The 72,089-nt window shown below is 32.2% G+C and overlaps 1 protein-coding gene across 1 annotated transcript; it reads right to left on the reverse strand.

Moving 5' to 3' along the window:
- Window positions 1-20,363: 20,363 nt before the first annotated feature.
- LOC123529237 (uncharacterized) lies at window positions 20,364-59,303 on the reverse strand. Its single transcript, XM_045309472.2, has 4 exons — window positions 59,218-59,303; window positions 31,371-31,772; window positions 24,524-24,718; window positions 20,364-20,879 (listed from the first exon to the last, which is right to left on the reverse strand). The coding sequence occupies exons 1-4, from the start codon at window positions 59,218-59,220 to the stop codon at window positions 20,529-20,531; spliced, it is 951 nt and encodes a 316-aa protein (XP_045165407.2). The 5' UTR covers window positions 59,221-59,303; the 3' UTR covers window positions 20,364-20,528.
- Window positions 59,304-72,089: the final 12,786 nt, after the last annotated feature.

The raw sequence follows: 72,089 nt of genomic DNA on the forward strand, positions 1-72,089 counted from the left end.
AATACATTTTTTCTATCACCAATAATTTGGTAGAAATTCTTATTAATTTTCAGGTGTAACATTAAAGACTAACAGAGAAATACAGTTTCTATCACCAATAACTTGGTAGAAATTCTTAGATGAATTAAGTAATCAAAAGTCTCTAAGAGCATAATCATGTGGTACATCACCAAACAGTCGAGTTCGTAACTCATTGTATTTGAAACAGTGTAATTAAAGTGCATCTCATTTTCAACACTATTGCTTGAACAAAATTTGCAAAGCCTGTCATTGATGGATTCACCTATATTTACAGAATACCTTAAATTCAGGAAATATTGAAAAACTATGGTCTTAATCGAAATGTTGGGAAGACAGGTTTCGACAGAACTGACATAAAAATAAATGACTAAAAGGAAATAACTTTTTTATTAAATTTAATAATGAATGTTTGTTTTCCAGGTTTCCCAAAAACAAGTGCCAATAACAAGTACAGGTGTACAGGGCTTATGTATATATTAAGTTTTGAACACATGTTTATTATTATTAGAAATTATTATTATTATTATTAGAAAAAAAATACATTTATTACCAAGTTAAAAGTAAATGTTTACGGATATACAATAACAATAATGATAAATAATAACAATAATAGGAATGAAAATAATTATACTACTTATATTGCTTTTAATAAAAATAACATTTTTGTTATAAAAATAATCATGGTATTTCAGTTTAGCTAAGAATATCCTTTAATTACGGGTCACATCTAAAAGATTTCGTCAACGAACTTCTTAACATGAAAGACTCATCTTCGACTATTATTTTGAAATTTCTTTGTATTCAGCAAAGTTTTAGAGTCGGCAGCTGTATGAGGATATCAAATATTATAGGTGGAGACGTTTCTTGCACAGTTTACTCAGATGCCTTTAACACTATTACTTCAAATTAGGTTTAACATATTGACAATCTAGAGATAAATTCATTGAGGTAACTTTTAAACGCTCTTTGCAAGAAATTGAAAAGACAGGTCGTGAGTCAATTGATATACAGTACTGTAGTATAAGATATAAGGGGCAGCTTTATATAGGCCAAGAATAATGGATGATAACTAAAATGTATATATGAATCAGTGGAAGAGTACACTGTGACTGGTGTGGTGTCTGATGTATGAAAATCATATAAATATAATGCATACGTTACGCATAGACGAAATTTCAAAGCCTTACTAAAAAAAAACAGTAAATGGTTATAAGTTCTAATTCATTATTTGACATCCAAGTTGAACTTATGGACGTGATTCAAAGCAAAGGTCGTTGCTATAAAGCTAGCAACTGCGTAGGTTTTTATAATCCAGGATTGCAACACAAGTTAAACTATTTCATATTTATTAAAAAATCATGGTAGTATAAATATGAAACTTTAAACTGAGACCTCATCTCAGAAATGACACTTTCTTTGACGCAATTCATTCTTATAGTTATAATGATAATGGTGAAGTAGGGTCCAAAAACGACAAAGAAAGCGTATCCTTCACACTGTTACTAAACATTACAGGATTTCAAGTTCGACCCTGTTATCATACGAAAGTCTGTTAAGGTAGTTCTGCACGTTCGGATCAGAAATGTGTCTACAATTTTAGAATTTGATTAAACTTTGATTTTTCAAAACTTCACAATATAATAAAAAAGAAAGGTCGTGTGCTTTATTTATTGATTGACTGATTTGAAAAATTAGGACATCACGCAAGTTTTTATAATGGGAGTCTATGGCAAAATCACAATTTTTTTAGCATTTTCGCAAATAGATTTTTTCTACAATGTAGACTTTAATGAAACTTCCCACAGTCGTAAATAAACATATGGCCTATTATATGGTGAAATAAAATGTATAGGTCCGTGCGCTTGTTTTTTGAGATATTTGCTCATGATTAAAGAGATCCACATATTTCAAGCTGATTTCAAGCCATTATTTTGAATTATTTAACGTGTCAGATGTTTTAATATCATATTCTAGCTTTAGAAAGATAGTTACGTTGCCACTGTAATGAATGTATTCAAGGGTGGCCATTAATTCATAAAGTGATTTTCATTTCAGTACACCGAATCGGTTCAATAACAGTGCCACAGATGAAGTAATCAAAACCAACCTTCTGTTCAATAACAGTACCACAGATGAAATAATCAAAACAAAGAAATTTCTTGAAGTTGTGGAAAATGTATTTATGCATAGAACTTGAAAGAAATTTGTAGAAATATCTTTTTATTTTTATATGTGATGAAACGCTTTTCTGTCTGGTTAATTCGATAGTATTTTATTGGAAGTATCTTTGTGGAACTATATCGAAACTGCAAAACCAGGGTCTAAAGAATTTTATTTTGAGATTGCTTTCTATATATTTGTAGACTTCATTTCGGGTATTTATTCTACATTAATATTGCATTCAATAAAGTTCTTTCAATACCATAATTATTGTTAAACGTTTGTTGCTGGTATGACTGACTCATAACACATTGTATTATTATTTCCTTAGAAAGTAGATAAATATTACATATGTATGTGTTAACCCTTAGCCTGCTAGCGGCAAGTTATTCTGCCTTTGCGACCAGTGCAGACCAAGATCAGCCTGCACATCCGTGCAGTCTGATCATGGTCTGCACTGTTCGCTATTCAGTCAGTAAATTTTCAGTGAACATCCTAGTAATAATAAATGGTATTGCCCAAATTGAATGATGGACAAGTCCATTTTAAAAATTTAGCAGGCTAAAGGTTAATTCCTTCTACGTTGCAGAAAGTTCAGTTCATGTTTTCTGCATTTTATCCTTTATGATATAATTATGGTGCTACAATTATGCCTCCTTTTTAGTCACGCTTACATCTAGTACATTTTAAGAAGTAAAAATTAATGGTACAGTTTGAGCCTTTTTATCGAAGCTATTTCAGGAAGAGGTCCGAAGCTGATTTGTTATTAATTTGATAATTGTAGCATTTTTCATCAATAGCAGCATTAAAGCGAATCACTTAGCTGTTAAGAGCATACACAGTATATCATAATTTTGATTTGTTTTTATGTTTCTAACTTTTTAGTTGTAACCACTATTTACGAGTAGTACAAGGTTTTATGCATATCTGCGCTCCTAGTGGTAGAATTTGCTGTTATTAACGATCGATATCAATTGAAGCATTTAATTTGTTCAAAAACATTTGATTTAATCGATACCAAAATGAATTTAAATAATGATGCTCTCAGTAAGTTGCGTATTATAACACAAACGTTATTTCTATATCATAACTGCACTATTCACTCTGCAACAACTTAATGTCGTTGTCGTCGTCTGTACATGATTTCGTAAATAAAACTGAAACAATTTGTTCAAGTTATATAAACATCAAAGTACGTTCCACTGGCATTTAGATAGGTTCCATGTGTAGTATCATTTAATCTATGAATTAATTGTGTTTTTTTTCATTTGCCATTTTTTCTGAAATTCAGGTGTCATTCGAAAGCAAAACAATAAAAGTAAGGACAACAGGAAAAGGAATATTCAGAGAACGTCATATAGCTCTCCAGTTAGATTAGATTTATGAGTAAATGGATCCACAAACTCAGCGACTAAACACGTGTCAGCATCATCTTCGATAAAGGTAATGGTCATATGTTATTTATGTAACAGATAGCTCATTAGCAGAATACCATAAAAAGCCAACTTGTTTTAGAACTGCATATGACGCTTCGACGATTATTTGACCTATTTCGAATAAAACAATTCTCAACAAATTGGGGAAATATGCATGTTTTCCCTTTGATACTAAATTGTTTGGTGGGGGTGGGGGGAGGGGGTTTGTTTATTTGTTTGTTTGTTGTTGTGTTATTGTTTTTTTTTTTGGTCTTTTTTTGGGTGGTTTTTTTTTTTTTTTTGTTTTTTTTTTTCATTTTTTCGTTTCTGTTTCGATTTCATTTCAGTATTTCGGCATATATTTTCTTTGTTTCCGTTTCGGTTTATTTGAGAAACAGTATTTAATCTTTCACTCAAATTTATCACAATAAAGTTCGGACACAAACATACCGAAAACTCCAACTTCTTTGGTTTCATGTTTTTCATTGAATTGTAAAGTGATATTCAGACATCTAATTTCATCATGCAGTCGGGAAGTTTGTTTCGAATAATGTACACTTTCCTTTAAGTTTAGATGTATACATTTTTTTCAATGATGTACATTTCACAGCGAAATCATAAAATTTCTTAATTATTTGTGCTATTGTTCCAGCACTAAAATATTTATGTCACTGAACTTGGACATGTGTTTTTTTATCGGTTTTCTTGTTTGTACTTGCGGAACAAGTTTTGGAAGCTTACGGATTTAATATTCATCTATCATAATCCTAAATTTTATTTCTGACAAAGAGAAAGTTTCATCTTAATAGTCACATTCCAGTATTCCAACATAGTGTTTTACGAAACTCTTTCGTATTCTTTGCTGAATTTTCCTTTCCGAACATAACATTGATATTAAATTACCATAAAGCTTTAATTTCTATGTTAAAAAAGATAAAGCAAACATATTTAACGTCATTACATGGTTAGAAAAGCACTTATTTTAACATTGTACATGAGCATATAACAGTTCAAGCCATAAAGGGAGCTAATCATGAAAAGTGGATTCAGTAACATTTTCTAAAATGTTAATTTTTATTCAAACCTTTGACAAAAACATGAAAAACACTTATTACAGAAATAGGAATAAAGAAGAGAGATAATATGTTTTGTTCGTAACAAAAACTGTGGCAGTCAACAATTGTTCAGGAAAGAAGATCCGAATGAACTGTCGAGATTTTGTCCTTCAGCTATGTTTCGGGAAATTTATACATGTATCTGTATTAGACTAAAAGCATCTTATTTAGATTTATATATGAAAATAAATGAAAGACAATCTGGATTCAGAAATACTTGATAATGCATTTATTGGTCAATCACTTATTACTATAGATATTTATAAAAAAGAAAGGCAAACTAGAAGCAGTTTCTGGCTTAATCTGTTTTCTTTAGAATGACTGAAGACAAAGGTTGAGGGCTGGTAATTTTCCCGAACCTCTTCATTATGTCTCTTTTAGTAAGATGTTTAAATGCATTGGGGGCAAATAAGTGACGGTAATGATTTGACAGAAAATTATATTTAAAATTATTTCAAAATATTACGGTTGTTTTATCGTATACGTTTCTAAAGATAGTAGTTTTTCCTGAAAACGTTTTATCATCTTGACTGTTATTTTAATGGAGATTTTAATTTGCTTTGTCAACTGTATAAAACATGTTGAAAATAAAGTATTCTTTTGCATTTATTTATCTTTTTAAAGCCCCTACGGTTAAAAATTGGCTAACATGTGCCAGTGAATGCCGTCTGTAGTACAATTAAGCAAATCCGAACACAATTTTATTTTATCAAAAATGAAAGCTCATCTGAGAATACCGAACAACTATGAAAACTGAATAGAACTTTCAGTTCATACATTGTTCAATTTCCTCAGATTATACTGTATTAACATTTTTGTCCGACTTGTTTAGAATATACATAAAATCAAGATATTTCTCTAGCTAAATACATAATTATATCAAAATTAAAACAACTGTAGCTAGCTTACCTGCAATCAGACAACAAACTATTGCAGAAATGTGAAACAATGGCAATTTGTTTTTCTTCCTGATGCGTGCCATCTTGAAGACTTAGAAATTCTCGGACTGTGTCTCATATTTAAGGAAAACTTCAGCCCATATGTTGTAGCACATAAACTATTTTTCAATAATAAATCCAACTGCTTAGCCTAAAATACACATTAAGCCAAGCCATTTACACCTCAATGAAACACGTTTCTTCTATAATGGACATTTACATACCGATGTGTGGTTGTTTGTTTGTTTGTTTGTTTTGGGTTTAACGCCATTTTTCAACAGTATTTCAGTCATGTAACGGCGGGCAGTTAACCTAACCAGTATTCCTGGATTCTGTACCAGTACAAACCTGTTCTCCGCAAGTAACTGCCAACTTCCCCACATGAATCAGAGGTGAAGGACTAATGATTTCAGACACAATGTCGTTTATCAAATAGTCACGGAGAACATACGCCCCGCCCGAGGATCGAACTCGCGACCCCGAGATCCGTAGACCAACGCTCTTACCTACTGAGCTAAGCGGGCGGGCGCGTGTGGTTGTAGAAAACCATCTACTGAAATAAAGTTATTTTTGAAAACTTAAAAAATTAAACTGAAATTGTAAATAAGCTTAAAACAAGTAGAGGTAATACATGATACTTATTTTGGAATTTTGTCATGTTACCTGCTTTGTCATGTATTTAGATGCAGACATTTCAGATTGTCCTTATTTGTATGTTTTACTTAAACAGGTATTGTGTCACTAAATTTAGAGGTTATCTCAACAAGGATTTATTTTTATTTACAGTGTCTAACTAGTTGATAATGGGGTATTTGTGAGTCTGGCATACAGTACTGTGTCATAAAATAATGTATGCATTTGAAAATGCTGTTAGAAAATATGTTTCTGTATAATAATAAAGTTAATCTTATGCCGATGCCAGAAGATGGTCACTTCTCATAAACAGACTCAATCTAACCGAGTCTGTAGTTAATTTGATAGGTTGCTTTTTATGCTTCAAAATCATATGATGGCTGAACTGACATTGATAACTTGTTGACATGATACTTTAGTAATTTTACTATTTTCAATGTATATGTTACGGCTCTTCAGTGAACTGTTTAAATGGTAGTACAACAGGGAACGAACAATTTGCTTGATGGTAATCACTGTTGTGCACTTGCAGCGAGTATGGAATATCTTTTGTCACTACAATTTAAAATTAATCTGTGAAATGAAGATGAAATATCCATACCATACCGACGAACAAGCAGCTTAGAGACGACCAACTCGAAAGTGACGAAAGTGTGTAAAACCTGCAGCTAATATAAACGTTAACCGTTATACAGACTGCATGTCGAACAATGCTGCTGACCATGATCAGACTACACGGATGTGCAGGCTAATCTTGGTCTGCACTGGTCGCAAAGGCAAAATCACTTGACGCCAGCAGGCAAAAGGTTAAGCGGTATACACCTAAATATGTCCGACCGACATCGATGCTGTGGTCGCTTGATTAAAATTCAGACACATATATTTTAACCAAACAGCCATTAGAACTACGGTTTCTTTGTATCTCCAGCTGGACCGATAAGACAGTTTGGATGGATATTCGCAACATGAACATATATTCAATTTCTGCAAAGACAGTATGGCGGAATTAAAACATTCTTTATTTGTCCACATAAGAAGGACAAAAGTCAAGTAGGCGTCACCGCTTTCAAATAACGCAGTCAGATCAACACATCCTTCAACAGTTTATGTATGATGAATATGCACACGACAGGCCTTTACACGATATAGCATAAACAAAGAAATAAAAGGACAAAACAATGAGAGAAAGGATTGCAAGTAGCACATTAACCAATATAACTATGGAGTGTTAAATCTGTTAATGCTGAACAAGACAGTACCATGTTCAAGAACAGTGTAAATATAAAAGTTTTACCATAGAATAAAATTTTGCTAAGGAATGCAGTAAGGACCAACTGTTGTACAAGGATTATTAATATGCTTCAGAATGTCTAGTAAACACATATGTCACCAATATGAAGTTTTTTTACATTCATATAAGAAGAGGAGGAAGGGCTGAACTGGTAGTATATAGACGTATAAAGGTATGTATATGTCCATTATGAAGGCAACATATTGTTTTCAGGAGTGGAATGGCTTTATTTACGTCAACCTATAAAGTGATTTTCAAGGTCATTTTCCTTCTTTGTTTAAACGAGACAATTTCTTCGTATGGAACGAATTACTGAAATTAGTTGTAAATATGTTGATATCTGATTTTAAACTGACATACTAGTGGTAGAAAATGTCTACTAACATGTTGCATTGTTAAAGTTGAAAGTATGACCTGAATATGTCCACCTTCCACAATTAAGAGAGTAACTTAGAAAAGAAAGTAAAAAAAAGTCATCTTCCATGAATGCAAGCTCCAAACATCAAATCCCAATTATTACCGTGTATGTAAAGATAAAAGCATGATATATATGCTTTAAGATATAGACAAAGTGAACATACAGGTTAAGTAGAATAAGTGATGCAGAGCCTTGAAAGGGTCGGTGGCAACAACCTTTGGGGAGTTTGAAGTGATAAACGACAAATAGCAAACTACAACAGTTGAGTAAAATGTTGACATGCAGTACAGAAGCCCTTTTATGTAGGTGACTAGTAATAAAAAACAACAGCTTAACTTATTGATTTGTCAATGCTGGTGATACTATGTTATGCTATATATCCAGTATGTTCAGATTTAAATGTAATGATTTGAATCTTCACGTGTAAAGATAACTTTGTGTTAATTGCTTTTGAATATTAAATTTGCTAAACATTTTTATTCATTTGAAAATAAATCTTAAAGTGGTGGGTAAATGTGTAAAAATGGAAATCAATTCCGTTGGATAAATACTACAATAAAAAACAGCAGAAATAAAAATACTTCTGCGTCTTGTATATGATACATTTGTGCCTAGAAAAATATTTAATATGACCTTGAATTCTAATTGACGGTCATGATGTTGCCGCAAATTGTCTTAATTTGTAAAGATTTGTTTCAAGTTATTTGAAATTCATCTTTGCGTAAGGAAGTTAGAGAACGGAATGAAAAATTTGGAAAGACTGAAAAAGGAGAGAAGAAGGTAATCCAGCGATCGATACTAATAAAAGTGAAACAGGACAGAAATTAGATATCAAGGTAGTTCAATCGCAAATGCTAATAACTGGAACCTCAATGTGGAAAAAGTGCGACATAGGGTTAACAGTTCAGAAAAATAAGTTTTTTGTACTCATGCAAGAAATTCACGAAAGAATTGTGCCATTCCTATGAAAAGTGTGAAAGTTGGGATAATTGTAGGTTGATGTATTTTGTTTCATTTAAGCCTTGAAATCGGGTTGTGAAGATTCAAAATGGCCGGCAAAATTCTAGATGGCCGCAAAAATAAACATGTTAATATGAAAATGCTCTAGCATTATATATATGGCGAGAAAATAATGAAAGTTAGCATATAAAAAAAATATTAGGACAGAAAAAGCTCGAATACCAATATGATGGCCTAAGTCCAAGATGGGTGCTATTAATCATTTTTATTTTTTAATAAAATCTTCAATTGGGCATATTGTGCGAAAGTTACAAAACGTTCCGTGATAGAACATATATTTGTAAAGTACGCTCCTCAAACATTTTTACACTTACATTTGTTAAGGAGGTAGGTTACCTTGTTACAAGGGTAAATTCAAATTAGTTGAACCGCAGCACATTTTTGTATTTCGTGTAATATGAAGTTTTAACTGCTACAATCTCAATTTCGTTTGTCTCTGTCCCTTCAAGTTCAATTTTTATCCCGGTTTGAAGAACATGACCCTCCAAAGGTTTTTCATATTGAAAGAAGAAGGAAAATACGGATATTTAACACTTTTCAGTGTATTTTAGTTTCATTGATATCCGTAGAAGTCTGCATAATTGATAATTTTACTAGTATGTACGTTATCTTTCTAATAAAAGCTTAAAATGTATATGTCGCGGGGCTCGTGTTTCCATGGTAACGCATTTTCTCTCATTTTTAAACAACTATGTATAAAAATAGGGGTTTTCGACGGCTTCAGTGCCATTCTGTTAATGACAAACATGGAATATTTGGGTAATATTATTAGCAAAATACCAAGCACTTTACATGGTACCCTATTTTTCTTAAAGTTTAAAGTAACCATGGCGACAGAGATGTTTAAAATAGCTTATATCTTGCTTTTAGTCGTAGTTTCTTTTAAAAAATATTGAATAAGATTATCTTTCTAGTTAATGTAGCTATAAAACATATTATTTGTAACGTAAGTTATATTTTCGTGTTATTTGCATTTATTCAAACAAATTTCACAGCTTAGAATACTTACAGCAGTACCCCTCGTCTGGCATTTTTCATGGAAAAATCGTTCAGCATGCTGCTATTATTCTCATGGATATTGTTGAAATGAAAATAAAAAGCCGAAGCTGTGTTTCTTAAATAGACCAGTGTAAACGCTTTTGAATTTTACATTTAGATACATAGGTCACGGGCTTCGTTTCCATGGTAACATCAATTCTATTCAAGAAACCTCATTTTTCTACCGAAATTTGAACAATTTTAGATCTTAGTTTTAGTATATACGTAACAAATTATCAACGGAACCTGAAAAATAGGTATTACAAATCAAACTGCTAGATTTTTTATTTGAAAATGGTCGTAACAAGTAACCTTTCACTCAACTATATTCCAAATAACATTGGTTACCATCTTTCATTTCCTTACATTCCGCATAACATTTCAACATAACTACATAAAAGAAGCAAAATATTGATTTTTATTCAGAGCAAAAGACTCATAAAAATATTTCAGCAAATAATGGTTATTTGAAAATAGTTAAAATAAAAAAAAATGCACAGAATTACGTACTTTCAAGATAAAAACTATTAATTTTGCGCGGTAACTGACACGTAACGTCATGACGTCAGTGACGTCATTTTAAGGCAACATTGTTTTGAAGCGTTTCTGCGGCAATTTATTCATTATTTCTGAATTATTAAACCATAAAGCATCAGATCGAAGACAGGTTCTTGATTTGTTTTCAGAAGAATGAATATACAAACACATTTACTTTGTCGTAAACGTCGTCGTAAATCGTCACGTTAGCTTCCGGTTGGACATGCGCACATACAAATATGAAGGTAACCTACCTCCTTAAACAAATCCAATATGGCTAACAGAATTCAAGACGGCCGTCATAAAATCATTTTCCATAAAATCGAACTTCAACTGGGAAGATATGAGAAAATTGTAAAATGTTGCTTGATAGTACATATATTTGTTAAATAAATATTCCTCAAAAAGTTATTACAATGACATTTGATAAATAAATTCAATATGGCCAACAAAATTCAAGATGGCGGCCAAAAATAATTTCTCCATGACAATCGTGCGTCAACTGGGCATTTTGTGTAAAAATTGTGAAACGCTGCATGGTAGTTTATATATCTGTAAACTATACACCTAAAATAATTTTAACGCTTACATTTGGTGAATATACAAAATTTAGGATGACTGCAATAAAATCTTAAGGTATGGCTTCAATATGTTAATGCACACCTGATTTTGTATAATTTCTACATCAGGTCATAGTAAATTCCAATCAATTAATTATCCGTGTACAGTCCTAGTTGCTTATGTTGGTATGTCTTCTTCTTTCATTGAATGACTTTAGGTTTTTAACCTGCCATCTTCGTTTAAACATAACCTAACACTAACCCTAACACCGGGCTAGAGGGCATGGACGGTAGCATTTGGCGACCTATGAAGTTTCCATTTTTTACTTTTTTATTCCAGCAATAGTATTGATAATTCATTTTGAAAATAATGGTTGAGGTAATGGCAGGCTTATTATTGCCCTCTTGGTATCTCGCAGTAGCGCTGCGAATATAGGAAGAATGTGTCCAACCTGCCGTCCTTTTTGTGTAAATATCTCTGTTCTGGCAATATTGACACAATGAGGCTATCGCACGTCTTATACAAAATACATCAAACCTCTAAATTACATAGTCAATGGCAATTAGACCTTCTTTATCCTGGGAAATCGCAGATGTCATATGCTGTAGGCCCTAATGTTGTTTATTAAGGAAAGTACTGGTTTCGTCTCTACCCTTTTTCGCAATAGAAAAATGGAGTCTGGTCACACTTAGCTTTGAAAATATCCTACAAGTAGATGTTCCATGCGATGTCTTACCTGTCGAGGGTTAAGGGAATAGTCTTTTCATTATGGTTGAAGTACCTATGTTGACTTTTATATGAAAGGTTTAGAGGCACCCGATTTCAGTCTGTTCAAAATTGCAAACCCATCCAAAAAGCACTGCATCAATTATAGATGCTTCAGTTGAGGACACTTGTAGAGATTCTCAAGTGTTGAAAATAGATCCGACATTGTTTTTGACTGCAGCTTACTAAATGTGGGGAACTTAAAATAAGTTTAGATATTTTAATTAATTTGGCAGAATCATAAGATTTAGGAAATATGTCAAGATTCTTTTCTGAAAAGGTGACAACATCTCAAAAGCTGACGGTAACCTTCTTGACTAGTTGAGAGTTGTCTTATGTAAAAAAGAAAAGATAAATTCTTTTGGTCCAGCGCCTCAACGTATAATGTGAAATTTTCCTCTCTAACTGATCTAACAAGAATCAGTATGGTCCAATATCAATTCAAACTTCCGAGATACGTTCCCAATATTGTATTTGCGGACATTTTTAGTTAGTTGCTTGATTATATTACGCAATCTCCTTGTATGAAGATGCAATGAGAGACACTTATTCGCTGTATGCTCTCCAACGAAGACAATAAAAACGACACATACTGTTCTCATGGACATGCCTTGTAAAAGATATATAACTAGATGATTTCTTGAGGACATTACCTTTCCTGTCGTAGCAATATTTGAGAAGGCAATTGCATCTCTCTATCCACTATTGTCTAGCAAATAGGCTTCCATGCGGTCATCTTTATATGCAATCCACTCAGTGTTATTAAAACCTCATTTTCGTCACATGTCTCTGGCCTGTTCTATTGCATCATCTGTTTGACAATAGCATACAGAGGCTAGCCACAGTCCGTACCTTGACTCGAGTCAATATTAAATCTGCATTCTCAAGGTTTAGATTTGCAGGACATTGCAGTGGATGTACGGTAGTTTATATCAAAGCTTAATTTTAATGCCCTGAGCTTGCGCCAGACTTCTGATTTGTTCGTAGAAGAAAAACTTTATGTATATATTAATTTTTTTATAGTAAATGTCAATTGCGAGCACATATAAATGTATACCGTAGCAAAGCACCACCAAAAGCTTGCCGTATTATTATCATTATTTTATTTATACAGGTCTAGGATATAGTGTTGTAATTTCAGTATTGTGATAATGCATAACAACAAATTGGTATGGCGGTTACTAATAAATAGGTATGTAAGTAGCACAGCTTAATAATTTATCATACAGAAAACACAAATCAAACACTTAGCTGTTTATTTACAAACTGTATGCTATGTTTGCATATTCTGAGGTTTAGAAATTTGACGGTGTAGTTCACAAGTTGATATATCTTTGATACACGTATTTAGGTGGACCTTTGGTCTAGTGGTAACACGCTTGACTATCAATCCAGAGGTCCGGGGTTCGAATCGCGGTCCAGACACTGGAAGTTTCAGAGATGCTCTTGAGTGTCGCCCACCTAACTTAGAAGCCTGTACTAGTTCATCCCAGGAAAGACGACATCGCGTGTATCGGTGCTTTACACCGGGCACGTTAAAGAACCAGACTTCTATTCGCAAAGAGCTAGGCTAAGTCAGCCGGACAAGTCTGTATCTAAAAAGGATTTTCTTACCTTTTTTTTTGTGGGGGCGCTTTTTCTCATTCTGTCCTTCTGGTCAGATCGCGTGTTTATCATGCAAAGGGCGCTATATAGATCTGGTATAATAATTATGATAATAATTACTGGAATGGGAAATGCATTTGTATACTATTTGTCAGTAAATCATCTAAAATATACATCTGCGTCTGTGTTGCAGTTGTTTTACACTTTTTGCATTAGGTTTAAAAACCTAAAACCTAAACTAAAATCAATTGTAAAAACAGTTTTGCTTTCCTTTGTGCAATATATTTTCACATAAAATAAGCCTGAAAGGTTTACAGATATATTTCTGAGCTTTATGCCCTTTTTTACCTTTAACATTTTAGATACTGTCTTTAATTAAACAAAGGGGGATAACTTTCGTTCATGAGTTTGCATGTAAACAAAAGGAAGCAACTTTTATGCTGAACTGTTAAGCATGAAAAATACAAGTAATATTAGATAAATTGATGTGTATTTTCAGCGGAGACAATATATACTTGTATACAATATGGCTAAATAAGTGCCAGAAGTGAGTCCATACATTGGTTCATACTGCTGACCATCTTGGAATGAACAGTTCCAGTTTTTGTTGATAAATTTCATCTCACTCCTCCCTCTGTTGGTATCATATTCATACCAAGGTCAAGTGCTTACAAGTACGGTATCACAACAAAAACATATGGCCAATTGTGTAAGCTAGGTCAATCGTTTTTGATAGTCCCGACTGGACAGTCTTTTTTATGTATACATTCATGGTTGACAGTTTTGGATCCGTCTGTAGGGTGGTCATATTAGATTTCGTCTCAATATTAAACATTTTTATGTTTGGGTATATACATATATTACATATATTATTGCTCCAGTTCGCATCCCTTTTACGTTAATTATTGCATCACTTCACAAAAAATACTAATTTTGGCGGTCATTTTGGATTTTGGCCATATTGGATTTACAATGTAAATCGAAACATTATTCTAGGCGTGGTACAGTGTTTCACTACTATTAAAAAATATTTCAAGCTTTTTTGCCTCATTATATTTTAGTCATTTTTATGCACGGATTTCTTGCACCATACAGATGCTTGTGCTTTATGTTTTTGTAGTTTTGGAAAAAAATGCAAACAGAATATATTTATTATGATTTATGAAAGTTTACACTAGATTCTCAATCCAGTGATAGAACGTTCGAACCCCAACTCCTCACTGACAGTATTTTCATTGAACTTTAAAACGATGTCTCTTGTATTTTACTAAGATAAATAATTATGGAATGATTATAATGCTGGGATATCTTCCGTACCTCCTTCAAAATTCTCCAAAACTGAGACGATTGACAGCCTTCTGGAGGAGCCTCTAATATTGAAAACCAATAGCAAAGATAACTTAATGTAAGTGATCTCTCACTCATTATGTGTTTGCACGTTATTAGCAGATTTGTGAAAATGGAACACTAAAAAATATGATGGCATTTTGTAAAATATTATAAAGAGGAATGACTCCAGAATACTGATGCAAGTTATTTTTTCTTTTGTCCATTAATCCTCCGCATTGTCATTTACCTTTGTTTTATGTTCATACTGTGATATTTGCTTTACAAAAATAATATAATTGAGCCGTGCCATGAGAAAATCAACGTAGTGGCTTTGCGACCAGCATGGATCCAGACCAGCCTGCGCATCCGCGCAGTCTGTTCAGGATCCATGCTGTTCGCTATTAAAGCCTATAGGAATTAGAGAAACCTTTGGCGAACAGCATGGATCCTGACCAGACTGTGCGGATGCGCAGGCTGGTCTGGATCCATGCTGGTCGCAAAGCCACTATGTTGGTTTTCTCATGACGTGGCTCATATGGTTATTGGTATTCTGAGAAATTAAAGGATGCGGGCTCATCAGAAGTGATAACACACGTTACATATTCTAAATTATCAATTAAATGTGCAACTTATAATGAGCAAAGCCTTCTATTTAATGCTGGCAAATACATTTCAGTTAAAAATGATACAGAAAACAAAGATGGAGAAACAATTTTTTATCAGACAAAATATTAATATGATATATACCTAACTGTCTTTTATCAGACGAAAGCTGTTTTTGTCTCATCCAGGCATATATCTATTGTATTGGCAGTGCTGTTTGGGTGGCATAATTTACAATAACGTAATTACATGTCTTTGGCTATATAACTTTTGGTAATGATGAGAACGAAATAGTTTACATGACGCAATATTGTTCAGTCCATGTATATGTACCATATCACTTTGATATATTATATTAAATAGTCAAAATGGCATTGATTACATACAGAAGAGTTGCTGAATCTAATATAGGGAGGGAAATAACAAGATACATTTGGAGTTTGTATCTTATTCATCGATATTTTGGTATTGTATTTCCGTCCTTCCATCTGTTAATATGTTCGTACGTCACACTTTCAAATGTTTGTTAGTAAATCAAAGATTTCAAAAAAAAAGCTGGATTATATTTGGTATGTTTATTAGTCTGTTGGTCCGCCTACCACACTTTTTCTGACTATGTGGATGGACTTTGAAATATTGATTCCACATAATTGTTTTAGATCGCAATACAGATTTATAAATGGAACTAGATGCCTACGGGCAGCATGTTGAGCCCGCGTACTGTTAATGAATAAAGCAATACACCATCCCATCATGATAAACATGTCGCACGCATTAGAAAGTTACAGTCAGAATAAGATAAAAATGCCCATTGTTAACCTGTAAGCTGTGTGATCTTATCCTTTGTGCTAATGACCTGGGGCTTTCATGCAAAACGGATTTAATTGAAGATTTATGCTACCGTTTCATAATCTTTTGAAGCGAGAAGTTACATTCCAGCAAAAAGTGCAATATACCCACTTTTTTTTAATTTTAAGTGTGAAATTGACGTTTGAGATGTTTCGTGTCACATAGCATGTCATTGTGAAGAACATTTTGCCAAAATCTAATGCAAAATTCTTCAAAACATGATAGTCTAGTCCTAAGAAGAATTTACGTTTTTTGTCCAGAGCATTTCTTTGTATAATTATGTAATTGGGTAGCTATTTGAAGTTTAATTTTATTAAGGTTGGGCAGTTAAAAACAAAAAGGCTCTGACTTTTAGAATGTAATAACGTAGTCCATGGTCCGTATATTGTTGATTAGTGAGCATCAATACTGAAAAGTCATTTGAAAATAATAGTTATTAACTTAAAATTTAGTTTTAAACATGCTGTTTAGATATAAATGACAAATAAAGTTTCAGTATCAAACTCAGCTTAGACTGAAAATGTTTTGTGAACACGAGGCTAGAACTCTATGAAGAAATATTGGCAGAATGCATTTGTAACTTCTTGTACATAAAATAAAACTACTTTTTGTCCTTTTCTGTGTGTATATAAAAGGTAAGGGTAGATTTCACGGAAGCAGAGCATCCCAAACACAACCATAGAGCCATGCATCGCGAAGTAGGCCCACAACAAGAAGAAACTGCAAAGGAACAATATAGTATAGACGGCTTTTTAAAAATGCCTTTCAATTTAAAATGCAGTTTTGTTCTAAAAATATTCACTTGCTTAATTTGACACCACATTATTCAATAGCATTTTCATCCTTTTTTGTCTCTGGTACAGATGCTATATTAGTTAATATGACTTTGTCTCCAGCCAGAAGTGTCTGTTGTAATTAATGTCCGTTTTGACAGAGGTCTTGCAAAATTTCAGAAATGAAAGGTTTTACTGATAGTTCTACTTGTTACATTTTATTCATAACTGCAGTTTTTATATTTTGAAAAGATCATGCAAAGTGATTTTATATGGTTCAGATTTAACGAACAGTACTGCTTGCATGACATCATTGCTATCTATGGAAATTGAGTCTAAACATGGGGTACATAAAAATAAATAATATCATGTACCTGTCAAATGCATAAGTCTAATTTGCCTATAACGATAATGTGATGAGCCATGACTAGACTATAATTGTATAATTTCTATACTGTATAGGACGGAAGTATGTAAAAACCAGCGAAATGGAGGACGTCTTTAATCCGAAGAATAAAATAAGAGTGGAACCGGACTCTCTGAAGTGCACTATTTGTCAGCAAGTTACAGGCGCATCATCACGTAGCAAAATGAAGGGAGAAGTGAACGAAGCAGCGAAAGCACGAAACTTAGCTAGACTTAAACCTGATCACTTTATCATATGAGCCGTGCCATGGGAAAACCAACATAGTGGCTTTGCGGCCAGCATGGATCCAGACCAGCCTGCGCATCCGCGCAGTCTGTTCAGGCTCCATGTTGTTCGCTTTTAAAGCCTATTGGAATTGGAGAAACTGTTAGCGAACAGCATGGATCCTGACCAGACTGCGCGGATGCGCAGGCTGGTCTGGATCCATGCTGGTCGCAAAGCCACTATGTTGGTTTTCCCATGGCGCGGCTCATATGTCTAATTTGTGTTATTAAGCAACAAACAAAGACCAATTAAAATTTTGTAGAAAGAATAGTAAGTCAGTCAAGTAACTCTAGTAAGTGTAATACTGACAAGAACAACAATACTAATGTAAATCCAAAACAATGTAGATACGTATCAAAGCCAAGAAAAGCAAGCAGTAAACCTAATGTAAGTCCTATAAAAACAGGCGTTATATGTGATAAGTAGAATGCAAGAGTGATTATGAATTTCAGAATTTCTGAATGTGACAGGGCAAGAACAGTTGTAGAATCACCTGTGATATCTCAAGATGAACTATATACTAGGATCTGTGATCTGAAAGATCAACATCATGATGTTGTTTTTGTTTAGGACTAGAATTTTTTATCGTTATAATCGCATGCTTAAATATTTGCGTTTGTTTGAATATGAAAAATGTAAGACAGAACAAGGCAGTCTGATGACAGCTAAATCAGGGTCACTGTAACCTTGACCTTTGACCTACTGATCTCAAAGTCAAACTTGACCTACATTTTATGATGATAGATCTGCGTACAAAAATAATGGTCCTAGACCCAAGCGTTCTCAAGTTATCATCCGGAAACCATTTAACTGTTCCGAATCACTGGGACCTTGACCTTTGACCTTCTGACCTCAAAGTCGAACTTATCCCGCATTTTATGATGATACACCTGTGTACCAAAATATATGATCCTAGGTCCAAGCGTTCTCAAGGTACCATCCGGAAACCGTTTTACTGTTCAGAGTCACCATGACCTTATCATTTGACCTACTGATCCCAAAGTCGAAAATGACCTATATTTTTTATGTTACACCTGTGTACCAACCATTATTTAAATCGGTTAAGCCTTTCAAGAGTTATCATCCGGAACCATAAAACCAACGGACCAACAGACCGACCGACAGAAACCATTTCTGACTGTTCATGACTGTTCCGAGTCACTGTGACCTTTACCTTTGACCTACTGACCTTAAAGTCGAACTTGACATGCATCTTATGAGGATACACCTGTGTACCAAAATATATAATCCTAGGTCCAAGCGTTCTCAAGTTATCATCCGGAACCCGTTTAACTGTTCAGGGTCTCTTTGACCTTGACCTTTGACCTACTAACCCCAAAGTCGAACTTTTCCTGTATTTTTTTATGTTACATATGTGTACCAAAAATTATTTAAATCAAAAAAAAAAAACTTCGTTTTGTCGGGGTATAATCATATACATTCCATTCAAATCCAAATACCAAAACAAACTTGATTTTCAATATGTTATAGTACAAACTTTATGCAAACATTCACCCGTGGTGGAGCCGGTTGTAGATGATTGTCGTATAACTCGTGGCACAATTACTACATTATATTCACATAGTAATCGTATACCTTGTAACATTAACATCAAGATATTATAAAATGAGTATGGGCGTATTTTAAACATAATTCAGTGAATCATGGACTTTAAAGATTTACTTTTTCTCATACACTCGGAAGTGTTCGCACTTTCAGAAATGTAATTTGTTGCGAAGTTTACATTTAAAGATGCGTGCATTCTAAAAATACAATACATTGCAATAAGTATCTGCTAAAACATGGTCGAATAATGTCATAATATTAAAGCTTGGTACATTCAATTACACATGCAGATATACATGCGCATTTTGAACGTGTTCGACTTACTCATTTATTATTTCTTGTATATCGCAATTGATAACGGAATGTTAAACTGCTGTGAAAACAGTTCGGTCATTGGCATTGACTGCACTTTTCACATTTCCACATATGGATAAAACTATTTTATTAATTTATTTTGTTGGTTTCAACGTCGCGCCGACACAATTATAGGTCATAAAGGCGACTTTCCAGCTTTGATTGTGGAGGAAGTCACCAGGTGCCCCTCCGTGCATTATTTCATCATGTATGGCTAAAACAAATGCAATGGTAACTGTGCTACTTTTACTTTCACTATAGTGAACGCTGTTTCCAGTGGCTTCCATGGACAAGTGGTTAAGGTCGCTGACTTGAAATGACCTCTGTGGGTTTGAAACATCGCTAAGGAAGTAGAATCTGTTCGTTTGAGAAAGTCGTCAAGGGGATAAGAAATTTCGGTGGTTCTGCCCACACACCACCCATTACCTACAACAATGCCTGGAATGGCAACTGGGGTCTTCTCCATCATCAAAAGATGGAAAGCCATTGTTTTTCCTAATATAGTGGCGATGAGACGTTAAACAAATTTGTTTTTCTTCTAAATTCATGCATTTCTATTTTAGCGAAATTATTACGAGGGACTTGTGTCAATTTATTCAAAATGAACGCTTTTTGACGGGTGATATTGCTGTACTTTACAATGTCATACATTTTGTAACCTAGAAAATAGAATACGATACCTGATGATATAATGTTTATTTGTTAATAACAAAATGCAACAGGTACTACTACCTTGTAGGTAAAACATATGTCTGCAGCGCCTAGATCAATTCGAAAATGTATAATTCAGACAATTAAAAACTCACATAATATTCATGTCTTAGTTTAAAGATATATCATTTTCATTTACAGCTTTTGAACTATGATGTCTGCAACATGCTGTTTAGTTATTGTTTTCAAATACTTGAAACGTTTTTTCTGCATGTATGTTTTCAATGATTGTTCTCCGCCATTCCATTTGTTGTATTCTATAGACATCATTTTTATATCTACTTTGTCCCAAGGAATTGTATCCAAAATCGCCTCCTCAGCACCTTCCACATCCAAGCTAAAGTAATCAACTTTTAGCTGATTTAAAGCAAGCAGAATTGAATACAGGGGAAAGCACTGGACATCAGTGTATGGACCTTCGTCATGTTCGAGCAAATTAGGCTTCACTACATCATCGTCAATTATCCTTCTTCTTCCGTACTTCACCTGCAAATAGAAAATGTTTTAAACACCCAACACGGAATAACTGTATGATTTTGCGTTTCCATGATGGTAATTATAAATGACTTGCATGAATAAATTGAGAAATACATGTACCTATTTACAAATTGACACTGGCTAATATTAGACCAAGAAATATATGTTTAATATGTCTAAACATTTTATTGAATTAGTGTTGCAGAAAACGTATGTCTCTAGGTTGTGGTAAGTAATACGCATCTGATGATTAACGTTTTCAATTATCGGTTACAACACTTCTTGTGCTAGTTGTTAACTTAATATAAAGTTCAAATTCTGTTAAAGTGTTTACGAAAACAATTACACTGAAAACTTTATTTAACTCCATCCTGTCCACAAAATTTACCATTAAAGGAGAATTGTACACCAAGATAAGACAAATTAATGATCTACAATTTCTAAAACGTTATGTTCAAAGTGAAAAACTGGGGCATTTCAAAGCCCTCTACTGTTCTTCCAGAAGATTACAATTTTCGTCTTACTGGCATTTACACTTAAACGCCATAAAGTACTATATTCTGACATTACATTCAAAGCCAACTGAAGCTGCTCGGCTGACTCAGCTAAAACTACTGTGTCATCAGCATAAAGTAGTAAATACACTTTAAAAATAAACCTCTACCTTATCATTACTTAGCATTTGCTTAACGTTATCAGTCAAATGCTCTACCCCATTGTATTTGTTACACATAGAACTACTTAAATCGTTCAAATATAGAAAAAGATTGGAGATAAATTCTCACCTTGTCTTACACCTGTACGACTTGGGTTTTACATAAGATTTTGCTTTACTTTAAATATCAAAAATAATTTTAAAACATTTACGTTAATATTTTGACTAAGTAGTTTACGCCACAGAGAGTAACTCTAGCAACAGAATCGAAAGCCTTACGATTATCAGTGAAGGCACTATACAACCTTTTACCTTGATTTAAATACATGTCAACTATGAGTTTCAAGGAAAATATATGATCGCAAGTAGAATATTTAGATAAAACTTCATATACATGTTCACCACTATAGGGAAATGCGGCGTGTCAAGTTTCAGTCAGATTTCCAGAGTAACACCTGGGTTATGGCCCTTAGAAGTTTCTAGTGTTAACGATAAAGGGTACAATAAATGTGGCAATTTCTGCTTCATAACTTGTGACATATTCGACCTAGAACTATGAAACTTAAACTGGATTTAGGTAATATTAATGTGATAGTGTACACACAATTTTGTCAGGATCTCTTAAGTAACTTTAAAGTTATTACCCTTTAATTTCTAAAAATCCACATATTTGTACATAACAAACTAACAAATTGGTAGATTTTCATGAAAATTCTTTCATTTTATTTTCCGTGAACATTTATTATCAACATGTAAAGTTGTGTACCCACACCCGGTCTCAACCACCACCCAGGTCACACCCTTCCCCTCCCAATCCCCCATCCCACCTTTTTCCTTTTTTTTTTCTTCTTTTTATTTAGTCTTAAATCGACCATGAATATTTATCAACATGCAAAGTTGTACCCTCACTCCCAACCTCGCTCCTCCATCCAATCATCCCAACGCTGATCATGCACAGCCCCCCCCCCCCCCTCCCACCACACCCCCGCCCCAACAGTTTCCTTTTTAACTTCTTTATTTTCCAGCCATATTCATTATCAACCTGTTAAGTTTTGTACCCGCACCCGGTCACCCCCCCCCCCCCCCCCCCACACACACACACCACCACCACCCCCACTCCCGCCAAAAAAAATCATTCTTTTTTTATTTTCAAACCTTCCATGAATATTTATCAACATATGAAAAGTCGTACATCCCCCACTCCCCTCCACACACTCACGCACACATTCACACACGCGCCGTCCAGATTTCATACTTGATTGTCCTCTTTAAGGACACCTGCTCTTTTAAGTTCAAATATAATGAAATTTGCTTCTTAGTAACATCCTTAAGTTTTTGCTGGATATATTTCTTTGCCATTCCTCACTACAAACCCATTCGGCGGGGTAAACCAATTCATCAAATTTGCTTGAGGAAATATGGCATTCATTGGATGGCCGATATTAAACAGGTGACACAAAGTCGTCACTAAAACTAAACTTTTCAAAATAAAAAAAAATTAACCGGATTACATTTCGTCGTAAAAAGCACACCTAATCACATATCTATCAACGTTAGCACCAGTGTCCATACATTATGTTGAAGTTCACAATGTTCTTGCCTACCTAGCGGGGAAAGTAAACATTTGTCTGAGCACGCAACAATGACAGGTATTCCTGTTTCTCTAAAATAGCGTGCGGTTAGGTCACGTCACATAATACTGACACTATTAAGACGTCATAAACTATAAATAGAATGTGTCTGTAGGATACTTTTTGAGCTATGAGCATCGCAAACAAAAAATCCACTATTTTGGCTATTTCAAGGGCTGTTACTCTGTGACAAGCACTAGGAATCTCAAGAAGAATGCCAAGTGCGCAAGGTTACATCATTATAAAGACTCAAGCAAGGTTTCATGAATTTACATCAAATACTTTTTGAGCTATGCACATAGTTAAGTGAAAATGTTCATTTTTTTTACTATTTCAGTGGCCATAACTCTGAAAATAGGGGGCGGAGGCAGACAGAAAATAGGACGTTCGCAAGTTCATATCATGATAAAGACTCAAGCAAGGTTTAATCAATTTATATTTAATACGTTTTGAGCTAGGTGCGCCACAAGGTGAAAATGTGCATTTTTGACTATTTCAGGGGCCATAACTCTGAAAACAGGGCGCGGAGGCAGACTAAAAATTCAATATGCGCAAGTTCATATCATGATAAATTCTCATGCAAGGTTAAATCAATTTGTATGTAACACTTTTTGAGTTAGGCACGTCAAAAGGTGAAAATGTGCATTTTTTACTATTTCAGAGGCCATAACTCTAAAAATAGGGGGTGGATCCAGATGAAAAATAGGACGTTCGCAAGTTCATATCATGATAAAGACTCTTGCAAGGTTTAATAAATTTATATTAAATACTTTTTGAGCTAGGCGCGTCACAAGGTGAAAATGTGCATTTTTTACTATTTCAGGGACCATAACTCTGAAAATAGGGAGAGGACCTAGATGAAAAATAGGAGGTGCGCAAGTTCATATCATGATTAAGATTCATGCAAGGTTTCATTAATCTATATCAAATTCTTTTTGAGCTACGAGTGTCACAAGGTAAAAATGTGCATTTTTGACTATTTCAGGGACCATAACTCTGGAAATAGAGGGCAGAGCCAGACAAAAAATAGGAGGTGCGCAGGTTCATATCATGATAAAGACTCATGCAAGGTTTCATCAATTTATATCAAACACTATTTGAGCTAGGTGCACCACAAACTTCGGACGGATGAACGCACGCACGGACGGACGGACGCACGGACAAGAACAAGTCTATATGCCCCCACCACTCATGGGAGGCACAAAAAGTAATGCAAGAAAATACCCAGATCTATTTGTCACCACGATCTATTTTGAATGTGACAGGCAAGAAAAATAGTTTACATGACATGTCTGCTTGTGTAAAACAGCTGTTTTCCTAATATACAATGAAAATGTTTATTTATTTTGCTAATGATTTCTACATACCATTGATGGATATGGTTTTGTGCTGAGACATGCATTTATGATGAATGCTTTCCTGTGTTTGGTCTTAAGCACCTTGTACCACATGGGATTAGCTTCTATCAAAATGCCACTCCAGTTCCGAAATCTTTCGAAAAACAAAGAATTTGAAAGAAACTCTCCGCTCTGAGCTCCACATTCTATGTAAAACCCGTTCTCCTGAAATTGAGATAGTTGATAATTCCTTTGAACCTGTTTGCAAAATTTATATGTTAGAATCAAAAACATAATTAATATAAAAGACAAACGTTCAAATGATCATTAACACACATGACTAACGCACAAGAACACTTTCTTTCACAGATATCGAGCTTGAAAATATTTTTCATCAGTAAATAACACATATTACAAACCGGATCATTTTGTAATTTGCATTTATAACAAGGCCGTTTTAAGTCTTAAAACACTTAATGACAATCTACCCCGTGACCCTACTGTTTCCATATCTCTTTTAATGTTTATATGTATATGATGGAAACATCAGCGCTTCCTCTATAAATAATGCTTTGTACAAGGGAATCGGTGTGACTAAGACAGGAATCATTCACCGAATTTCAATGAGGGCAAAACTGGATAATAAACTGCATTCATTTGTGACCCTAAGTGATTAAATTAAAATAATTACCATAGTAAATTATGTTACAGTATGTTTACCAAATTTGACCAAACTGCGAAGAGTAACGATGCGAAGTGACGGTTTGAAATGGACGCGTTAGCTGTTTATATTGAATTTAACGATTTTCAGTATAGCTTTGCATGTTTATCGGTGATTAAGCACTGATTTGCCGTTGAGATAGCATATGACAAATTATGAAGCACCCATATTCCCTGTGTGAAACAGTCCTACGTACAAAACATGTCTTACAAGCATACAGTGTTCCGCAGATTTATTAATGCAAGCTTAGAATTGCACCACAATTGATACAAGTCTATACAGACGAGGGTAGCTTTTTGATTGATATCATTTCTAGGATAGTATACGCATGACCTTCACTACATTTATTACCTCTACTTATGGACCATAATACGTCTGGCCTTCACTACATTTATAACGTCTACTTATGGACCAGAATACATATGGCCTTCACTACATTTATTACCTCTACTTATGGACCAGAATACGTATGGCCTTCGATCACTACATTTATTACCTCTACTTATGGACCAGAATACGTATGGCCTTCACTTCATTTATTACCTCTACTTATGGACCAGAATACGTATGGCCTTACCTCTACTTATGGACCAGAATACGTATGGCAATCGCTACATTTATTACCTCTACTTATGGACCAGAATACGTATGGCCTTCGCTACATTTATTACCTCTACTTATGGACCATAATACGTATGGCCTTCGCTACATTTATTACCTCTACTTATGGACCAGAATACGTATGGCCTTCGCTACATTTATTACCTCTACTTACGGACCAAAATACGTATGGCCTTCGCTACATTTTTTACCTCTACTTACGGACCAGAATACGTATGGCCTTCACTACATTTATTACCTCTACTTATGGACCAGAATACGTATGGCCTTCACTACATTTATTACCTCTACTTATGGACCAGTTTCTAATCAAAGCGGAGTTATGTGGACTAAAATACTGTTGAAACAGTTTTATTTGTATCTCAATGGCCTTTTAACCACAATTAAAAGTTGTTCCTGCTTAAATATTATTCAATCAAATTTGTTTTCCTACTCACCTTTTTAATTTAAATATCTGAGATAAAGAACAACATTCAGATATGGTATATCATAAATATAACAAGTGAATAAGTATTGCCATGCAATGCAATGTCCCTTACTGGTAGGCACCTAATTTTTTTCTACTACAGTATAACATAATGAACTGATACCTGTCAATGATGTATAAACAATATTGTACTATATATACCATATGTTATAACAAAACACTTGGATTAAAATTTGCATGTCAAAAAAACATAGTTGTTTTCATATGGAATTTTTTGACCAATTATAAAAAAAGTTACACAAGTTATTTATAGTATTATGGTAACAACAAAGGGAAATTAATCCTGAAGAAATTAATCCTGAAAAAAAGGAAAAAATCTATATTAAGTCCACACAAAACTCTTTACCGGGTACTGATAGGTCAAAATACACCCATAAATTCGATGTAACATGCATGTTGTACCACAGAAAAGTGGTCTCGATTTTTCCCTACGGCCAGTAAAAAAAGGAACATTATAATCTTTTTATAGTAAAAACAAAGGGACGTAATTCTAAAATCAAGAGTGCCTTATGGTGATGAACATTTGTGCCAAGTTACATCAAAATCCCTCCAAGTTATTCTAAAATTTAACATTTGGCCTCTAAGTACGACCTTGACCTTAGACCTAGGGACCTGGTTCTTGCTCATGATGATAATCCTAGTTACATCAAGATCCATCTATGCATAAAGAAGAAATTCTCCGGACAAAGTCATTTTTGTATCTGACCTTTGGCCTCTTAGTGTGACCTTGACCTTGGACCTAGGGCCCGGGTTTTGCGCATGACATGTTGTCTCATCCAGGGGAATATTTGTACCAACTGATATTTAAATCCTGTCTTGCATGACAAAGTTATAGACCGGACAGGAAAAAAAATCTTTCTGACCTTTGACCTCAAATTGTGACCTTGACCTTTAGAATAGGGTTCTGGGTGCTGTGCATGACACGTCATCTCATCATGGGGAATATTTATGCCAAGTAATATTGTAATCCCTTGATGGATGACAGAGTTCTGGACCGGACAGGAAAAAAAATCCTATTAAAGTTTGACATCCAATTGTGACTTTGACCTTTGAGCTAGGGGTCCGTGTTTTGCACATGTCGTCTCATCATGGAAAACATTTGTGCCAAGTAATATTAAAATCCCTTCATGGATGGCAGAGTTATTGACCGGGCAGAAAAAAACACTTTTGAAATTTGACCCCAACTGTGACCTTGACCTTTAAGCCAGGGATCTGGCTTTAGCGCATGACATGTCGTCTCATCATGGGGAACATTTGTGCCAAGTAATATTAAAACCCCTTAATGAACGACAGAGTTATGGACCGGACACGAAACAGACCCTGTTCATGCCATGTTAACATTTGACTGCTAAGTGTGACTTTGACCTTTAAGCTAGGGGTCCTAAAGTTATGCACGACACATCGTCTTATTATGAGGTACATTTGTGCCAAGTGATATTAAAATCCCTTCATGGATGGGAGAGTTATGGACAGGACAGGATAAAAAGCCCTGTTGACCTTTGACCTCCAACTGTGACCTTGACCTTTGAGCTAGGATTCCGGCTTTTGAATATCTGCGCATGTCACGTCGTCTCATCATGGGGAATAATTGTGCCAAGTAATATTAAAATCCCTTCATGGATGGCAGAGTTATGGACCGGACACGAAACAGACCCTGTTCATGTCATGTTAACATTTGACTGCTACGTGTGACCTTGACCTTAAAGCTAGTTGTCCTAAAGTTGTGCATGACACATCGTCTTATCATGAGGTACATTTGTGCCAAGTAATATTAAAATTCCTTCATGGATGGGAGAGTTATGGACCGGACAGCATAAAAGCCCTGTTGACCTTTGACCTCCAACTGTGACCTTGACCTTTGAGCTAGGGGGCCGGGTTTTGAATATTTGTGCCATGTAATATTGAAATACCTTCGTGGATGACAGAGTTATGGACCGGACACGAAATTGCGGACGGACGGAAGGCCGAACGGAATGACGGAAAAGCGTATTCCTATAGCACGCCTGGTAAACTGCAGAGCTACCTCTTTAAGAGGTATACTGTAAACTGCTCTGTCGCAACTTCCGAGGTAGTGCACGTCGCGATAAAAGAACATCAACAAAGGTGAGTGTTATCATATTTTTTGCATTTTTACAAGCAATGTATCGAATATCAAAAATCGGGGAATGGTAGGCGATGTAGATATGATTTAACTTTACAGAGAACTTTAAGTTTGCTAATTCATTCTTAATGTGTGGTCGTGGTGCTGTTTACCAACAAGCTGATTTAGCAGTAAATTTGACCATTTCGTCATGAAAGCACTTTCATTGTCAAATATTTATATTTTAACTAATATTAAGAAGCAAACCGAGTAGGCGTGAGATAGCTGTAAAATATACAATGCATTGGAAATAAAATTTGTACTGAAAATGGCTCGGGAGTAAAATTATTCACTTTTTATTGTGAGAGATAGCTCAGTCGTGAAGGAGATAGTCATGTCGCTAAGGAGATAGCTTTGTGTTGCATGAACAGAGCTCTGTGTTCATTAATTCAAACGTTTTAATATTTACTTTGGGTTGTCCTTATTTAAAATAATATAAAGTTACTGTTCCATTTGATATACATATGTATGAATTTTCAGTGTATTATTTTTTATAAAAGGTTTTTCATGAGATTATAATTGTAAATTTTTAATAGTTGCACATTCTGTTAACCTTTTTGCTTAGGTGATTTATTGTGATCGCCATATGTCCGTCGTCAGTGGTCTGTCTGTCTCTCTGTCAACATTTAGCTTGTGTATGCAATAGAGGCTGTATTTTTAAGATATTTTTCGTTCAAATTTAGTTAATCCGGTATGTACCGGAGTCTGTAATTTATACCGGCGCTCCAAGTCTGCACTGAGTCACAGTCTTTGATTTAACCAGCGACCTAGTTTTTATTCCAGTTAACCCATGTTCAAATTTACCCTAGATTTTATCCAGACAAACATTCTCATCATATTTCATAAAGATAGAGTGTAAAATGCAGTTCCTATTGCATAAATAAGGTATTTCTTTAAATTGACCTAGTGACCTAATTTTTGACCCCAGATGATACATTTTTTACTTGATCTAGACTTAAACAAGACAACCATTTTTACTAAATTTCATGAAGATCAATTGAAAAATACAGTCTCTATTGCATACACAAGCTAAATATTGACAGGGAGACAGACAGACGACTGATGACGGACATCGAGCGATCACAATAACTCACCTAAGCAAAAAGGTTAACAGAATGTACAACTATTCCAAATTTACAATTATAATCTCATGAAAAACCTTTTATAAAAAATAATACACTGAAAATTCATACATATGTATATCAAATGGAACAGTAACTTTATATTATTTCGAGTGAGGTCAACCCAAAGTAAATATTAAAACGTTTAAATTATATGAATACAGAGCTCTGTTCATGCAACACAGAGCTATATACTAGCGACATGACTAGCTCCTTCACGACTGAGCTATCTCTCACAATAAAAAGTGAATATTTTTACTCCCGAACCATTTTCAGTACAAATTTTATTTCCAAATGCATTGTATATTTTACAGCTATCTCACGCCTACTCGGTTTGCTTCTTAATATTAGTTAAAATGTAAATATTTGACAATGAAAGTGCTTTCATGACGAAACGGCCAAATTTACTGCTAAATCAGCTTGTTGGTAAACAGCACCACGACCACAAATTAAGAATGAATTAGCAAACTTAAAGTTCTCTGTAAAGTTAAATCATATCTACATCGCCTACCATTCCCCGATATTTGATATTTGATACACTGCTTGTAAAAATGCAAAAAATATGATGACACTCACCTTTGTTGATGTTCTTTTATCGCGACGTGCACTACCTCGGAAGTTGCGACAGAGCAGTTTACCGTATACCTCTTAAAGAGGTAGCTCTGTAGTTTACCAGGCGTGTATAGTCCCCGAAACTGCAAGAAACGAGTTCTAGTTCTTGGCCTTCTTACTCATCAAATGAAAATTGAAAAAAAAAACGATTCAAAGCTATAGCTCTTGTTGTATTCGAGAAAAGTGAACATAGCCATTCATTTTATAAAGAAATACAGTATTTACATGAAAAATTTACGGAGAGTCAAAAGTCCTTGAAGTTGCAATTAAGTAAAAGACTACTACTGTTTAATGAACTACTTACCATCACATGGTAATAGTCTATAAGGTTCCGAAGCTATATCTGTTAAAGCTTTAAGAAGAGATAGACTTAAACAAAAGTTTTAAAAACTCATGATCAGGTTAAACAGTTCCATTCTGAGGACATAAAATCTTGATTGTCTGGTGTCTTGAAGTATGTCTGGTGTATGGTGGTCAAAATTATTAAGGAATACTTTTTTTCTTTTCAATCTTAATAACCGAGTCTGTATGGGTTTTCATATTTGATCATTTCATTTGTATGTTAAATAAGACTTCATACTGTACTCTTGTTTCGCACGGCTTTAGTACTGTTATATTTACTGGTCCTTTGGGATCATGGAGTCCATTCAATAGATGAGTAATAGAGTTCCGCATAAGCCGATGCTGGGGGAGAGGGTGGGGTGGGGTGGGCGTGAGAGGTGTTACACATTTTATAACCTCTCATGAACAGACTTAAACCGAGTCTTTTACATGTACTATTCTTTTTTCGTTGCACTCTAAGCTTCCAACGGATCTTTTTACAGATTTTTTACAGATTTTATTGAGAAAGTCATGAAAGAGAGTTGTAATAAGAAACTAAACGGCTGTTTCAACACCTATGCAAAATTTAGAATAACTAGAGCCGTTTTTAAATATACAGTTTAAAATGAACTAGGAAAGTCTATTAGGCCTAAGGGAGGTGTTAGTCTTCAAAACATGTGGGAAAGAATAACATCATACTCCTCATATAGCAGCGGAAATAACTCCGAATTCCTGAATTATATGTCATTGAAAAAACTATAATATTTTCCAAAAGAAACACTAGATAAAATACGGTAAAATGTGAGTAGCTACATATACAATTCAGTGACAGTCTATGATTTATTAAATCTTACCGCATGATTCAGTGTGTCGTCTACAAATGCTGTTTGGCCCTTTGAGGTGTCTTTAATATGCGGCTTTTCTAAATTGTATCCGAGATCTGAAGGATTTTCAATGTAGTATCTTCTGATAAGTTCGACTAGTACTGGATCGTCTGCACTTACTTTTGCTGCATTCAAGGCTGACATTGCCGACTTGTAGTCGAACAATACATCACCAGATGTTTTATTGATGTGAGACTTTTTTTCAAATTCGAATTGTTTTTTAGACTCCTCAAAAGACAGATTTTCTATTTCAGTCTTATTATCTTTCAGTAGTAGAAATAGGACAAAAATCGTCAGTATTGCTAAAGTAAAGGAACGTACATTTTTGTACATTGAATTCAGACATTTTGTTGACATTCTTGCTGGCAATCCCTGAAAAAGGCAAACATAGGTATCAGTTTCGCATACATTTATTTTATAAGTAAACTTTTCTATGTAAAACTTACCATAATAGTACCTTTATAAACTACTTAGATTGTAATGCTATTTATCAGGTTGTCATATGCATGTTTAAATGTTCATCGGTATTCATAAAGCGTTCTGTTGAGTGGTTACAAGCGGTAGTATTAATTATCTATCTGAATCAGCAAGTCGGGGCCTCCGTGGCCGAGTGGTGTAGGTCGCTGACTTCAAATCACTTGCCCCTCATCGATGTGGGTTCGGGCCTCACTCGGGGCGTTGAATTCCTCATGTGAGGAAGCCATCCAACCGAAGTAGTATAGTAAATGGGCTATCTGGTGCACTTTTTAAATTTAATTAAAAAAAAATAATTTATAAAAATCAACAATTTTCATAAATTATTTTTTTAATTAAATTTAAAAAGTATACCCGATAGCCCATTTACTATACTACTTTTATCAAAACGTATATTTTTTTAAAACAACTTTTTAATTTAAAATTATATTTTTTTTAAAACAACTTTTTAATTTAAAATCAACAAGTATATTTTTTTTTAAACAAAATAATTTATAATTGTTTGTTCGTTTGCTCTTTGGTTGTTAACTTTTAGTATTTTATACAATAAATCGTACAACGGTACTTTGTCTTGTAACATTTTAATGAAAAATAAACAATAATAACCACAGAGCGCACTTGATTTAAATTAAAATACATATAATATAGATGAGTTTACAAAATAAAATATATTGTTTGAAAGAAAGAAGATTTACTGATAATATAAACCCCCATTATGTTATAACAAAAAACGGGAGAAAAATGATAAGGGCTACTTGTGCGTCTTGTGGAAGAATGAAATCAAAGTTTGTTAAAACTACTATGACAGCAGGTAATTTAGATATCCATAAAGCAATGTTACCTTTATTACCTAAAAAAGGTTTAACACTTCCAGGATATAACTATTGTGGGCCAGGAAATCCTTTAGATAATGGACCTCCTGTCAACGAACTGGATGCAGTATGTAAGATCCACGACTTTTGCTATGACAGCGGTGTAAAAAAGGGTACATGTGACAAAAAAATGCTTTCCAATTTAAATAACACTAAATCAAAAACATTTGGAGAAAAGATCGCAAAACATTTAGTTGTGAAACCTATAATTAAATCAAAATACAAACTTGGGCTAGGACATAAGTCCCCGGGAGCTGGAAGCTCACTCGGAAAAAAAGAAAGTCAAAAAACGGGAAAAGGGGGTATACTCTGCCCCCGAAATAAATTGGAGTGATGAATTAGCAGAAGAATTACACAAACCAATTAAAAGGAAATTTAGGAAACGAAGAGTGATAGTTAATGATATTGATGATACTTGGTCAGCTGATTTAGTTGACATGCAAGCTTTTTCAAAATACAATAAAGGAGTAAAGTACTTGTTAACCGTTATTGATATATTCAGTAAATATGCTTGGGTTATTCCATTAAAGAATAAAACTGGAGAATCTGTTACAGAAGCATTTAATAAAATAATTTTAGAAGGATGATTACCAGTAAATTTATGGGTAGATGAAGGAAAAGAATTTTATAATAAAAAGTTTGAATCATTTTTGAATAAAAATAAGATTAATATGTACCATACATTTAATGAAGGAAAGGCTGTAGTAATAGAAAGATTTAATAGAAGTTTAAAACGAATAATGTGGAAATATTTTACAGCAAATAATACTTATACTTATTTAAATAATTTGCAGGATATGGTTGATAAATATAACAAAACAAAACACTCTAGTTATAAAAATGACCCCAAACCGAAGCCAGTAAAAACTTAAATAAAGGCACTGTTTACTTTAATTTATATGGTAATTTAAAGATACCAAAGAGTAAACCAAAATTTAAAATTGGTGATCGAGTTCGCTTAAGTAAACTTAAAAGACATTTTGAAAAAGGATATACACCAAACTGGACAGAGGAGATATTTATAATTTATGGAATTAATAATACAAATCCCAGAACATACACTATTAAAGATTTAAATGATGAAATAATTCAAGGTTCATTTTATGAACAAGAACTTTTACCTACTACACAAGAAGTTTTTAGAATAGAAAAAGTTATCAGACGAGACTATAAGAAAAAACAAGCTTTAGTAAAATGGAAAGGCTACAATTTAATAGTTGGGTTCAATTTAGTGAATTGGAAGAAATTTAAATTGAAAAAATATTATATAAATGAGTAATAAAAATTTAATTTCTAATAATGAGGGACTCGGTAGCCCCCGCGCTGCCGCTGGAATAGAAACAATAGATCAATTAATTATTCACTTAACTAAACTAGCTGCTGCTTACAGAAAAAGTTATAAATTTTGTGGGAGAGTAAGTACAGGATTACAGATTACAGCAGGTATCTTTGGTTGTTCGGCTGCATTAGCACTTGTTCCAGCTATTCCTATATTTATAGCAGTTGTTGGTGTTGTTCCACCAGTAATTACCATATTTACTAATAGACTAAAACTTGACGACAAGAAATTTATTTTAAAAGCACATCATCACAAAATAAAACAACTAATAACAAAAGCACGGATTGCGGCTTTAGCTGTTCATAACCCTAAAGATCCTAGAAAAGAATAAGAGAAAAAAGTTATTCAAGATATTTTTTCAATACTGTTAGAAATGCAGAAAGAAAAAAATTATTTAATGCCCTTTGAAAGATATGTGAAAGAATTTAAACTTAACGGATATAAAGACAAAGAGGAATAATATGTTTTCAATGTGTGTTTTTTTTGTGTAAAGATTTTGTTTCTATAAGTATTATATAAATGGTTAATAGAAAGATAGATAGAATGATTATGCCAAAATTATCTAGTGCTTTAGGAGAAATAATGAATCCAGATAAGATTCATATAAAAAAAGTTCTTAAAAGAAGAAACGTTATTAAATCAAAACTTGATCAAATAGTTAGCGTGAATATAAAAACCATGTCATGATAAATTACAAAATGTTATTGATCCTTATCTATCAGAAAAGAATAAATTATTTGAATGGAAATGTGGTTGTCTATTAACCGAAGAAGAAAATACTGAAAGATTATGTGATTGCCCCAGACCAAATAATTATCGAAACAATCCTAAAAAAGTTATTGCAATAAATTGTAGTACAAACGAGGAAAAAATATATAAAACTATTTATCAAACATCTAAAGATCTTAATATTAATTCTAGAACGATAGCAAATTGTTGTGAAGGTAGAGGTAGAGCAAAATTTGGAAGATCAAAAAACGATGGAGAAAAATATAAATTGAAATATATATAAGTTTTTACCGAGGGTGCGTTTTGTCCAAAGATTTATTTTCTAAATATAATATATAGATGGAAATAGAGAGATAAAAAAAAAAAACAATATTATAAGAAATTTGAAATTAAAATTACATATAGACAAGATCCGAAGAATCAATTATATTTAACTATAAATGATTCTTATGAAATACTTAAAAATGAGATTAAAAAATTAAAAGGTATAAAATTAAATGTTATTTTAAAAATAACCTTTGTAAAAATGAATAAAAATGAAGAAATATATAAATCAGCTTATTTCCAATCAAAGGCTTTAGAAGTTATTAGTATAAACGAAATAAAAAACACTTTACATCAAGCCTTTGATGAAATAATAAATAGAATTGGTAATTGGATTTCTGAAGGAAGCGGCTGGAGAATAGAGTCAGTCAATGCTCATTATATAAACAGATATAAATATGAGCCTTTAGCCGCTTCTAGTTATCTAGAATTGCCAAAATCACTTAGAAATCCAAAAAAAGGATTAATAAATATAAAAAATAATGATAATGAATGTTTCAGGTGGTGTCATTTGGCACATAAATTTCCTATAAAACAAAACCCTGAAAGAATTAGTAAATATAAAAAGTATATTAATAATGTTAATTACACAGGAATAAAATTTCCTGTGACATTAAACCAAATACCTAAAATTGAAATTCAAAATGAAATTTCATTTAACGTATTTGGTTATAATGAAATTAATGGAGTATATCCATTATACATATCAAAGAATGGTTTTGAAGACCACTGTGATTTATTATTAATTTCTGAAAGCCCAAATGATGATTGTAAGTTACCAGTTAATCATTATGTCTGGATCAAAGACTTTGACAGACTAATGTTTACAAAAACAAAACATCACGGTAAAAAACATTTTTGCAAAAGTTGCTTGCAAAATTTTACAAATGAAAGAATTTTAGATAATCATAAAGAAAATTGTCTTTCTATCAATGGGACACAGGCTATTAAGATGCCTCCTGTTGGTAGCAAAGTAGAATTTAAAAATTTTCAAAAACAGTTGGCAGCGCCTTTTGTAATATATGCTGATTTTGAAGCATTAACAGAAAAGGTGTCTTCAGCACAACCTACTTCTGACTCCTCATTTACTGAGGAATATCAGAAACATACAGATTGTGGTTATGGGTATAAAGTCGTCTGTTGTTATGACGACAAATATACCAAACCAACTCAGATATATAGAGGACCCAACGCGGTTTATAAATTTATAGAAAAAAATGCTTGAAGAAGAAAAGCATTGTAAAGAAATATTAAGAAAAAATTTTAATAAAGATTTAAGAATGTCCGTGAAAGAAGAAAAAGAATTTAAAAAGCAGAAATCTTGCCACATCTGTGGTAAAGAATATAAAAAAGATGATTTACCAGTTAGAGACCATTGTCATATAACTGGTAAATTTAGAGGTAGCGCTCATTCAGAGTGCAACATTAATTTTATTTTAACAAAGAAAATACCAGTTGTATTCCATAATTTGAGAGGTTATGACTCTCATTTTATTATGCAACAGATTGGAAAATTTAAAAAAAATATAAACGTCATTCCTAATAATATGGAAAAATATATGGCGTTTATGATAAGTGACTTGGTACTTATTGGTTCATTTCAATTTATGTCTCAGTCACTTGATAACTTAGTAAAAAATATTACTGAGTTTAAATATTTATCCCAAGAATTTAATAGAAATAAAATTAATTTATTAAAAACAAAGGGTGTTTATCCATATAATTTTATGGATTCATTTGATAAATTTAATAATACAAAATTACCAGATAAAAAGGAGTTTTATTCTTCATTAAATGATAATAATATATCTGATGAAGAATATGAGCATGCTCAAAATATCTGGAAAAAAATTAAAATTAAAAATCTTGGAGAATACCATGATTTATATCTAAAAACTGATGTTTTACTTTTAACTGATGTTTTTGAAAATTTCAGAAAAACTTGTAAGTAAATTTGTAATTATAAGTTAGACCCCTGTCATTACTTTAGCAGTCCTGGGTTAGCCTGGGATGCTATGTTAAAAATGACTAAAATAAATTAGATTTAATATCAGATATTGATATGTATTTGTTTATAGAAAAAGGCCTTAGAGGTGGTATTAGCTATATAGCCAATCGTTATAGTAAAGCTAATAATAAATATATGAAGGATTATGATCCTGGTAAAGAAAATAAATATATAACTTATTTAGATGCCAACAACCTTTACGGTTGGGCCATGAGCCAGTCTTTACCATCTGGTAATTTTAAATGGCTTAGTGAGAAAAAATTTAAAAATTTAATAAAAAAAAGGAAAAACTAATTTTATAATCGAATGTGATTTAGAATATCCAGAGAATTTATGGGAGTCTCATAATGACTATCCATTAGCTCCTGAAAAGATTATTATACCAGATGAATGGTTGTCTGAGTATAGTAAAAATATTAAAGAAAAATTTGAAATAGGAAAAAGCAATGTAAAAAAATTAGTTCCTACTTTAAGGAATAAAGAAAAATATGTATTACATTATAGAAATCTTGAACTGTATACCCAGTTGGGTATAAAAGTAACCAAAATACATAGAATATTAACCTTTGATGAAAGTCCTTGGTTGAAAAAATATATTAATTTTAATACTCAGAAAAGATCTGAGTCTAAGAATTCATTTGAAAAAGACTTTTTTAAGTTAATGAACAACTCCGTCTTTGGTAAAACGATGGAGAATTTAAGAAAAAGAGTTAATATTAAATTAACTCATGATGAAAAAAATTTATTGAAATATGTTGCAAGACCAACATTTATCAGTGCAACAAAATTCAATGATAATTTATACGGAATAAATAGAATTAAAGAAAGTCTATTATTAAATAGGCCTTCTTATGTAGGAATGTGTATTTTAGATTTATATAAAAATCTAATGTATAACTTCCATTATAATTACATTAAAGGAAAGTATGACGATTCAGCAAAATTATTATTTACTGACACAGACTCATTGTGTTACGAAATTAAAACCAAAGATGTCTATAAAGACTTCTACAAAGATAAAGAATTATTTGATAATAGTGATTATCAAAGTAATTCAAAATTCTATTTTGATGACAATAAAAAAGTCATTGGAAAATTTAAAGATGAAGCTGCTGGTATACCAATAGTTGAGTTTGTTGGTTTACGTAGTAAAATGTATTCTTATTTGTTAGAAAATGAAGCAAATACTTAAAAATGTAAAGGAATTAAAAAAAGCGTTGTCAAAAAGACAATAACGCATAAAAATTATAAAGATACTTTGTTTAACTCAACACAAAGTATGCATAAATTTAAAGTTATAAAATCAAAAAATCATAACATTTCTAGTTTTGTTATAAATAAAACATCACTATCATGTTATGATGATAAAAGATATATTTTAAATGACGGTATTAATACCGAAGCATTTAAATAAAAAATATATTGAATTAATACTCAAAAAATATATTATGAATTGATACTCAAAAAATAAAAAAAAAAATTTTAAACATCTTTTTTGATGTATTTTTTTAAGCATCTTTTTTGATGTGATTTTTGGTATTTTTAAACATCTTTTTTGATGTGATTTTTAGTATTTTTAAACATCTTTTTGATATTTTTTAAGCATCTTTTTTTGATGTGATTTTTAATATTTTAAGCATCTTTTTTTGATGTGATTTTAAATATTTTTAAGCATCTTTTTTGATGTGATTTTTAATATTTTTTAAACCTCTTTTTGATGTTTTTTTAAGCATCTTTATGATGTGATTCTTTATAATTGTTTTAGGAGAAACAGAAGTTTCTACTTAAATAATAGAACCATAAATTGTTAATTGAATATTTATAACATTTAAACCAGTAATAGAAATAACATCATTCATGTTAAATTTATTAGCATAATTAATAGAAATAGATTCATTTTTTCTCTTTGTGTTTGTATCGTAACTTTGAAGAATTACATTTTCTTTGTTTTTTAGTTGTAATTTAGTTTCTCCTTTATCTTATTTAATTACATCAATAAGAATAATTAAAATAGAATTAAAATTAATTGTTACATTATTACCATTTTGAACTAAACCAGGACTAGCATTTACAGTTTTCCATTGAAATAATCCACTATCAGTATCTTCAGTATAACATGTTAAGAACAATGGAGGTTTTCTTATTATTTGTCTTTCTATTTTACTTACTTTTTCATTTATATTATTGAACATTCCCATTATATTAATTATTCCGGTTAAATAAAAAATACAGTAATTATTTCAAAAGTTTACTTTCTTTATAATTTACATATTCCTCCAATATGTAGAATTTGACATGACTCTCCGTCATAAGAATAAATGATACTTCTGTAGATGATGAATCGTCATAAGGATGAATGTCAAACATTGTGCTTTCTGTTAAATAAATTTTAATTTTTTTTTGATATCTACATAAAATTTTTTGGATGGGATTATTTCTAACTATTTCAGGTGTTATATTTACACCCCCACCGGGAAATTTACCTGTAAAACCATCTTGCCACCACCTAAAAAGAAAATGTGATATTTGACATTTTTCCATCTGATCAAACGACGTTAAATAAAACCTAATATCTATTATATAAATTCCACCCTTTTTTGACTGAAAACACATTTTTAATAACACTTTCCGGTACAGCTAAATTATATTCTTGTTTATGTTTATAAAATCTATATAATCTACGATATTTCCAGATTTCAAATTAATGCATCAAAATATCCCTGACCACTTTTAATTAAATTTTCATGTAATGAATATATCCAGGCACCGTGGCGATCAAAATACTTTTTCATTTTTATATATGAACGTGATGTAAAAGAACCTGATAGTTCTTCATCATTATAACCACTGTTATATTCAAAAAGAAACACTTCACGTTTTACTTTTTCCAGTTCAGATTTATATTCTGTAATTTATTTTCATGTTTGAGAATTACTTCAGCTAAATCATCAAATCGTTTTGTTGTAGCAACTTCAGAAGCAGACAAATTGTCAAGAGTATTCTTTGTTTTAGTTAATTGTGTTTCTTGTTTAAAGAAAACTTTTTTACTTTTGTAATTTCTTGGGTATTAGTAGAAATTACTTGGGCATTAGTAGTAATTGATTTCCTTGTTTAGTTGATATTTCAACTACAGAGTCCAGATCATTTATTATTTTTTTAATTTTATCATTAAAATTCGTTGATATTTTCTTGTAATAAACTGTAAGTTTACTTAGTCTGCGTACTTTAAATTATGACGGTGTCAACAGTACTAATCAAGATCCGAGTTGTTTCTTTAAATTTTCTAGACGATCATTAATTGTGTTAATTGCTTCAGTATTAGCAGTAATTGCTTCTCCTTGTTTAACTGATTTTTCAACTACAAGGTCCAGTTCATTTTTATGTTCTTCAACTTTAGCATTAATATCTTCTTGTATTTTTTTTGTAATATTACTTAAGTCTGCATACTTTAAATTATGACGGTTGTCAACAATACTAATCCAATTTCGAATTTGTTTTTTAAACTCATCTATTTTAGAATTAAGGTTATCTAATGCTGTGTCATGATCATCACCTCTTTGTGAAGCTGCCTTTTTCAATTCAGATTTATATTCTGCAAATTTATTTGAAAATGTATCGAGTAAATCTTGGTGAGTATAAGTCAGTATTTAGTTTATTTATTTCTGTTCTGATTTCTAACTGATACATATTTTGTAACTTTTTCTCGGCTTCAATAATCTTGTCTTTCAGTTCTTCATGTTTAATCATACTATCTTTTAATTCTTGAACTTGATTGTATAACTTTTCAAAATTGGCTCTAAATACTTTTTTATGTTGTCATCTGTCAAATCAGATTTCTCTTCAAGTTCTTTAATAGAATCAACCATAGCTTTCATTTCTTTTTCAATTTTATCTTGTAATTCAACTATTAATAACGAATTCTTTTTAAAATCTTTTGTTAATTCTTCAATATTCTTTACTTCTGCTTCTAGTGTTTGTTTTACAGATTTGATGTCTTCAAGATCATAGTCATCTATTACACTTTGAACTTTTTTAAACACAAATCGTCTTGACCGCATCGTTGGGTTTATCTGGATCTCCTAGATTGATTATTTCATTACCTCCCATATCTAATGCTCTGTTCATTGTGTTATCAAGTTCCTTATTTCTATGAAGATATGATTCTGATTCCTTTTTAAGTTTTTTGAATTGTTTTTTAGTAGCATAATCACTTAAATCAATATCAAATTTAACTTTACTTATACTGTCAGGTTTACTTCTTTCTTTTACATCATTAAAAATTTTCCCCTCTATATATTACCAGTAAAGTTTTTTCTTTAAAAACTTCCTCGGTTTATCGATATATAAAAAATCATTTTTTTTGATTTGTTGCATAGCGAGTGATTTAGGGTTAATATTTTGTTCATTACAAATCATTCATTTTCTCGTTTACCTGGACTTTCAAATAAAATATAATGTGAACAGTTAATACGGATATCTTTTGGTGTTTTATAGTAAGACTGACTTAAATAAATAACACAACAGTTTTTGTGACGTCCTTGAATAAAGTATTTTGTTATTTCATTTTGAACCTTTTTATCTTCACATACAAAATCATCAAATATTACTACTTTTTGTTTTTCTGATTCAAGATTCTCACAGGGTTCAATTTGGTCAGAATCAGCTGAATATTCGAGTATTTCATCAGGATCTATTTCAATTTTTTCTGCAATTTCGTTAAAAATTTTGATTAAATCTTGGTATTTAAATTGTTCTAGATTTTTAGCATATAAGTATATTTTATCATAATATATTAGTGGTTTTCTAATCATATGTATTAATGTGTTTGTTTTACCAGACCCAGAAGATCCACATATTAACATTCTAAAACATGAATCTGGCATAAAGGGATAATGTTGTTTAAAGTTATTATGCTTGTTTGTATCATAATTTAGAATTTCCATTATATTATTTGTCATTATTATTTTGTGTTATTACATTATCTATTTTGTGTTATTACATTATCTTACATTATTATATATAAATGCAATCAAAACTTAATGAAATAAGAATAAGAAAAAACTTAGTCGGGCAGAAGATGAGGGCTCTTAGAGAAGAAATAATGAGAGAAAAAATTAGAAAAGCTAGAAATCGGGATATGTACACTGAAATTTATAAACCAATTACTGAAGGAATAGAAAGTCAAAAAGAAGAATTGTCAAGTCAGTTAAAGGCATTACCTGGAATTAAGGAGCAATTAGCGTTACTTCCAAAAAGTTTTGTTGATAAAATGCAAGAACAAAGATTGGTAGAGTTATTGGAAGAACAACCCCCGGAGGAACTAGAACAACCATTATTATCACCATTACCACAATATCTAAAAGAAGATGAGTATGATACAACTGAAGAATCAGAAGAATTGGGAGCAAGACTAAAAAAATTGCCAGTTAATTTTAATGAAGGTATTAATTAAGATCTTTTAGATAAAAAACAATATTATACGCCACAAGAAGTGTTTGATTATTTTCACACTGAATCTGAAAATCCTGATGAAAAAATGACTGAGGAAGAAGTAGAGGATATAATAGAAAATGTATCAAAGAAAATAAAAAAATTGGGTGATAAATCTGGTGCAATAACTAGAAGGAAAAACAAAACAAGTCGTGATCTGAAGAAACAGGAAGTAATTATAGCTGAGTCGGAAAATTATAAAAAATATAGAGGAGCAATCAAAGATGTTCTAAAAACAGGAAAATATGCGGGAAAATATGCGGGAAAAGGAATAAGATATCATAATCAAAAACAAAATTACACTTTACCAAAAACAAAGTATAAAGTTTCACCAAATGGACAATATGGTAATTTAATTATTAACTTAAATAAACTTTATAGTCAAAACAAATTAATTGCTAAGGATAGAATAACTGGAAAGGAAGTAATTAACACTAAAGTAGATAATGATTTAATTAATTTGATTAATAAAAGATATAACAATAATAAAAAATATTCAATTCATTCTAGAAAAATATTTAAAGAATTAACAGAAAAATCAGGATTACCTATCAATAAAAGATCTATGAAATTTAAAAAAGTAATTAGAGGACAGGGTTATGACGCTTGTCCGTGTAATCCAGAAGAATTGGTTAATGACTTGGAGTTAATTTGTGGTTCGATTGATGCTGGAAATAATATTGAAGAACTAAAAAATGAAGGTATTAGAATAATTGATGAATTATTAAAAATGAATTCACTCCTACCAGAACAACACGAAATGTAATATAAAAAATTTTTTCTTGAATTTATTAAAAAAATATGTTTAATAATTATATAAATGGAACAAAAAATTGTGTTAAGTTCTGAAACAGTTAAAAACAATAATAAAAATACTCCGAGTGATTTTACAATCAGATTTGGTCGTTCTTTAATTTTAGATAAAAATAAAACTTATGTTGTTGGTTTGTGTAGTATTAACACTATGACCTATTCTTGGCAGAATATTAGTGATGAATATGATAATAAAAGAATTCGTTATAATAATGGTAAGGATTGGAAAGATATTATATTTACAAATGGTTCTTACAGTTACACTGATATTAATAATTACATAAGGGAAACATTAATAAGTAATGATGATTATGAATTTGATAAATCAGACATTGCTCCAATAAGTTTGGAATTTGATTTAAGTAGTTTTAAAATCCTAATTTCAATTAAAGATATTTTATGTTAGATTTAAGAATGTCAAATTTTCATACACGCTTGGATTTGAGAAAAAAGCATTGAGAAATACTGAATGGGGAACTACAACACCAAATATAACCAACTCTGTGGATACAATTTACATTCATTGTGATCTTATTGATAAATTTACTTGTTGATGGTAATTTCAGTGATATTATCTATGCTTTAAGTACTGAGATCTTACAAGAGGTTATCCATTTACAAAAGAACCTCGGATAATTGGATATTCTGAAGTTAATAAAACTATGATAAATTCAATAAGAATTATATTACAGACATATTTGGTTAGAATAATTAATTTTAATGGGGTTGAAACAAGTTTAAAATTAATTTTTAAAAAAAATTTTAAATTTAAATTTTATTTTTATATAAATGAGTAAAAAAGTTTATGATAAAAATAAAGGAATATTTGTTTATGTTAATGCTCTTACAGGAGAAGAAATCATACGCGGAAGACCTGGGGTCTCCGAGGACGCAGTCCTTGGTACAGGTATCTTTGACACTTTAACGAAATTGCTTTCAAGTGCTGGAAAAAAAGCTTTGGAAACAGCAGGAAAAGCAGCACTTGAAAGTGGAACAAAAAAGGTTGGAACAGAAGTTGGAAATTTAGCTGCAGCAAAGCTTATTGGAAGCTTCACTGGAGATACTATTAAAATTGTTGAAAAATTTAAAAAGAAACCTGCTCCGGCAGTTGGCAATTTAATTGCTAAGGAATTACAAGAAAAGAATAACAGTAAAAATAATGAGGTGGATATTCATACGAGAATAAATAGAATATTGTCAGGATCGGGGAATTCAGCTCGACAAAAACGTATTAACAGATTGATTTATAAAAAATAAAATAATATATAATATATACATGTTTAGAACAAAACAATATTGTGAGAGATATGAACTAACTCATATTCAATTAGATACAGCTTTAGTATCTGTCTTGGGAAATAATGTTAAGCAACAAAAAACGGATATCAATTTACAATTAATGATAGAAGCTCATATTTTGATTGGTTTAATGGTTATTTTGAAGTAAGTTTTAAAGTTAATAAACTTGGTGATGGTGCTAGTTATGCTGGTGGAGATCAAATTGCTTTAATTAATAATGCAGCTTCATTAATTTATCAGTTAACGGTTAAACAAAATGGGAAAATTGTATATGATTGTGATAATTTATACAAAGTAATAAATGTAAAAAAATTAATTGAATTATCTAATGATTATGCAGACTCAACTGGAACAAATGAATTTATCTCTTTAGATACTTCTGCTGTTGCTGAAAGTAGGGATGACCAAGCTGGATATAATAAAGGTTTTGCTATTAGGAAGGGATTAATCCAGGGTGGTAATGAGGTAAATGCTAAGATTCCATTACATAATTATTCATTTTTTCAGGGTTTAGAAACTAATATTTTACCTCCAAGTCAAATTCAAATAATATTACAGCTGACAAATGATGATGAATTAATTTTTAGAGTTAATGCTGCTGATGCTGGTAGAGTAATTGTAACAAAATTAATTCTATGGGTTCCACGTTTGGTTTTTAATGAATTTGGACTTAATCTAATTTCTGAAAGATTTACAAAAGCAAGATGGTCATACCTTCAGGAAATGATAACACAATCAACTGATACACAACAAACTAATATAACCTTTAGAATAACGGCTGGTGTAACAAAACCACAACATGTATTTGTTTATTTACAACGACCTGATAAAAGTGATTCACAAGAACATAATCCACATTTATTAGATACATTTAAAATTAATGTAGCAAATAATAATTGCACTTTGAGCTCCTGTCGTCTTGAAGTTGGTAATGGTGTTTTTTTATCAAGAAACAGAATACACAAGTATATCAAGAATATATGACGATGTAATTAGTTATTATTATAAACAAAATGATAAGACTACTGGAAGTCTGCTAAATAGATCAAACTTTTTTAGTTTATTTGGATTTGTTCATTTTAACTTGGAATATAAAAAGGAAGTAATAACAGAAGATCCTAAGCATATTACATTAACAGTTAAGTTAAATATTCCACCAACAGCTAATATTCGTGTTTACGCAATTGTATTGTATGAAGAAACAGTTGAAATAAATACTATTGGAAATGAACTTGTTACTGTTTAAATAAAATTAAAATAAATATAAAGTATATAATGTCATCAAATTATATTGAATATAGGGTTAGTCTTACAGATGGGCAAAAGAAAAATTTAGCTAAAGCATATAATAATAAAACTCCATATAATTTTAGATTAAAACATGAACAATTACGTGGAAACTTCCCTTTACTATTAACAAAAACACAAATTAATCAAATTAAAAAAGCTGTTGCAAATAACAAGGGGTTAGAAATTACAATTTCAAAAAAACAAATGTCCAGTCAAGGTCAAAATGGTGGATTTTTAGGAGCTTTGGCTGGTTTGTTAGGAAAAACAATTCTTCCAATGGCAGCAAAAATAGCTCCAAAAATATTAGCTCCTCTGGGCATCGGTGCTTTATCAGGACTTGCCAGTACCGGTGTTAGTAAGTTACTTGGGAATGGTATGATCGGACCCAATGGGTCCTCTCTTCTCCCAGGGGGATGAATTTCAGTAGCTAATGATAAGAGAAATATGATATCACCATATCTTACACCTAATCAAAGAAAGCAACTAGTAGGAACTGGAGTGATTAAATTAACACAAAAACAGAGACAAAATGGTGGCTTTTTGGGTATGCTGGCTGCTAGTCTAGGAATACCCTTTGATTACATCTTTATTAACTGGTAAGGGAAAAGGCCGGGTATACAAATTGATTCTCAGAGAAGACCTTACAGACGATTCCCATATTAAAAAAAAAAAATAAAATTTATAAACAAACCAATTTCTAACTTTGAAATAGAACAATGGGTAAAACAATTAAAAATTAAAAACTTTAGGGGTGTATTTAGTAGAAATAATTTTATTAAAAATAAGAAATAGAAATGAATGTGGAATTATAAATTTAGATGACTCTGTTGGACCTGGAACACATTGGGTTTGTTATTTAAATATTATATATATCGACCCATTTGGACTTCCTCCACCAAAAGAGGTAATAAAATATTTAAAAAATATAAAATATAACAACGCTCAATATCAAGACAAATCCAGTGCGCTCTGTGGATATTATTGTTTATTTTTCATTAAAATGTTACAAGACAAAGTACCGTTGTACGATTTATTGTATAAAATACTAAAAGTTAACAATCAAAGAGCAAACGAACAAACAATTATAAATTATTTTGTTTAAAAAAAAATATACTTGTTGATTTTAAATTAAAAAGTTGTTTTAAAAAAATATACGTTTTAATAAAAGTAGTATAGTAAATGGGCTATCGGGTATACTTTTTAAATTTAATTAAAAAAATAATTTATGAAAATTGTTGATTTTTATAAATTATTTTTTTTAATTAAATTTAAAAAGTGCACCAGATAGCCCATTTACTATACTACTAACCGACCTTATGGAAGGTCGGTGGTTTTACCCAAGTGCCCGCTCGTGATGAAATAATGCACGGAGGGCACATGGGGTCTTTCTCCACCGACAAAGCTGGAAAGTCGCTATATGACCTAAAATTGTGTCGTTTCGACGTTAAACTAAAAAAAAATGAATCAGCAAGTCATATGGATAGGAATCTTCCTGTAACTTCCTAAAATACACATTATAAATATTTTGTTTGTTAACGGCATAGTCAATACATTTATGTTGTATTCGAATATCTGTAGTATTTAGTTTTGACTTGTTGAACAAATCCTTCTAAAAGCATTCAGTGTCTTTCAGTATTTTGGCATGTAGCAAAGGGAATGGTGGACAAGAACTGTTGCATGTCGATATCAATAAAATGTTTTGATTCATTTATTTTCTTGTTTAGTTAATCATCTCCTCATGTAGCAGTTTAATTTCGATTTCTCATGTAAAATATGTCAGTAGAACTTAAGCAAATTTTATATTACCACGGACTATATACATATGCATCACAGGCTCATTTTTCCTGTGATAATGCACATTAATTCGCCCAAAGTTTGCGTATTGTTAACTATTTCATTCTGTCTTTCATTTCTTGTGGCTTGAACTTTCAATACACATATACATTCCCGACAAACAATTCTAATGATTTTCGAAGGTGCAAGTGTTGCACAATTTATTACTTCACACGAACAGACATTGCCAAGTTTGTTATAAGTTTGCTAGGTTGACCCGTAGTCGGTCATTCTTAACACTTGTCATATCAATTTTGAATGTCCTGCTTGACATATAATTTATTCGTAACTTGTTTTATCGTCATTGTTTTCAAAACTTTTCTTCGTTGACGAGCATACATTGATAGATATTCTCATCTAAATACGTCAGGAGGATGGCAGAGATTTTAAAAGTAAATGAGCATGTACAATACTATTAAAACCCAGACTGTTTGTTTTTGTTTTTGTTTTTTTGTATCTCTCAAAAATGCCTCAATCAATAATGGTAAACTTTCATTTGCAAAACTTCAATTGCACACTAGATAACCGGCTATCCTGACGCCCGCTGGACAAAAAAAACCGCTGGAAATGTAACCCAGATGTAAATGGTAGGTAAAGTTTTTCATTTATTTCTATAGAAACGAAGACAATTCTTGCAAATCAACTGGACAAAACCAGTTTTGTCAAGGAATGAGCAAAAATCCGAAGTTTTGCGCAAACTGTTTTGTTTATGAGCAACCTGTGAACAATTTTATCATCTGATTTAACAGATGTGTCCTTTAGGAACACCTGTGTGAAGTTTCCATTCTAAAAATGAAAACAACCGCGCGCTTCCGTAGAAGTTTGACTCGGAAAAAGCTTGTTTTGTGTTTTTTAAGAATTATACATAAATGACTCTTTTATAATCCTGCAAAGTTGTATTGGAAACTATCGTATCATTTCGAAGGTATATCAGGTGTAGCTATGAAAAGCGAACAAAAACAAGAAATTAGAGCTTACATTAAAGTACGCTGTCCTTAAGAAATGTGTGAACTGTGACCTGAAGCACTTGGGAGTATTTTTCACTTACTTTAACACGCCATGTACCCGGATAATCTTAACTCTGTTCAGCGACCCTAACTCAGTGCCAACATGGCGGATGTAAAGCCGATACAACTTTGTTTTCTGTGTAATTACGATGTATAAAGGAATTTTCTGTTGTTATATCTCTCTCCATTGATCACGTATATATTTATTTCAAAATGTATCATGTTAAATATATCAATCCTTGTGTTTTCAGGTGGAAAAATTACGAACAAGGCAACTTTTTCAATGAAAACTTTTACAAAAAATCTTTAAAAATACTTCTATGCTTTTGATGCCTCGACTATTTTGTTGTTTGAAAGCAAAGATATACTGCTTTATATGCCCGTTTACACTGTGTTGTTAACCCACTACATGTTGACACAATACATGTTCAAATGTACTGACAGCGAGAAAAGGGATAAAAACCTAACTTTGATTTGATAAATACCGAATTCAGTTTACATGAGGAATGGATAAAAACCTAACTTACACGAAATTGCGTGACGGATAAACACCTAACTGACTAATATTCTATAGAAATGAATGAGTTGACATGTACATGGTCTGATTATTGTAAACATTACTTTATAAGCGGTATTGTCTTCAAACTTTATCATTAATTTTACAAGATGTTATATGTATGCCCAGTACAGTCAAATATTTTTTCATAATTTTAATATTATGCAAATAGCAATGTTTGGAAAAATCTTGACAAACCCTCAAAAATAACTCAGTATAAATGTCAAAATTATTATATTTATATAAGAAATTATTTAATACCACCGATGTTCGAAGTTCTGTAGTCCCCAACCCTCTCTCCCTCCATCTCTCTCTCACACACACACACACACACACACACACGCACGCACGCACATACACACACACAGTTTCGGAAGGATTGTGTTTGTTTCAAATCTTGTATATCGTATAGTGTTTAGATTTTTATAGAGGTGCTAATGGAATATTTTTGATATTGTTTAAATTGGATTAGATTTATGATTAATTATTAAATATGATATTTTTCAGACGGTAAATAGGGAAGAAAAGTGTGTGTGTGTGTGTGTGTGTGTGTGTGTGTGTGTGTGGTGGGGGGAGTGATGCATGGACTGACGGGAGAGGGGTGTGGGTATCCTTACACTTTTCACTTGTTCACGGACACTTAAAAATCCACTTGTCCATAGTCAAATTTCACTTGCTCTGATTTGTAATATTAAACCTTCATGAAAGCGCAAATAGACTGGAGATCGAGTTCTTTATTTAGAACAATAAAATAGAAAAAGCATATCACAGTAACTGTGGTAAAAAATAAGCTGTTGAAATATTTGCCTTTTAACGTTTATAAAGTCTGAAATCGCGTAAGCAGTGTTCGGGATCTTTTGGGGTCATGCCAGAAACACTGCCACGCAATGGTGCAAAAGCCAGATGAATTCAGAGAAAGACTCTTAAAACGTTCCGACTTATTGTAGTCATACTTGCGACCTTTGTGTGCTTTGATTTTATTAGGCTGACTACTGGCTCAAATATTTCCTTTGACAGTGACTTATTGTCTCAGCAGTTGGATTCTACTTACAAACTTGTCATAATACTTTTTTTAAGTTGTTTACGTTTCTGATGTCTTTAAATGTCCTCCTTTTAGTTCTCTATGTGAAACCCTTGTTTTCCTTTTTAGTTTTAGTTACAGAATGCTATATGCTGATGATGCAAATATTTTTCTTCAGCTACTTTAAGTAGTTCTTATGTTCCTTTAGCATGTATATGATTTCTTCTTTTATGTTGTTTTTTTAATGCATGTTTGTAAATGTGACTCTTCTTTTTTTGTGTAGTGTCAGCTAATCTTTTTTTATGTTGCTTTAATGTGCTAAATCTGTATGTGTTAAGTTACTTTTTCCTTGTATTTGCAAGTACCTATGTGCTATTTTGTTTTAATCATGCTCTGTAACATGTATGTGATAATTTATTATTTGTTTCTTATCTACTTAGAGCCAGATGCTTTATTTGCTTAAATGTGCTTTAACATATTTGCATTTTATTACAGCTGTTTTACTTATGTTGAGCTTATTTACATGTGTTTGTCGGAAAATTAAGCTAGTGTTATATGTTTATACTCATCCGACGTTAAATAAATCTTCTTGTATCTAAATCTTCTCTGATATTTTATCATAGTCACCGAGTTACAGTGTGCGCGAGACCTAGTCAAAGACCCATTACCTTTATCACCTCCATACACTTGAAGCAAAAACACAATCTAAATGTATATTTTATGTTTTCTCATTTTATACCTGAAAAAGTATGCTTGTCGCGGACACACAGAATGAAAAATGCACTTGTCCGCCGGCAAAAAATCACGAGTCGGATAAGTTGGACATAGGAATCCCACATCCCTGCAGGGATGGGTAGATCAAAGAACTTCGAGCATCAACAGTCCATAAAAAAGCACAGAGGAACAGCCGTTTTCGTTTGGTTAGGTGTTTATCCATTCTAAGTTGTATTTATCCCGCACTGTTTCCTATACCAGTTAGGAATTATCCCCAAATTTAAACCTACCATAATCAATACAATTTTTAAGCTATAAAAATCAAATTTCAACTTTTGATACTGTTAAACATTGTCAAAGAGATATTTATGGAACTAATACATTTAATAAGTAAGGTCTTACTGCAATTTCTGGTACTTTAAAACAGTTTGAAACATAAAACATGTTCATTTTGAAGACTTTTTTGAGTACATTTTAATGAATTCCGGCCACAATGTGACATTTCGATTGCAATATTTAGTACACAAAACATGTTATCAATACAGGATATTATGACTATCAAAAGTTTTACGCTAACATTGCATACTCACATAAAAACACGAAAAAAGACAAGGAAATTAACTACATACATCGTCTTTCTGACAGCCATGTTGGCACTGAGTTAGGGTCGTTGAACAGAGTTAAGATTATCCGGGTACATGGCGTGTTTAAGACCATGTCAAGGGGAGACTACTCTGAAGCGTTCGCCTCTTGGATTTCTCTGCGTTGAAACTTTGAAGGCCCGGATAAACTAAATTAATTTACTATGAAGTCTGTACACAGATTGTGTACCATATTTACGGCAAAATTGTTATTATTTAAGACTGGCCCTCAAAGTAATTTGACAGAAATTGTTTTCTGGAGGTTTTCTGAAATCATTAATTAGAGTTCAAAATAATCTAACAAAAATGGTCTGTTATATGTAAAATCTGATTAATGCATTAAATTCATTGAATTAAAATCAAAGATCGGAATTAAAAATATTTTGATTCTAATGATCAAGCTTAACTGAAATTGATCCTTGAAAATCTAAACAAATGGTCGTTATGGGTGAGATCTGCTTTTCATATTTACTAACAGTAAAGTTTTCAAAAATCTCTGAAATTCAAAATAATATGTTTTAGAAATAATCATCTGGTGACCTTCTGCAAGTATTGCTCAAATAAATTGGATACCGAACATAATTGAGCCGTGCCATGAGAAAACCAACATAGTGGGTTTGCGACCAGCATGGATCCAGACCAGCCTGCGCATCCGCGCAGTCTGGTCAGGCTCCATGCTGTTCGCTTTTAAAGCCTATTGGAATTGGAGAAACTGTTAGCGAACAGCATGGAGCCTGACCAGACTGCGCGGATGCGCAGGCTGGTCTGGATCCATGCTGGTCGCAATCTGACTAAAGTACATCTCCTATTACGCTACGCATAGGATCTGACAACGACCTATTGATGGCCTCGTTCTGACAACCCTTCCGCTAGCCAATCAAAAGTTAACTTACAACATTCTGCAAGCTTTAAAATGCCTTGATATTTGATATTAACAATTTTCATGTAAAAAAATGTCAGATAGCCGTTTAGCTCAGTCGGTAGCGCACTTGCTTTGTATGCGAGAGGTCCCGGGTTCGAGCCCTGGATTAACTGCAAATTTTTCTTACTCTTTAACATTCGAACAAGTTGTCTGATTGGTTCAAACAAAAATAGATTTGCCAAAATAAAAATAGCAATCTTGGAAATCCAAAATATACAGAAGACGAATGTGAATGGGTCGTTCTCAGATCTTCGTTTAGAAGATCAAGTACTTTAGTCAGATTGTGCTGGTCGCAAACCCACTATGTTGGTTTTCCCATGGCACGGCTCATATGATAAAAAACCGGATAAGATCTCAATGTACTTGCATCACCCTCAACCACAACATTTTTACCCTAGTCTCCACATATAATCTATTTTCAAAGACCTTTTAATCTTTTAAGTTTTAATGATTCATGGAGATAAATGGTTTGTTTTCATTGCAATCGTAAATTAGCAGTCAAATATGAAATTAAGGTCAAGAAGGCGTATTTCTTTGCGTTCTAAACGTTGACGGTAAACAGCTTGTATGCTAAAGATTTCAATTCCCATCCAGCTTTTCGTCATATTTAAAAAATTAGATATCTACTTGTAGGTCAGAAAAGGAATGGGTATAACTACTGCCTGCTTTAAATATATTTCCTGATATATTCTTTTCCATCAAAGATAGAATGATCGCCTTGGAGCCAAAAAAAAACAACATACATTTATTTATGTTAGAGTAAAAAATCATATCTAACTCTTGGATAAAAAATTTCCGCAGTTTTTATCAGTATGTGTATTTTTTTAATAACGTGATAACGCAAGAATTATAGCTGGATAGCCGCTTAATCGCAGTCATTTTCAACTTAAGCTTGAAACAAAACCGGGTGATATTAATGAACTGAAGTATAAAATATGAAAGATCGGCGCCGTTTCCAAACTTTTACGTAAAATTTAGAGCCCGGGTCTCTCGAAACATGATCGCTCAGAGCCTGCATGTTTTAAAACGGCACTATAAATAAATAAATAAATAAATAATAAACATAAAAAGTAATATAAATAAACAGGAGAGGGTAGTGATAACAACGAGCTTTCGCCTTTTGATAATTAATTGCTAACTTCATGTTTTATTTTAATCATATATGATGGCTCTTTGTTTCATACATAACACAATACAAGCATATCGTGTCCCCACCCTTAATGTCGGACTGAATGGCATACTGGTTGAGCGTTCGCCCATCAATCGAGCGGTCACAGATTTGGTTTCCGGTGCAGTCACTCTATCCGTGACTACAATTTTTCAATGGAACAGTTGCAAGTTACTGTGGGAAAAGTGTTTAGTTCTTTTAAAAAATAAAATGTTGACGAAAACGGGCGTAAAACCCAAAAACAAACAAGAAAAATACCCGGCTAATTCTGACTTGTAAGTTTGTCGAAATATATCTTAAACGACATGAAGTTAATATCACACGTTAAAAGTGTACGGACATAAAATAAATAAGTTATTGCACTTTTGCTTTTGATAACCATCAATTGTGTTGGGTTTACGCCGTTTCCGTCAACAATCATGTCACGGCGGTCTGCTTACATAACCTGTCTTTACAGTTTCTAACCAGCAGGCACTTTCCGTAAGAAATTGACAACTTTCCCACTTAACGGAACGCTGTATCTAGTCGGACTCGAAGAAACATCTCCGGATTCTGGGGAAAATTGTATCTAACTATACTTGGCGTCATTGAAAAGTTACCACTTAACTAATATATACCTATTTACTATTTTATACAATATCGACGTCACTTTTCCATGGCCTGTGCGCGCTCTTTTACTCATAGATCCTGTCCGATCATGTCTCCTAACCCATTTCATGACTGTCAGGTGAGAACAGCACATACGACGTGCAATTTCACGACATGAAAGTTCGGCGTCAACCATGCCAATGGCCTGATGGCGTTGATCGTGCCTTAAACGTGGCATTCTTAGCAAGGATATTCTGGGTATTTTAACGTATTCCTTTTAGTCTGTCGACTAACTTTCAAGTGCGCTGAATAATTTGTGATAGAAAATTCGTACATGTCGACATTGCTGGAAAAAGCCATTTTGCACATACAGCCCGTGCCTCAAATGGAGTTAATCGAAGTTGACAAATCTTTACACCAGTGACGCCTCAGCTGCGTCGAAAATGTAGTCGTGTTATGCTTTTAACACAGTCCAATGCGATTTTTAAAATATAAGGGCCATTAGGGTGGTAACTTTTCAGTGACGCTGAGTATATTTATGAAACAGTTGAAACGGATTGAAAGCAATTGATGATACAACACGCCGTTTAATAAAGGCTGCAAACAAATCCTACAAGCAGACAATGTGAACTTGGTTGAAAAACACGGGGGAAAAAATTCCCAAATTTCATAACATCGTAGCGTAAAAATGAACTCGGCAGTCAAGGACTTTATAAAATCTTATTTTATTCAAATACATTTCAGGAAGATTTTCAGAAAGTTATTTTTAAAAAATCTATGGAGGAGAGAACGAGCAGTAAAATGTTTAGTAAGAAGTATCTTTTTTTTTTCATAACGCTTTCTTGTGTGTAACATGCATTCATGTATATAAGTGTGGCAATAAAAATTGGAAAGAAATCGGAAAATGGCTTAAAAAAAATAGAATACGCTTAAAATGAAATTTATTTTGTTGTAAACTTTTTTTGTGATTAACTTTTTTTCACTAAAATACAAACAGTTCTTTGTGAAATTTTGATGCATAAAATCTGCGCGTGAAAATGAGGGTAGGGGGAAATTTAAGACAATACAGTGAGCTGAGAGCTAAATCTACGAAAGACCGGTACCGACGCAAAGAAACCGCCGATATAGCAGATTTCGCAGAGTCCGCCGATATAGCAGATTTCGCAAAGAGTCCGCCGATATGGGATATGTACCGTGTTTATGTTCTATAATTATTCCAATATCAAAAACCGTCCGATCTCTTCAGTGAGAAATAAAACAAGCATTTTTTACTATACTGACGAGATAAAGAAACGCCTCATTGAAATTTGGCGTTATTTTTTTCCAAACGCTTTTAATTGTTGTGAAATGTAGTAAATCTACATGTACACAGACCGACAAACACAGTGAACAAAAACTCGCGCGATTTCATTCAGCCATTTGTTCCTTTCATGTACCTGGTCATGATTTCCTCGTGCAGTCCGTGCATGTAAACCATGTGGTTTGATTGAACGATTTTTGCACATGTACATGTGTAATACGACACACAACCATATTTTCAGCTATTCTCTGAAAAAAACACAAGTTTTCGTAATGCCGAGGCTGAATTCTGAAGAGAGGGCTCAGGTTTGGCTATGCTTGAATGTGGGCGAACGCAGGAACAAGTTGCTAGACGTTTTAACGTCTCTCGTTCGACAATTGTGCGTCTTATTCGACGTGTTAGAGACACGGGAACGTCTATCGATAGACCACGTTCAGGTAGACCGCGTGTAACGTCAATACGACAGGATAATTATATACGTCAACGTCATTTACGTGACAGATTTGTGACGGCGCAATCTACGTCACGTATAGTTGTAGGTAACCGTGGACGTCCAATTAGTCGACATACAGTGAGAAATCGACTCAGAGAACGCGGAATTACCTGTCGTAGGCCCTACCGCGGTCTAATTCTAACGTTACGCCACCGTCAACAACGTCTTATTTGGGCCCGCAACCGTCGCGGCCAGCGTTGGCAGAACGTAGTGTTCAGTGACGAGTCGCGTTTCAACTTGTGGAACGCCGACGGATGTATCCGTGTCTATAGACGACGCCATGAACGCTACGCAAACAATTGCGTTTTGGAGCACAATCGTTACGGTGGAGGTGGAGTAATGGTGTGGGCAGCAATCAACCATAGGTTTAAGTCCCAACTCGTCGTTTGCCAAGGTAATCTCACAGCCAGGCGTTACATCGACCAGATATTACATCATGTAGTTGTCCCTTTATTCCGTCAACGTCAAGGATTAGTCTATCAGCACGACAACGCGCGACCTCACGTTGCACGCGTCACCAGGGACTTTCTACAGGCTAGAAACATTAATGTTTTACCTTGGCCGGCGTGTTCACCGGACTGCAATCCGATTGAACACGCGTGGGATTATCTCGGACGGCAGTTACGCCAACGTCAACCCCAGCCAGCAAACGTCCGGGAACTCGTAGCAGCGCTGCACCAGGAGTGGACCAGAATCCCACGGTATCTGTTACGCAACTGGTGCGGCTCTATGAGGCGTCGCTTTGCTGCTGTGGTTGCTAGCAGAGGTGGCCACACGCGCTACTGATTTTTCTAATGCAATTTCTCCGACCGGGCTATTAAAATTCAAGATTTAAGCATAATGCGACAATGAAATGATTTCTTATTGACCATAAATTCTTCTAAAGCATCTAATTTGCGAATGGAATTGTTCTTTTTTAATTTTGAATCACGGTTAACGAAAAATTGTATACCGAGTTTGAATGCGGCGTTTCTTTATCTCGTCAGTGTATTTGTTTACACTTCAACCATGTGAAATTAAAGGTATGTACTATCACGAGACCCCCGTGCATTTTGAACCTCGTGATGAATAAACTGAATTTACTTAAAAGTATGGTGTCTCGGTTCAGCCAGTTATCTGTTGACATTATGATATTATGCATGTGTACGAATATTTCAAAGTTTATATTTAGGTATAGGTCCATTTTTCGTAGAAAAAAAAGTTCGAACGTCATCAAATCATAGAAAGAAAGCATTGTTTTATATGAAACTTTAACAGCATATAAAACAATTATATCATTATACAAAACCATTGTCAATTTATTCTTGTATGAATTGAATTCCGGAAAAAGACTGCATGAAGGGGTCATACTTCTGGATAGTTCAGCACCTTTAAAAACTCACCATTTTGAAAAAGTTGTTACATGTCTTCGTTTTGATGCATTTGCAACATCGTGCGAATGTTTAAACTTTACATAACTAGGTAAAACATCGTTTTTGACAATTGTTTAAATTTATTTCTTTACAAATGGCATTCTTATTCAAAGGGGGGGGGGGATTGGACAGATAAGTTGTGCGTCAAGATGCTGTTCGTTTTCTAAAAAAATCTATTATTTTATGATATACTGCTAAACCTTAACGACGATAGAAAACAAGTGTGCGCTCGGCAAATAGCAAGTCTAAATATTTTCAGGTGTATACTGAACACTGTAAAGTCTGTGTCCATTTCTATGCCGGAATTGCAATACACATTTTTTATCAGTTTAAATCTACGAAAGTGTGAAAAATATCATTCTTTGACGAAGAACCAAGATACAGAAAAGGATACTTCTGATTTTATGCATCAGGTTTTCGCGCGAAAAGTTCAACCGATTGCACTTTATATGTTTCGTAGTTATCTACAATTGTATACAAACTGTATTACCTCCTAACATATTTGGTTGTACATTTTTTTCTGCGATTTATACTCACTGTTTTTGAAAACATCCTGTATAAATTTTCATATTGTATAAAAACTCGATAGATCAAAATTGGTTAGTTTACGACGCATGAAACCACTATCCACATCTAACTTGTCCCGGACCAGTATGCGGAAATACTGTGACCCAATGTTTCAAGATTGTCTAAAAATATTTGCATATATCGTGATAACGCAAATATTTTGATTGTTTTTATATTAATAAATATACAATCACTTATGTGTGAGAAAGTTACGGTAAGTAATTTCGGTAGTTACCGCAGGAAGTGCCGAAAATTCCACCAAATTTTCCATGAGATAAGCAGCGCGTAAGTACACAAAATCAAGTATAATGAATTAAACCTTTCTTATACTTGCACCATCTTTGAAACGAATTTTGGATCGTTGCCAAATCTTGTTCACATTATGTCTAAGACTTGTCTTACAATTTAGGCAGTTTGGTACACCATACATGGAAAAATCATTGTCCGCACATTGCACATGTTGCACTACTTTTATCTGTTTATGTTTGATGAAAATAGCAACATGTACAAATGTATTTTCGTTTTAATACATGAAGTGGTCAGATTTGAAAACAGATTTTGTAATAAGTTTAGTTCTGTTCAGTAAGACAATTCTCCTATGCACTAACCAAAAATTTGGAAAAATACAGATAAAATATCTGCTTTGTTTATTTCCAAATTTAGGTATTACTTTTTATACAGCTACTTTCAGTTCAGATCTTGCAAACTGAGCTGTTTTGTGCTATGGAACAGTTGCATTTAAAAGCTTTTGTTCACTATATTTTCACACCGCAAATGAAGGCCAATCTAAATTCAAGATGGCGGAAGTACCTTAAGCGATAGGACGAATATTCTACTTGTTGAATGAAAAGGATTTTCCTCACTAATTCAGACAAGCTATGTTGGGTGAAAAACAAACATTTACACTTTAAAGAAAATATTCACGCGTGTTTATGTTAACTATTAAAAGGTACATACCATTTAGCGCTAAAGAAAGTCCACATGCAATTTAGGAACGTGCTGAATGTGTATATCTGCATGTAGTTCTCGTGTGGCTATCGGTGTGTAACATTATCGTACATGTATTTATTTTTATACATCGATATTCAAGAAATTAGAAGTGTTAAAGACCTAACAATACCAAGTGGTCTACTTTTTCCTCTCACATGAACTTGGTGCAAATAATCATGCATACTACTATATTAATTGAATAATATACTTTAGGCATTAAATACATTGTCTTAGCCTTATATCTGTTACTGTCAAATTGTAACTAGATACTTGTTATTTCTCATTTCTCCTTACAAAAAATGTTAAATTACCATCATGGAAATACAAAAGATTACAGTTATTTCGTGGTGTGTCTTTAAGGTAACTTGACAACAGCCACTACTGACCTTGACATTTTATAGGATATATAACTCTCAAATTATACTAAGTATTTAGAATTGAAGCTCAAACAAGAGCTGGCACTATTAGTGACAAACGCCCCCGAAGTGTACCCAAAAATGATACAGATGTCTGCGCAAAATATGCCAGAATAGTTTAGGTATGACTCATTTTGCGACCAGATTAAACAAATTCTCCGAAGGTAACCTTGACCTTGGAGCTAGGGTCTGGGTTTTGAGCATGACACACCAGCTTATCATAGGGAAGAATTGTGACAAGTAATTTCTGATGAATGGTTATTGACCGAACAAGAAAGATACAATGCTATGTCTAAGTGTGTCTTTGACCTTGAAGCTATGAGTCTTGGGCTTGTGTCTGACAAGTCATTTCAATATAGGGAACGCTTATGCCATGTAATTTTAAAATCTTTTAACCGATGAAATTATGGAACGGACAAGAAACCCACCATGTAAACTGTTAACCTCTAAATGTGACCCTGACCTTAGAGCTTTCTCGTTATGGGGAATATTTATGCCAAGTAATTTCGAAATTCCTTGATGAATGACAGAGTTACGAACCGGACATGAAACAGACCCTATTAAACTTTGACTTGACTTCTAAGTGTAAACTTGATCTTGGAGCTAGGGGTCTGGGTCTTGAGCGTAACACATTGCCTCATTATGGTAAACATTTATGCCAAGTTGTTTCAAAATCCCTTCATGGATAACAGAGTTATATACCGGACACGAAAGAGATCTTATTAACCTATGACTTTTAAAAATGACCTTTACCTTGGAGCAAGGGGTCTGGGTCTTGTTAACCTCTAAATGTGACCCTGACCTTAGAGCTAGGTCTGTTTGTTATGCATGACACGATTTCTCGTTATGGGGAATATTTATGCCAAGTATTTTCGAAATTCCTTGATGAATGGCAAAGTTACGAACCGGACACGAAACAGACCCTATTAACGTTTGACTTGAAGTGTGACCTTGACCTTGTAGCTAGGGGTCTGAGTATTACACATGGAACGTCGTCTCATTAAGGTTAATATTTTTGCAAAACTATTTCAAAATTCCATCATGGGTGGCAGAGTTACAGCCCGGATAAGAGTTACAAAGTTACGGCCGGACGGACGGACGGACAAGGCGGAAAAGGCGATTTTAATATGCCCACCTTCGAGGCATAAAAATCAAAGAACATACTGTAGTGTTATTTGCTGAAACATCGTTAAAAGATGTAAGGATGAAATGTAAATGTAAATATGATTAAACTAAGGATGTTATTGATAAATGAAACCTAAAATTATCAACTGCTTTTGTAAAATTTTTGAAATAGATATATACTTAATAACTTAATAACATAATATTAACAAAATCTGAAAAGTAGATCCCTCGGAAGCACTGATGACAAGGCTTATAGTGAATATTGCAGACTCGATTTGATTGAGACCGCATTAGCTGTAGTTGGCTAATTTTTACACTAGTCATCAGTGTACATGTATCTAGATATGAGAAAACTGGCAGCATATACCTTTAAAGCCTTTGAAAAGAGAAGAAATCTGTCATTCTGATTCATGTCCGTTTTTGTTAAAATGAATCTTTCCAATATAGTCTATTACTGCCTAGAAGCAACAGTCTCTCCCGCTTATTTATTCACATGTTTGCTTATATAAGCGTTTAAAAATTGTGTATACTGTTTTGTTTAGTTATAGGGATATATGTTAATAATTATCTGCATGTATATGAGATATTATATGTACATTGTATGTTCATGGGCCATAAATGGCTTACAACGAAATAAAGATAAAGATGACTAAAGATGACTATTTTGCAACCATGCTTTGCATGGAATGTCACGAATCATAGGGATAGACGGGATGTATTCATCACTACAACCCGGCAAACTGTAGGAAATCTAAAGTGGTATAGGTATCGCACAGTAATAAGGTAGCATGGTACACTTCGAAATATGGCCCCCGTCAATATTTATAATAATTAGAACTTCGTGATTTTGGATGTCTGTAAGTTCAGGTGAGAGATAATGATTGTTAATTCTTTAGAAAATTTATACAGCCGATACATGTAAAATTCTGATGTCAGATGTAAAACTATCTGCTGCCTGGCTTGGTATGAATCAATAAGACACTTTTACACGGAAAAATTCAAATCACGGAAGGGTTCTGTGCTTGTTGATTGATACTCGGGAACATTTTCGCTGTTTTGTGGAGAAAAAAACGAGCTGGATGGGCCCCCATTCCGTTTATATCCTGAAGTTCAGTAGGGACTATTAAATTGAGAAATGCAATAAAATTGGGCATTGTTCTTGAAGCGGGATCATTGCAGGCTGTTCAGAAAGTGCAAAATTGATGATTTTGGCATGCTATTTTTAATGGATGGTGTAAAACCTTCGTCTTGATAACTTTCTTTATTCTTGTATGAGAATCCTGATCTTGCCATTAATTAAAAGCACAAAGCATGCACGCGGTTAATAAAATGGCCACCCTGATTCTGCTCATAAGGGAAGTGCAGTATTGCGACTGGCTTCATGTAACATTGTCCGTGCCTAAAATTTTCGAATCTAAGTGTACCCTGCTACCTAAGGCGTTTTGAAATGTAAACAAACAAAACAATAGCATAAATTTAATTCAATACACAACGTTTACGCTGCGAATACTAATTCCTCGTTGGCCGAGCGTTATTGGTATCCGTCTTATACTTTTTCGTCGGGAGTTCGATTCCCGGACACGTAAAAAGTATTTTGAAAACTGTATTTAATTTTTTTTTTCAATTTGGTCAGAATGATAGCCAAGATAAAATCAAAGTCAAGTTTGATTATAGGCCATTTGGGGTCAAAAGCTAGGTCGCTAGGACAAATCAAAGAAAAACGTTTTGTATGCGATAGAGGCTGTATTTTTTCAATTGAGGTTCATGAAATTTAGTCAGAATAATGAGCTTTATGAAATCTAGGTCAGTTTCGAATATTGGTTATCTGAGGTCAAAACTAGGTTACTATGTCAAATCAAAGAAAATACTTGTTTGAGACCACATTTTTTCTTAAATGTTCACATAAAACCTAAACAACAATAATGAGTTTTCTCCTTGTTTGGTGTTTAAATTACAGACCATAATGTCATAAATAAACTTATAAAATATGTTTGCAGTAGATGCAATATTGACAATAACAGGCTTAACAAAATGCAATAAAACCATTTTTGGTCAGAATGTCAGATAAGTTTCCCGGTCAGCCCTCGAAATCATAATTCTTGATAGCAACGCACATGAATTTAAATCGCTTGATTTGATATGACTATTTAAAGAAGCATGTTCATACAATATGTATATTAATACACAATTTTATGAAGTTCCAATTGATTTATAGTACATTTGAATTAAGAACTAAATAATCAGCCTTAACATAAAATAGCACATGAGCTGCCTCATCAGAAAACCAACATAGTGCATTTGCAACAAGCATGGATTCAGAATTTCAGACCAGCCCACGTAGCCGCGCAGTCTGATCAGGATCCAAAACCTATGGAAATTAGAGACACTGTTTGTTTTAATTTGTTTTGCTTATTTGTTTATATACTCTCTGGAAGTCCTTTTCCTGATTGGGAAAGAAACATTCCACTATTGAGATAATCTTTTCAGAAAACTACGCTTTATCAAGATAATTGTTTAACTTATCGCCATAGCTACCTAGCTATCTCGTGGCAGAAATATGCCACCATATGTATACTATATAGAAAAACACACACATACGTACTTCGTGTGTGGATGCATTTTGCTATCAATTGTCAAGATGTGAGACTAAAATGGTAACTGTTGAAATATAAAATATGACGTTTCTAAAAAGTTCAAAAACAGTAAGAATAATTAAGAAATAATTTATAGCAAAAGAGTGCTTTAACACTATTTATGCGTGTATAGTGTTAAAACACGCTTGTGCTATAAATTATTTCGATTCTAATATGCCCTTAATCTAAAACAGTAGATGAATGACAGTAATCGAATAAGCGAAATCTAGACATAAAATTTAAACTAATGAATATTTTTAAAAATCGTTTTAAGCTTTTATTAAAGATATAAATTTACGTGTGTATGCCAATTTTTAAGAAAAATATTTTGAAGCGAAAAACGTATACGGGTCTAGATTTCGCCCGATTCTACATGCGCGGAAATCTCAAGTGTCAGGCGAAATTAAGATATAAAATCTAAAGTGATGAATTTTCTTTCTAAATCTTTTTAGGTTTTTATTACGAATATATTGATAAGTTTGCATGTCATTTTTCAAGAAAAAGTATTAATATATATATGGTGGTTTTGAAACGAAAAACGTATACGGGTGATGATTTCGCTAGAGTTTATATGCGCAGAAATCATGTGGCAAGAAAAATCTAGACATAAAATTGAAAGTGATGGATATTTTTTGAAAATCATTTTAAGGTTTTATTCAGAATATATTTTTTAATGTGTCTGTCAATTTTCAAGAAAAATTATTTATATATAGTTTGGTTTTAAAACGAGAAACGTATACGTGTGTTGATTTTACCAGATGGTCAGTGACATGCAAAATCAAGTCATAAAATTTAAAGTAATGGATAATTTTAAAAATCCTTTTAAGCTTATATCATGATATCATGAATATAAATATACGTTTGCATGTCAATTTTGAATAACAACTGTTGATTTTTTATGGTTTTGAAACTGAAAAGTAAATCAAACATTAGAGCATTCTGTTACATATGGATATATCAAAATCATGATCATTTTTATTAGGATTTGTTTAAAAAACATTTTTTACAATTTTTACTTCGAATGATCATGATGAAATAATGCACGGAGGAGCAACTGGGGTCTTCCTTCACCATCTCTCTGCAATGGAGTCACCACTTAGTCCTAACTGGGAGTTAGGAAATATTTAGACTTACTAAATCCAAGTATCTTAGTTCTGGTTATATAGAAGCTGAATAAAAATGGATGTTTGTGTGGGAAGGTAGGGTGTTGAAGAGGGATTTTTGTGCGGGAAAAAGGAAAAAAAATGACTGGAAAAAGGCCTTCATCCCTATACTGTTTTAAGAATAAATAAGTAGTTTATAAAATACCGATGCGAGCATTCGACCCCACTTGACCTATAACCCCTCGGTCCAAACTAACCAATACCGGCCAATTTAAAATCCACAGGTTTTAAACCCAATTAAAAGTTTTAAATACATATGATATAGATGAGTTTACAGAATAAAATATATTGTTTGAAAGAAAGAAGATTTACTGATAATATAAATCCTCATTATGTTACAACAAAAAACGGGAGAAAAATGATAAGGGCTACTTGTTCATCTTGTGGAAAAATAAAATCAAAGTTTGTTAAAAGTACAGGGGGTAATTTAGATATTCACAAAGCAATGTTACCTTTATTACCTAAGAAAGGTTTAACACTTCCAGGATATAATTATTGTGGGCCAGGAAATCCCCTAGATAATGGACCCCCTGTCAATGAACTGGATGCAATATGTATGGACCATGATTTTTGCTATGACAGTGGTGTAAAAAAGGGTACATGTGATAAACAAATGCTTTCCAATTTAAATAAAACTAAATCAAAAACATTTGGAGAAAAGATTGCAAAACATTTAGTTGTAAAACCAGCCATCAAAACGAAATACACACTTGGTCTCGGACAAAAACAAAAGTCAAAAAACGGGAAAAGGGGGTAGAGTATACCCCCGGAATCACTGCACCAAGCTACCGCTGGAGCGATGAATTAGCAGAAGAATTACACAAACCAATTAAAAGAAAATTTAGGAAACGAAGAGTGATAGTTAATGATATTGATGATACTTGGTCAGCTGATTTAGTTGACATGCAAGCTTTTTCAAAATATAATAAAGGAGTAAAGTACTTGTTAACCGTTATTGATATATTTAGTAAATATGCTTGGGTTATTCCATTAAAGAATAAAACTGGAGAATCTGTTACTGAAGCATTTGAAAAAATAATTTTAGAAGGACGATTACCAGTAAATTTATGGGTAGATGAAGGAAAAGAATTTTATAATAAAAAGTTTGAATCATTTTTGAATAAAAATAAGAGGAAATATTTATAATTTATAAAATTAATAATACAAATCCCAGAACATACACTATTAAAGATTTAAATGATGAAATAATTCAAGGTTCATTTTATGAACAAGAACTTTTACCTACTACACAAGAAGTTTTTAGAATAGAAAAAGTTATTAGACGAGACTATAAGAAAAAACAAGCTTTAGTAAAATGGAAAGGTTACAATGAAAAATTTAATAGTTGGGTTCCGTTTAGCGATCTTGAACAAATTTAATTTAGAAAATAAAAAGTTTAATTATATAAATGAGTAATAAAAATCTAATTTCTAATAATAATGGAATAGAAACAATAGATCAATTAATTATTCACTTAACTAAACTAGCTGCTGCTTACAGAAAAAGTTATAAATTTTGTGGGAGAGTAAGTACCGGATTATATATTACAGCAGGTGTCTTTGGTTGTTCAGCTGCATTAGTACTTGTTCCAGCTATTCCTGTATTTGTAGCAGTTGCTGGTGCTGTTCCATCAGTAATTACCATATTTACTAACAGACTAAAACTTGACGACAAGAAATTTATTTTAAAAACACATCATCACAAAATAAAACAACTTATAACAAAAGCACGGATTGGAAAAGTAAATAAAGAAGATCCAAATAAAGTTATTCAGGATATTTTTACAATACTATTAGAAATGCAGAAAGAAAAAAATTATTCAACACCTCTTGAAATGCACATGAAGGAATTTAAACTTAACGGATATAAAAGTAAAAAAGAAGAAGAGTTGTATTAACTTTAATTAAAGATTTTTTCTATAAGTATTTTATATAAATGAGAAAAATTATATCAGTTGAAGGTAATATTGCATCAGGAAAAAGTACGTTTTTAGATATTATTAAAGAATATAATCCTAATTTTAATATAATTCCAGAACCAATTCACGAATGGCAAAATGTTATGGATCCACGTGCAACCGAAGGTTCCAGCTTCGCAAATTATAATTCATATAACCTTTTTGAACTTGCTGCTCAAGAACCTTCCAAATATTTATTTCCTTTTCAGTTAACAACTTTAAACAGTCATATAAAAATGTTATCTTCTGCTAAACAGTTTGATGGTGTTTCTGTCCTTGAACGTTGTTATTTAACTAACAGTAACGTTTTTACAAAACAACATCACGACAATGGTGTTATAAATGACCCCGAGTGGGCAGTATACAATCTTTTCTTAACTGATCATATTATAAAACCATACGGAAAAACCCTATTGATGGATTTGTTTATGTTAAAACCAACCCAGAAATATGTTTTAAAAGACTTCAAAAAAGAAACAGAACGGAAGAAAACAAAGTTGGTTTAGATTATTTAGAAAAACTACACAAATTATTCGAAGAATGGTTAAACAGAATGTTTCAAGAAGGTATTAAAATTTTAACAGTTGATAACAATTTAGAAAAAATGACTTTAAAATCTTATTCAAAAGATATAGATAATATAAAAAAAATTCTCAAATCAATATAATTTCATTAGGTGCGTTTTTAAAGATTTTTTTCTATAAGTATATTATATATAGATGGTTAATAGAAAGGTAGATAGAATGATTATGCCAAAATTATCTAGCACTTTAGGAGAAATAATGAATCCAGATAAAAATTCATATAAGAAAGTTCTTAAAAGAAGAAATGTTATTAAATCAAAACTTGATCAAATAGTTAGTGATGAATATAAAAATCACGTTATTGATAAATTACAAAATGTTATAGATCCTTATCTTTTAAAAAATAATTTATTTGAATGGAACTGTGGTTGTCTATTAACTGAAGAAGAAAATGCTGAAAGATTATGTGATTGTCCCAGACCAAATAATATTCGAAACAATCCTAAAAAAGTTATTGTAACCGACTGTGATACTAATGAAGAAAAAACATATGAAAGCAATTATGCAGCGTCTAAAGACCTTGGTATTAATTCTGGGTTAATAACAATGTGCTGCAAAGGAGAAAACCGAGTAAAATGTGGAATATCAAAAACTAATGGAAAAAGATATAAGTTTAAATATTTTATTTCTTCTTAAAGATAATTTAAAACTTCATTTATTTTATTATTTTTTTAATTATTTTTTTAATTATTTTTTAATCCTTTTTTGCTTAACGAATTTTATTTTCTAAATATAATATATAGATGGAAATCGAGAGATCTACAAAACAATATTATAAGAAATTTGAAATTAAAATTACATATAGACAAGATCCAAAAAAATCAATTATATTTAACTACAAACGACTCTTATGAAATACTTAAATCTGAACTTAAAACTTTAAAAGGTATAAAAATAAACGTTGTTTTAAAAATAACTTTTGCAAAAATGGATAAAACTGATACAATATATAAATCAGCTTATTTTCAATCAAAGGCTTTAGAAATTATTAACACAAATGAAATAAAAAAAACTTTACATCAAGCTTTTGATGAAATAATAAATAGAATTGGTAATTGGATTTCTGAAGGAAGTGGCTGGAGAATAGAGTCAGTTGATTCTCATTATATAAATAGATATAAGTATAGGCCTTTGGCTGCTTCAAGTTATTTAGAATTACCAAAACCATTACAAAATTCAATGAAAGGATTAATAAATATAAAGAATGATGATAACGAATGTTTTAGATGGTGTCATTTAGCTTACAAATTTCCTGTTGAAAAAAATCCTCAAAAAATTTCAAAATATAAAAAACATATAAACGATCTTGATTATACTGGAATAAAGTTTCCTGTTACATTAAATCAAATACCTAAAATAGAAGTTTTAAATGAAATATCATTTAATATATTTGGTTATGAAGAACCTACGGGAATTTATCCATTGTACATATCAAAATATCAATACGAAGAACACTGTGACATGTTGCTAATTACTAATGATAAAATAAATGATAAAATAAATGATGATGATTGTAAGAGGGTTAAAACCACTGTAGTCCAACATTATGTTTGGATAAAAGACTTTAATAGATTAATGACTAACAAAACCAAAGACCAACATAGAAAATATTTTTGTAAAAGTTGCTTACAACATTTTACTCAAGAAAGAATATTAAATGAACATATACCAAACTGTTTAGCTATTAATGGTATCCAAGGTGTAAAAATGCCAAAAGAGGGAAGTAAAGTACAATTTAAAAATTATCATAAAGGTTTAGCAGTACTTTTTGTAATTTATGCTGATTTTGAATCAATAACTAAAAAAGTTTTAACTGCTTTACCATCAACTGAATCTTCATTTACTGAACCATATCAAAATCATATAGATTGTGGTTACGGCTATAAAGTTGTTTGTTGTTATGACGATAAATATACTAAACCAACCCAGATTTATAGAGGCCCTAATGCAGTTTATAAGTTTATTGAAAAAATGCTTGAGGAAGAGGAATATTGTAAAGAAATATTTAGAGATAATTTTAACAAAGAACTAAGAATGTCTAAAAAAGATGAAAGTGAATTTAAAAAACAAAAGTTTTGTCATATCTGTGAAAAAGAATATAAGGAAAATGAAAATCCTGTCCGTGACCATTGTCATATAACAGGAAAATTCAGAGGAAGTGCTCACTCAGAATGTAATATTAATTTTAAACTAACACATAAAATTCCTGTTATTTTTCATAATTTAAGAGGTTTTGACGGTCATTTTATTATGCAACAAATAGGGAAATTTAAAAAAGAAATTAATGTTATTCCTAACAATATGGAAAGATATATGGCATTTATGATTCTGACTTGGTTTTTATTGATTCATTCCAATTTATGTCTCAATCATTGGATAACTTAGTAAAAAATATTCCAGAATTTAAATATTTATCTCAAGAATTTGATTGTGAAAGCATTAATTTATTAAAAACAAAAGGTGTTTATCCATATGATTACATGGATTCATTTAAAAAATTTAAAGAAACAGAATTACCTTCTAAAGAAGAGTTTTATTCAATTTTAAATGAAACACATATATCTGACAACGAATATGAACATGCTAAAATGTTTGGAATAAATTTAAAATTAAAACAATGGGAGAATATCATGATCTATATTTAAAAACTGACGTATTACTTTTAGCTGATGTATTCGAAAATTTTAGAAAACTATGTTTGGAGTACTACAAATTAGATCCTTGTCATTATTTTAGTAGTCCTGGTTTAGCTTGGGATGCAATGTTAAAAATGACTGGAATTAAGTTAGATTTAAAAACTGATATTGATATGTATCTTTTTATTGAAAAGGGACTGAGAGGAGGAATAAGTTATATTTCAAACAGATACAGTAAAGCAAACAATAAATATATGAAGGATTATAATTCAAAAGAAGAAAGCAAATACATTATGTACCTCGACGCCAATAACCTTTACGGTTGGGCTATGTGTCAACCTTTACCCTCTGGAAACTTTAAATTTATATCCGAAAAACAATTTAAGAAATTAATTGCAAAAGGTAAAACAAACTTTATAGTTGAATGTGATCTTGAATATCCAAAAGAATTACATAAAACCCACAACGATTATCCTTTAGCTCCTGAAAAAATTAAAATACCAGATCAATGGCTTTCTGATTATAGTAAAAATATTAAAACAGAATTTGAAATAGGAAAAAGTAATGTAAAAAAATTAGTTCCAAATTTAATGAAAAAACAAAATTATGTAGTTCATTTTAAAAATCTTGAACTATATACACAATTAGGATTAAAAGTAACAAAAATACACAAAATATTAACTTTTGACGAAAGTCCTTGGTTAAAAAAATATATTGATTTTAATACTCAAAAAAGATCTAAAGCAAAAAATTCATTTGAAAAAGACTTTTTAAGTTAATGAACAATTCTGTATTCGGTAAGACGATGGAGAATTTACGCAAGAGGGTTAATATTAAATTAACTCATGATGAAAATATTTTATTAAAATACATAGCCAAACCTTCATTTGTTAGTTCAACGATGTTTAACTCTAACCTTTTTGGTATTCATAGAATAAAAGAAAGTTTGTTATTAAACAGACCTTGTTATGTTGGAATGTGCATTCTAGATTTATCAAAATATTTAATGTATGATTTTCATTATAATTACATTAAAGAACGTACGAGGGTAATTGTAAATTACTGTTCACTGACACTGATTCATTATGTTATGAAATAAAAACCAAAGATGCATATGAGGATTTTTATAAGGACAAAGATTTATTTGATAATAGTGATTACGATAGTAATTCAAAATTTTATTTTGATAATAATAAAAAAGTAATTGGAAAATTTAAAGATGAAGCTGCCGGCATTCCCATTGTTGAATTTTTGTCGGATTAAGAAGTAAAATGTATTCATATTTATTAGAAAACGAAGTTAATGTTAAAAAAATGTAAAGGAATTAAAAAACTTGTTGTTAAGAAAACAATAGTTCATAAAAATTATAAAGATACTTTGTTTAATTCAACCCAAAGTTATCACACCTTTTAAAGTTATTCGTTCTGATAAACACAATCTTTCAAGTTATGTTATAAATAAAACATCTTTATCATGTTATGACGATAAAAGATATATTCTTGATAATGGTATTGATACATTAGCTTATTCTTAAATTAAAACTTAAATTAATTCTTAAATTATAGAACCATAAATTGTTAACTGAATACTCGTAACGTTTAAAGAATTAATATAAAAAGCATCATCCATTTTAAATTCATTTGCATAATTAATAGAAATAGATTCATTTTTTCTATTATTTTTTACATGATAACTTTGAAGAATTACACTTTCTTTATTTTTTATTTGTAATTTAGCTTCTCCTTTATCTAATTTAATTGCATCAACAAGAATAATTAAGATGCAATTTTGTTTAATTGCCACAATATTACCACCCTGAACCAAACCAGGACTAGCATTTACAGTTTGCCATTGAAATAATCCACCATCGGTATCTTGGGTATAACTTGTTAAAAACAATGGAGGTTTTCTTATTAATTGCCTTTCTATTTGTTTTTCTATTTTATTTACTTTTTCATTTATATTATTGAATATTCCCATTATATTAATTATTCCAGTTAAATAAATGTCCTTTTTTATTAAAATAATTTATAATAGTTTGTTCATTTACTCTTTGATTATGAATTTTTAGTATTTTATACAATAAATCATACAACGGTACTTTATCTTGTAACATTTTAATGAAAAATAAACAATAATATCCGCAAAGCATACTTGTTTTGTCTTGATATTGAACATTGTTGTATTTTACATTTGGTATATACTTAATTACTTCTTTTGGTGGAGGAAGTCCAAACGGATCGAAATACAAAGTATTAAAGTAACAAACCCAATGTGTTCCAGGACCAACAGAGTCGTCCAAATTTATAATTCCACATTCAACCT

Source organism: Mercenaria mercenaria, chromosome 13 (assembly GCF_021730395.1).
Source record: "Mercenaria mercenaria strain notata chromosome 13, MADL_Memer_1, whole genome shotgun sequence".
Classification (NCBI taxonomy): Eukaryota; Metazoa; Mollusca; class Bivalvia; order Venerida; family Veneridae; genus Mercenaria; species Mercenaria mercenaria.

Bases quoted from the DNA above. Each gene is read 5' to 3' on its own strand.
- LOC123529237 (XM_045309472.2), bottom strand. The intron at 24,719-31,370 runs GTAAGATTTAAT...TCTCAATTTCAG, and splicing joins ACGACACACTGAATCATGCG to GAGAACGGGTTTTACATAGA. The intron at 20,880-24,523 runs GTATGTAGAAAT...TTCTATTTGCAG, and splicing joins CAAAACCATATCCATCAATG to GTGAAGTACGGAAGAAGAAG.